The following is a 70,226-nucleotide window of genomic DNA, read 5'->3' as shown; positions in this document are numbered from 1 at the left end:
TCAGCAAAACTAAGAGTTTTTAAAAAAAAAAAAAGTTTTAAAAAGAAATACCTATAATGGTCCAGATCATAATATTGAACAGTACCTGTCCTGGGCCACTCTCTCCAGCAGCGGCTCAAGCCAGCCCTTCTGACATTCACAGTGAGAGTCCATGAACACCAACACTTCCCCTGCAGCTTCTGTAGCACCCAGAGATCGACACCCTCCGACTCCCAGGCGCTTGGTGCTGCGTATCAAACGCACTCTGTCCAGGTGAGACACGTACTCAGTCAGCACGCTCTTCAGGTGTCCTGGTGAACGAATATAGACACTGGCGTGAGGTTACAGGTCACGTGGATGTATGTAGACTGGTAGAGAGACTTACCGTGCGTGCTCAGGTCGTCCACCAGCAGGACCTCCTGCAGGTACTGTTTGGGTGCGGTGTCCAGCACGCTGTGCACGGTGCGCAGCAGCGTGGACCAAGCCTCGTCGTGGAAACAGATTATAACGCTGGCTGATGGCAGAGACTCGCTATATTGCTCACCTAAACACCTGTAAAAGAGAGTCGTTCAGTCAAAGCGCCTACTTTGTTTTTGTACGTTTAATTAAAAAATCATTAGATGAGCACTTTGGCCACTCACTCAGGATGACGCGCGTCAGGCAACGTACGATGCAGAGAAATCCTTTCACTGACCACTTCGTTGAATCCGAACTTCTGCACAACAGACAGCTCCAAAGCAGTTTCCCTGTCCTTCAGTGGGGGCCGCTCTGTAATCTTCTTTTCACCTTGCGTTCGTGGCGCAGGAGTGACAGGTTCCTTACTCACCCCGGGTAGGATCACCTTGTAGCTCCCCTTCCTCTGCAGCGGACTCTTTGTGCTCTGCGATGATGGCACATATAAAAGCTGGTCCTCCTGCAGAGATTCCAGAGGAGCGACATCCACACCGAGCTCTAATGCAGGGTCCCAAGAGTTTACGATGATCTCCAGGTCGGGCGCACTGGGGATCCGCTGCAGCAGGGGTCGGCGAGGGGGACCGGGGTTCTGATGACTCTGATCTTGGCTCTGGTTAAAGAGATCTGAGAGAGCCAGGCTGATCAGCGCGAAACCAAGGAGGAGCAGCCAGAGGCAGATCACCCTCCTCCGGACAGCTGCAGCTCTGATCCACAGCCTCATCACGAAGAGTTCAGAAGAGGACAAGAGGGATCCAGTGTTTAAAAGTCAGCCCAGTGTGTCCTCTGCTCTCCCATTTTTGAGCTTTGACTCCACTTTGAAGTCATTTCAAAAGATGATGAGACCGTGCAGGAATTTTTCAGGAAAACAAAAAAAAGAAATCAATCACCGATCAGCTCCTTGAAGTGTAGTACAGCATCCATGGAGCACTGGATCTGGAGCACGAAAAGAAAAGGTAGACTGAGGACAAACTCTTAACTTCAGTATGAGAGGTGCGCACACTTTGTCTGTTATCCAGCTCATCCCGCGGTCCTAAAGCCCGCGAGGAAACCTCAGCTCACCTCACAGCTTGAAGATGCACCTGCCACACCCACCTGTCTGTGCGCATGAGACATGATTCTGACAGCCACCTCAGTTTAAGATGATATATGGGGTGAACAGATATCTGTAAACCCTGGGTGTCATTTTAAAGTTGAATCCCTGTCTGTTAAGGGATTTGTAGGTCACATTTCTGTCATGTTATGCAGATACACTCGTCCCTACGTGTGTAGAATTCACCAGATTACTCAAAAGTTTGTTTTCCTAACTAACATTTTCCACCAGGACCAAGAATCAAATTCAACAAACAAGCTCAGGGAACAAGACTGTTTTCTGTTTCCTCTGCGTAATGTCTGATGTCTATGAGCGAGAGAGTGAGGGAGAAAAAGAGAAAGAGGCGTCTCCTCGGTGCGTAAACATCAAAGCTGTTCTCCACGGCCAGCTGGCGGCGCGCCGCGCGGTCCCATGACCGGCTCATGGTGCCGGGAAGCGGGGCGTAGAGGCTTCGATCTCTCGGTTCTCCAGGGAGATCTTGGCACACTGGGCTGCTGTTTCCAATTCAAACCCATCTTTTTGTGTGTTTTATTTTCTTTTTTGGTGACCCTCTTTTTTCAGCAAGCTGAAATTTTCATAAATCCGTTCTGACAAGTGAAGTTTTTTTTCCATGAAGGCAGCACGGCACCTAAATTAGATTATGGAAACCAAGTTAAGAAAGGAAATGCCCAAAAGTCATTAAAAAAAATCATAGAAAAGGTTTAAACTTCCTGAAACACTTTCCATATGACCTCAGGATCATACTCTCTTTATGACTTTGGCCAACAAGAGGTCAGACTCTGGCCAATTCATCTCCACCACATCACAAGAAATGAAGACCTTCTGCGTCAGCGTGCTCCTCGAGCTCTGGTCTGTGTTGTGGCTGTCTGAGACAGCGACGTGAAGGACCTCATGCTACCTGGCAGAACAGACAGAGGAGACAAGGAGCCAGAAGACACTCTCCACTGGTGACAGTGCTGAAGGTCGTGGCCCCTGTGTTTGAGTGGGTGGGTGGGGTCCCAGAGTTTTACAAAGGACCTCTACCTGCGCTGTGCTCAAGATGACAGGGTGGGATGTCTTCAGATGATTCTGATTACAGCGCACAGAAGAGGGAGGGGACACCTGGAGAGACAGGCTGACGAGTTGAAAGAGTGCCAAGAAGAGAGTGTAAAAACAAAAGAGGGACATGAAAGACCAGACACAAGGAGTAAGAAGGCACCAGCTCCTAACTTGTGTGCTCTTGTGGGAAAATGTTTATAAGCCCTGAGTGAAAAAGGGAAGAAAAAACGCCTTCATTTATTTCCAGAGCTGCGCGATGAACACTCCCATATGTTTCCATCCTGCAGCCAAAACACACTCACACGGTGGGAGTGTCCACCGCCAGAAGAACCACGTAGACACAACAGGAGCATGGACACACGCTCACTCACAAATACACACACAGAAAAAACACCCGTGCACACTGAAGTCCACATTGTAGGGAACGATCCTGCATTCCTCAATCTGAAGACAAGCCAGAACTGTAAATGAGAAAGCACGAAAAGTACTCTGAAGCTTCCAGAGAGAGAAAACTGCCGATTGGCAGCACCGTGCATTTCTGGGTTATTGTTCATTCACATTTCTGTTTTGGTGCCACTGATTTCTTCGTTCGCTGAAAACAGAAGAAGCGGAGATAAAGCTGTCCTTTCACTGTTGATTCATCGTTCCGTGCTGTTTCTTTTACAGTGAGGAAAGTGCCAATTATTAACCGGTTCAAGCTTATAAGTGTTAAAAAAAAATATTGCTTTTGGTTTTCTTCCATTTTCCTCTTTTATGACTTGAACTAGATTCCAGAGTATTAAAACGGACTTTCTGCTCTATAAAGCTCATCACTTATTTGACAAGATCAGCCAAGAAGACTGATCTGTCAATACAAAACATAATAAATGTTTTCAAAAATAAGGATGCAGCCATGCATCTATTCGGAAGATAACATGTGGATAGTTTCTTGGCCTTGTTTACCGGGTGCGTTTCGTCTAACTGGAGTCATAGGCTATTCGATGATGTGATAGTATTAAAAAATAAAAATAAAAAAGAGTTTAAAAAAGGGCAGAGAAGCAGAGGGACTGACAGTAACTTCTGAAGCTGTTCATCTGTTTGTGAGACGCTGCGGAGAGGTGCTGCACTCTGCCGGAGAAAGAGCAGTATAGCTCTAAATACACATTTTCTATCACCTGTTCCCTTTAATAAAAATCAATCTTCGGGTTTATCTGTCAAGGGGTTTTGGGGGTTTTAGTCACAACGCATTGACTTTGAGGTACGAATTTTGTTTGGAGGATAAAACAAAACAAAAAAAGTTCAAAATAAGTTTGAAGAACTGTGATTTCAGCGCTTTTGTTACGGCTCCAGATTAAGTTGTTTCTATCTTCCCTCATGTATAATGTCTTGTGTTCCCCCTTTTATTTTCATTTTCAAAGTCTCTCCTATGGGTCTGTCCGACCTTATGTTTCCATTTCCCAGACAACCCTATTGTCCCTTACCTTTCTACTCTCTGTGAGTACCTGTTTAAGCCTAGTCCCTCTTTTTTCTGTCCAAAGACGTCCTTTTTAAAAAAAAAATTGTGTCAGCATCCCGTTACTTTCCTGTCTTTTTTTCTTTCTGCCTGTATTTTTGACTTCATCTCCCCCCAAGTGGTTTCTTTCTTTTTTTTTTTTTATGATACATTTGCCTGATTATCCACTGACTTTGGTTTTGATTTTCCATCTTTGGACCAATTCCTGGTATAGCGTCACAGTTTGAGCTTCTGACGTTTCACATTAGCATTATGTGACCTTGATGAATTATTTTTGTTGCCATTTTATTGTATCGACACTCAACGCGCCACAAGTATTATGGGTACTTACATAGATACATATATATTTGATGAATTTTCCCTCCTTGGTGTGTGGAGCTTTGGGAAATAATTTAAAAGCCTGTTTCAGAGCAATGAGCATTCTCTTTGTTGTGTCTCTTTTTAACTCTTTATATAATTAATTCGTTTAAACAATGGCTTTATATTTGAATCCAGTATCAGTTAAAGCAGAAACTTAACATTTTATTTCATATGTAGACATTCCCCTGGGTGTAAACAGACTCATGCATGTTAGTTGTCACTCAAATATTGTGATGTCGTCCTCTCCTTGTTGCTGAATTTGCGCACGACCTTTGAAGTGGGAAATTACATTTTGATTCAGTGGTTAGTTTCCAGTCCGTGAGCCTTTTGTTACACTTTCCAAACTCTCCTCGTGTTAGCAGAGGAGCTGCTGAAATAAAGATGATTATCACATGCTGGATTGTGTTGAAAACGAGCGTGAGCCTGGCTGCTGCCCATCACACACTTTCTTCTGCTTTTTCAGCGCGTGCCCAGGCATCAAGTCTCGCGCGCTCATTCAGTGTTTGTCACAGTGACACAGCTCTATCGGAGTCGTGTAGGCAATGCAACAATCACGGGCTCAGCTGTCACGCGTGGACATTTGAGGTCATAATCAAACGACATTATAACTCATGTTTAAAACTGAAATGTAGGATATTTGTATTAAGCTGTGTTTGAGTCAACACGTCGTCAATGGGCTACATTTGTCGTTTCTATTTAACCATTGAGCTTTTCTGGTAAATAATGAGGAAGGGAGGCAAAAATACAGAAAACGCAACAATTTAGTCAGAAAATCGTGTTTGTTTTGCTGCTTCATATTTTTTAATCAAGTTTCTCAAACAGAAGTGTTCAGGTACAAAGTGACCTTAATGCTGCTTCGTGAGTTTTTGTATGATTTGTCAAACATATGACAAAACACAAAGATAAAACCGTGGGTTAATTGAATGTCTTTGCTTTATAGGGAGTAGCATAATAACCCAGCATCACAGTATGAACAATGAAAACTCGCCCAGCATCAAAGGCGTCTCTAAGGATGGGGGGTAAAGGGCGCGTGCGCACGGCTCTCAGCATATCCGCGCGCATCCCGTCCCTCATGTGTTTCCTGCGCCCAGGTCACTAATGAGGAATGAGATGCGCCGAGTTAGAAAACATCACATGTTTTTGCGCTCATCGGCCCCAGATTAAATTATTTGACTTCAGGACTGACAGACAGAAAGAAGAGCTGTGAGAGCTGGAGCAGCAGGGAGAGGGACACACTCTGTCCGTGAACAGACAAACTGACTTCAGGGGAGGATAGTTTATGTTTTTCTGGGTAACTTCTACATTTATAAGTGAGGAAGAGAAATGGGAATCCAGCATTTTGTTTTTCTTCTGATTTTTGTCTTTTCTCTGTATCAAGCTGATGGGCGCAGAAGTAAGTGTTGCTTCATGGCACTTGTTTTTTTTATATATATATCTTAAACCAATTTAAACAATTAAGATAAAGACAAGATAAAGCAATATTACCCACAGAATCATTAGTTTGCATGTGGAGTTGTATTTTTACATTTTACCGTTGAACCAGAAGTTAAAGTTTCATTTGATAGCTCTGTAACTTTAAAACATTTGTAGAGCTCTGTGTTCTGAAGTCTGAAATAATCTTTGATATCTGTCTGACAGTTTGAGTATAGGCCTGATAATCCTGTCATCAGCTCTCAGCACTTAGAGTCCCATGAGCTCAATTAAGGCAAGTGGCCCTGAATGACAGTCTGTGGCCACATAGAGGTTCATCCACCAAACTAAAACAACTTTTCATGAGAAAAGAGATAGGATTTTTTTTTTTTTTTGCTTTAAGACATTACACTCAATAAATTCTGTCCATTTGAACACACATGATTTGAAATGAAACATAAAACATAAAAAAATGTTTTGTAACCCAAACATTATTAATATGAAAGCAATAAAATATTAAAGGCTTTATCCACATGAAGGCTGTCTGCTCAAATGTACTTCAATCCTCAGATTATGAATCCTATCTACTTATAGAGTTTTTGTTGTCCAGTAACCAGAAAGAAACGCTATTAGACTGGATAATATGATTATCAAATTAGAAATATTTGCTGTAGGAAGAGATCACGTCTTCATAACAGAATTTTGTAAATAAACCAAGGGAGAGATGCTGTCACCACTTATTGATTATATTGCAGCTCCCTCCCACCCTGGTGTAAAGCTTAAAAGAGTTAATAGAAGTGAAGCTTCTCTTGACATTGTTTTTTTTTTTTTTAAATAATACTCAGTAATGTTGGTACAGAATAGAATGAGACATTTGTTTATAATCAGAAAACAAAACTTTAGTGCCTAGCTCTGAGTACTCAGTGTTTTATAATGAAACTATCATTTTGTCTTGAGGTCTTTTGTGATCCCTTTCACATACTTTGGGGACCCTTCAGTCTTATAATGGGCTTTGTTTCCTTTTTTTCAGCATACGCTGACATTTTCCCCCACAAGCATGAGATAGCTGGAAAGTTCCCGTTTCCAATCCCACCAATCCCAGGCTGGGATCCTGACACTAACCCATGGGACGATTACCTCTACCCTCCCCTCAACCCAAAGCTCAAAGACCTCACGCACCACAGAGGTAAGAAAAAAAAAAAGTCAGCGCTATCTTTTCAGGTGTTTTTCAGTCAAAGGATTTTCACCTGGAAAACGTTGTCTTATAGGTAAACCAAAGGTTCGTCTGACCAGCGACAGCCCAGCTCTGAACGGCTCTTGCATTACCTTCACTGCCAAGCTGGAGTACCCTCCATGCCAGAAGGAGGATGCCAGTGGAAACCTTATTTGGGATGAGCACTGCGAGGACGGTATGGAGCTGGAGGCCTCAGGTGCTGCCAAAAGCCCGGCCAGGCCATGCACCCAAACAAATTAAAACACAGATCCACAGCCTCACACTCCACTGAAAGAAAGACGTGCAAAGTCAAGACAGAATCAGCCAAAGATTTCAATCACTTATCAATCGTTGTAAACCCAAGATCAATGTATTACCCAACATGTTGAAGAAAAAATAATTCCCTTTAAAACACAAGTTAACAATCAAAAAGCAACATAAGCATGAGCTTGAGGTTCCCTAAATGTCCACTTGGTAAACCTGAGTCCTGTATTGACTTGCATTTGGCTCCTGTGAGGCAGTTTATCTGCTACATGCTTCATTGAACTCATCAGCTATAAGGTGTTGTCTGCTGTCTGATGGTGAGAAGGAAGTGTGAAATGGTTCTGTCATTGCTACGCTCCAGAAAAACGAATGTGCTGCTACATAAGTACTGAACCTGAACTAAATCAACTGCAGGCCATACGACCAGAATTTGAATTATTTGAGCTTAAATGATCCTTTAAAAAATAAAGGAGAACTGAATTATAACATTTTTCTTCGTGATTAAAAAATTTAACCTAAAAGCTGCCATATGACCAATCAGATGGAAAATATTTATCAGAGCAGTTTTAAATTTCTCATCTGGTTGCTAACAGGTTTTTTTCTTGCATGTTTCTTTATCTGTTCTATTTAAACAACTAACTCATTCTGATTTTAAGTCCCAGAGAGTACAACATGTTATTAACCCTTAATGATGTTTTATGGGGTCTGACCAACTCTGAAATGTTAAAATAATTGGCAGCCTTTTAACTTTGGTGGATGAAAGACGTAATTTGTATGTAATAAATGACAATCACAGTGATACAGATGTGAGAAAAATGCAAAAAATTGTGATCTCATGTGGAAGTATATGTTCCTGTGTTTTTAACTACACAACATTTTGCTCCCACCTCTGTGCCTTTGAGCAGCGAATGGACAGGTGCGCTCTGGCTACGTGTACAACTGGACCTCCTGGATCGATGACTACGGCTTTGGAAAGTGCACAGACCTGAAGAATTGTAATGTGTTCCCAGATGGCAAGCCCTTCCCTCAGAGCAACGACTGGAGGCGCAAAAGCTACGTCTACGTGTGGCACACCATGGGTGAGAACACACAGGTTTATTACACACACCTGCAGAGACATTAAAGGAAGAAATTCAGCTGAATGTTACTTTGGCTTAATTATCAATGTGTTTATTTAACATGTGTGTCTCTTATTTGAAACACAAGCCGTGTTCCTGAAGCGGGTTTTATGACCCGTACTGCAGCCGGTCGGTCTGTAGGGGGAGCTCCATGTTTGGTTTAACTTTTTGGGCCCTGCTATGTCGTCCATCTCTTTATACAGCCTGTAGCCAAACTGTTTTTAACTCATATGCTGAAGTATAATAACTAAGAAAAAGGCATTCAAATAAAGTGAAAACAAAACTGCTCGCTATAGGACTAGTGCATTACAACAAGACAGTAAGACCTCTACTGCCAAACTATAATGTTAATTAAAAAGTGTTTTACTTTCACAATAAATAATAACAGACTGATTTAATTTATTTTACCTGCTAACACAGGGGCATTATAACAACATTTGAGTCTCTAATGTGATGTGAGAGTGATGTTAGAGGAAAAATGGCCTTTGTTTCTGTGTGTGTGTCACAGGCCAGTACTATGAGACGTGTGACGGCTCCTCCTCAAGTGTGACCATCAACACCACCAACATCCCTCTGGGGGCAGAGGTCATCGAGGTCATGGTCTACAGGAAGCGTGAGCGCAGAAAGTACAGCCCTCTCACCACAGACAACACCATCTTCTACGTCACAGGTGAGGAGAATCTGGCACATTCAGCGTGTACTCCTTCATCTGTCGGTGTGTTTCAGCCTGAGTGACAGGCACAAACACAGGAGAAACCTTAAAGATGAATTATTTATGACCCCCTCCTCACTCTCCTGCTCTCTCTTTCAGATAAGATCCCAGTGGCGGTCAACATCTCTCAGAAGGCTGCGGTCAACCAGTCTGACAATGTTTTCTTTCGTGGCGAGGACGTGGTCTTCCAAGTCCAGCTCCACGATCCCAGTGGGTACCTCAAAACAGCCGCCTCCATTGACTACATCTGGGACTTCAGAGACGGCAACCAGGTGGTGACACACCGGGACCTGACCGCACACACCTACAGCAGGCTGGGGGACATGAGTGTGAAGCTGGTGGTGGAGGCGGCGTTTCCTATAGAGTGTCCACCTACTGCTGGCACCCCGACCCACAGGAGCTCCACATCCCTGCCCCCCACAGGTACTGGACACCAACTGGTCAATTACTTGTAGCAGTCGCATGAAAGACCACAAACTTGAAATGGATTTATCCTCAGATTTAAAGAATGAAGCCAATGTCGACGTGTCTTCAACCTGCATTCTTCGTAATGACCAGCAGGGGGAGAGCCCATTCGTTTTAGTAACAGCAAATGATCTTTTTGGTTGATTTATGACTTCAGTAAACATTTTTCTCTTGATTTTATGCTCTCAACCTAACTTTAAGTCTTGTTGTGGCACTGTGTTTTTTTGTGGTATTATAGTGACAGCAGGTCATACGTTTGGGGCGGGGCTACCTGTGATTGACAAGCTTCATCCAGCCAATGTTATTAAATGAAGTCAGAGACAGAAAATCTGTTCATTTATCTGAGGACAGAATCTTACATAAAGGCTGTAGAATTAACCCTTCATTTGACGCTCAACCGTAGAGACCGTAAAGAGTCCCACAGTGACTCCTGTAGAAATGCTGGATCCTGTTGACTCGATCAACCCTCACTGTCTTGTATTGTAGAGCTTTGACACCGCCAACCTCAAATTAAAATCGCCTTTAAACTCCAGTGTTCTGTTTAGAGAAGAAAAAAAGCTAGACATGACTTCCCCCGGCTCAGATCACAGAGCTGGTATCCATAAATTCAGATGTGTCACAACAATTTTTATGTGTCTCCTCCCACAGAGGCTCCCACAGCTGCTCCGCGTACGCATGCTGGTACTGTCAAAGTGGAGACCACACGGGGTGAGTTAAACCACTAACAGTATGTTGTGGAAATGAAGACAGACAAGTGAGAAAGATGGTGGCAGAATGTGGATCTAGTTAAATATTAACCCTCTGCATCCCAGGCAGTTTTTTGGTCATTTTTCTTGTTGTTGTTTCTGTCACTTTGGTCTCATTTTTCTCTGCAAAGTGAAACTCTGCACGTCCGTAGATTCAGGACAACCATGGCTCTAAGCTGATATAACTCAATTCATTCAGTGTAACAAAATTTAAAAGCTATAAATCTTTAGAAAAAAATGATTTTGACTTATTTTACCCTTATGAGGATTAAAAAAACATACAACACATTTTCAGGTTGGTGGTATTGATGCTTTGAAGTTTTTTTTACCCACTGTGGACTCATTTTCACTGCAACCTTAAGTCTTATAACTCTATGGGTTCAGGGCAAGCGTGGCTACAGCTGAATGTAACTCAACAACTGCTCCTAAGCAGAGTGACATAACCAAATTGCAGTAATAACGACAATATTATTACATGCTAGTCACTATTTATAAACTATTTAAAGCTAATATTGTTACACTGGAAAATAAAATGAAATCTTATCGAGTGTTTTTTGTCTTATTATAAGTAAAAATTGTCTTGTTATACTTGATATGAGGCACATTCAATTGGAACAAGAGAAAGGTTATTTGTATTGAGATTATTCTAGTTTTGAGCACATTTTTGAGAAAATTTTTCTTGTTGCATTAGCAGGTTTTTTTTAAACTTGTTACAAGCAATTCAGACCTCATTCATGTCTCGGGAAAAATTAAAACCAGACATTTCTAGACTGACCAACTGAATGTGGCTCATATCAGCTTCAACAAGACAATTTTTACTTAAAATAAGACGAAAATCCTTGATAAGATTTCTTTCTTCAGTCTACATTGCAGAAGCATTATGCCAATCTGCAAAACAGCTTTTGTCAATAATGAGACTGAGTGCTGGGCAGCTCTGAGCTGTAATTTGATGCCTACAAAACAATGCCCCAGGAAGTAAAATTAAAAGAGTTTTAAAAGTGCAAATACAAGGTTCATGTCCATTATTCAGGGCTAGCTGAAAGCAGAAAGATGTGTAGATTTTTTTTCTTTTGTTTTGTCACAGAATTTTACTAAAGCAAACGGTTCATTTTCTGCAAATTTTCAAAGAAGACAGGAGAATTAAAGCGATGTTTATGAGAAACTTCTCTGCTCAGACGTGTTGATAACATCACTTGTGATAAATTCAGATACCCTCTGAAACGTGAGGATCTGGCAGTTTTGGGATTTTATTTTTCAGTTTTTGGAACGGACAAATGGTTTGTTAGTGCCGGTCGTTCAAATAAAAGTGGTATTTTGTACCCGAGGGTTAATGCAGACTGCTGTATGAACATATGAGAGTTTTTTTATCGCTTGTTTCTTATCCGCTGAGATGAAAAACCTCACTTCTTCTGTCTTTCAGCTCCACCCAGCACCAAGCAGCCTCTCCCCTCCTCTTCCTCACCCTCAGCATCTCCCAGTGTTCTGCCCTCAACAGAGCCCCTCCTCCCCACTGAGGCCAGTGTGACCCCGGACTACGACCCCAGCACCCTGTCCTGGTTGCGCGCCAGACGCCTTAACAATAACAACAACGAGTGCTTCCGCTACGTCCACGGCACCTTTGTGGGCAACATCACCATTGTCGGTATGTGGGAGACGCCAACAAGTTTTCAGTCTTCAGTCTCTGTCATCTTGTTGTCTTCCTTGAGAAGTGCCTCCCACAAGGTGGCGCCAAAATCAGATTTCGGATGATTTTTTTTTTTTAAACCCTGGCAAGCAAAGAGGGGTTAAGTTAGAGTCATTAAGCCAGAAATAGTTACAGAGGGGTGAAGAGGTCATCCCCACAGGAATTTAGAGCATTTTGGTGAATCCCATAGGTTGATTTATGAATTATCTCCAGAGGAAGATCCAGACTTTGTTGGCTGAGTTGGTCAACTGGCTCATACAGGAGTTGCATGAAGAGCGTCAGCACAAACACAAGGATGTAAAGAATGTGTTAACCCTCTCTGTCTCCATTAACCACATCTCCTTTATTCCCTCAACTCCAAGTATGAGCTGTGATTCTCCTATGCCAATTCTGGACCTTCCAAAGTCCTTCAAAGGAGCTCAAAGGTTACAGTTAAGAGCTAAACACTGAGGAATCCGTTGTAACGCACTCAAAAGGTTGAAAATACAGCCATGGTGCACAGTTTGGGGTCTGACAGTCCGGGTAGAATCAGGCTCACAATCAAATCACAGCACATTACATTTCATTGGTAAGTACTGACTGTAAATAGGAACAGCCTGACGCGAATGACTGAGGCCGCCGTGACCTCACTTTAAGTGCTAGCACAAGGTTCAGATTTGAAGATTTGATTAAGATGCCATAAAATAAATAAAGAGGGTTACCATGAACATTTTTGGTGAAGTTTTTGTGGACAGATTAAAACAAACGTAGTGATTTATCAAGTAGCAACATAATGAAGTCAGTGTTTCCAATGTTTCAAAGCCTTGGTTTATGTCAGATAAGAAAATGATAGCATGCTTGTACTCACAAACAAGATGCAAAAACGTCAACATGCTAATCTGAGCAGGGTGGTTCATTAGATTAATATCATACCAAACTGCTGTGATCACAGTCACCATCATTCTAGAGGACACATAAGGACAGGATTATAATTAGATATAAAAATGATTTAGATATCTAATTATGGTCAATTTTGCATCTTCAACTTTATCAAAACGCACACTTAGACACACAAAAGCCTCCACTCACAACCCTTATGCTTCGACATTAATGTGTCATGAGAGGATGGTTAAAATTTAAGTCATTTCCCTGTCGTCTGCAGAGCCCAAACACACACTGAAAAGCCAGCCCAGCAGGTGCATCGTGGACGTGTCAGCCTCCAGAGTTACCAACACTGACATCAACTTCTTGGTCAGATGTCTGGGCAGGTCAGTAAATCACAGCTTTAACAGGTTACGTCAAAATGCCAGTTTATTATAGCCTTATTCTTTATGGTACTTTAAGCTGATATGAAGTAATGCATTCACTCTTTCCACACATTGAGAAATACATGTTTGATTCTGGGAACCTTGTTTTAAATTTTCTTAGCTTCGAAACACATTTTCTGCACAGATATCTGCATTCTTTAGGGACATGTAGAAAACAAAGACTAAAACAAAATGCACTTGAAGAACACTTTCCCTCTTCTTCAGCATTCCCACCTCAGCCTGCACCATCGTGTCAGACCCCAGCTGCACTCGAGTGAGCAACATCATGTGTGATGACGTCCCCCCGTCGACTCGGTGTGAAGTGCAACTCAGGCGGACGTTTCTGGAGCCTGGCACCTACTGCGTCAACATCACGCTGGAGGACTCCAGCAGCATGGCCCTGACCAGCACCACGGTCACCATCAACAAGTCCCAGGATGCACCTGGTTGGTTACACAGACACACTTGCAAGCTGACGATCAGCTTTTTAAAATTTTGGATCCCTTTAAGATAAAGTCATTTCTCTGTTTTATCGTCTCCCTCCTCATAGTGTCGAAGAAGTCTTATGCTAGAGAAGTGGTGCTCTCCTCCACTGCTGTGCTGGTTGCTGTCTTTGCATTTCTTGCCTACCTGGTCTGCAGGTGATGTGAAACTGTTGTGTCTGTCTTTACACTTTACAGCATTTGACTTGCCCACACCTCACACTATTTTTCTCCTTCCTAGGCGCTATAAGGTGTACCGTCCAGTTCGCAGGTCCCTGATAGAGGACGCCTGTGGCCCTGCTGGAGTCAAAGGTGGCATGGTCCGTCTGAAGGAGACGCTCTTCCCCCCCAGTGAGGAGCGCCATCACCTGCTGACTGAGAGACGCCCCCTGTAGGCCTCTCCAGGCTTCTTCTGTGCTCACTGTTAAAAAACACTGATGCAGAATCAGTTGATATGCAAAGTTTAAGCTGAAGTAAATCATCGAATCATGAAAGAATTCATTGATGGCTGTAGAGAAACGTAACAAATTGATACTAATGACTTGTTTGTGTCTAGATTGAAGAGTGAAGAGTCTGTCACAAAGATTTATCACAGGTCCTGCTTTTTCTTTTCTATTAGATATGATCTGCCAGAGGAGGAATTATTTCTGTCCTATGTAAAAGAAAAACTTGCTGCAAAGCCTGCACAAAGATCTGCTTCATAACACTGACCTTTAACTGTTAAAATCTCTAAATCGGTTTCTAAAATAAAAAATATATACTTATTGCTACGCACTTTCCTTTTCAGTAGATTAAAATGAAGCTATTACAAGTGTAAGGTTCATAAAATTATTCAGAGAATTCACTGGAAACTTGACACAAGCGCTCTAATAAAGGTTGTGAACTAACTGGCCTTATCATATGAACTCTGTGATTGAGGTTACTTCATTACATTTACAAATGATTCAAAGGTTGTTTGAGGGTTTAATGAACAGGAATAAAATCAACAGGTTGAAGTGACTTTTTCTTTTTTTTTCAGATCAAGGTTAAAGCCACTGAAAGCCACCATGGCTGTGCCTTTTCCTTTCCTTTCAGTGTCACTGTTAAATACAAAGAGCGCACTTTGTCACCAGAGGCTGCCAAAAGCAACTTGAAGTTTCTCACAGGGGCTCCTGACAAAACGGATAAATTCTTTTCTTGGTAAACTTACAAAAAAAGAAAGAAAGAAAGAAAGAAAGAAAGAAAGAAAGAAAGAAAGAAAGAAAGAAAGAAAGAAATTGTGAGCCTTAAGTTGCACATTCCTATAAATTCACATTTTAGGCGAGTTGGAAGTACAATACCTCACCTGCACCTCCACTGCGGTAGATGGCGCTGAGGAGCTGCTCCACTGTATGTTACCCAGAAACTGTATAATAAATGTAAGTGTCATCTCAAAGTATATTCAAAATATTTTATTCCTAAACTTCATGATGTGGGTTTTGATGCCGTAAACATCAATGTTTTCTCTCTATTCTTGGGTCATTTAGTTTAAAATCATTTAAAGTTTAATTTTTGCAGTGTAGTAGACTGATAAAATAATAATCACAGTCATGTTCTGTGCAATATTAGATTTTTTATGAGTAACACTGGTTACAAGAAGTGAATTTCATCAGTTACACAAAATGACCACGTCTTTCAACCAATCATTTCTTTGTAACATCAGTTTAATGTCACAGTAGTTTAAGGGAGAAACTTCTACTTTATATTTTCAAGTTATGTGTCTGTATAAAACACTGCATCTGACTATTTTTTTATTACAGACACAATAAAACAGAAAAGTGATTTTTTTTTAATCAAATAGTTAACAGTGTAAATATTACAATGTATCACAATCTGTGATATCATGATATTATTGTTGTGTGACCCAGGCATCCAGATGGGTATTGCATCGTGAGGTTCGTGCCAGTACTCACCCCCATTCATAAAAGTGATCCATGAATCTAAAAAAAAACAACTTATCACAGAAACAGTTTACCAATAGAGCCAGGGGTGTTACAGACCTCTCTTTTAAATCCATCACTGGCGCTTAGATCAACCAGACCAAAATCTTTAAGGTGGGACTTAAATTATTATCAATTTTGGGACCCTGTTGAATCACAGAGCTAGAAGATTTCTTCACATTTTAATTTAATTTTTTCTTTTGTTGGCACTCAATATACAAACATAAAACATATTTTTAATGAGACAGACGTGTGAAGACGAATTAGTTCATTTAAAAACTCCAGTTAACTCCTACACTGTCTGTCAGAAATACATTTAATGGTCACTTTGGACAAACAAATGTTACAAATCATGCACAGGAGCTTCACATCTGTATGATACTTAAATGTCTGTGGTCAAAGTAGATGGGTGAGAACTTACTTCATGCACCCCATGTTTAAGGTGAAGTTTCTGGCTGGACTGTAAATAAAGACAAAACTGAAGGTCTCTGCAAGCAAATCTGTCAGTGTTACTATTCTTGCCCTCTCTTCATTTCAACAGCACACATCTACCTCTGTTTTTGAGATATATTGTAGTAGTATGCCAACAAACACCTCGATTTTCAAGTGTGTTGTCCTTCTTTTTTGACCAATGTTGTAGCCAAGATGCTGAAAGAGCATGTCAAGTTTGTGCAAATATTTATCAGAAATCTGGCTTGCAAAAAGGGGACGATACATTACTTGTCAGTCATCTTGTTGAAAATGTTAGAAACTAAAATCTGTGGAGTGATTTTCAGTTTTAATTCTTAAGAATTCACCTCGAAGGCATTTGGTCGCGGATGAAAAATGAAAACACCGTCTCTATGGATCTGTAATACACCCACATAAACCAAAAACAGTCCAAGACAACCAAGTTTGATTATTTTTTTTATTCAGAGGCATTTGACAAGTGGAGCTGTGTGTGAAGGGGAGGTGATGGGGCACAAGCATGGTTGCAGAGAGGGGGAGGAGGGAATATCATGCTGAAGTTAGATCACTTTACCAAAAAACTCAGAGACCCAGTCCCTCAAATCTGTCTCATACCAAGAGGATGTTTCACGTTACACAGCCAAGAAATGCTAACAGAAGAAAAACAGCTACCAAATCAGCAAGTGAGTGTAGCATCAGTGGAAGACAAAAAGGGAAAAAAGACAGGACTTGTTATCTATTTTGAAGTCTTACAAATCAGAAACAAAAAAAGGAGACAGGCCCTTTTTTTTTAAAGAAAAGATATTTTCTCATTTAACTATTGAATGCAAAATCAAACACGTGATTTGACCTTTTTTTCCACAAAAAACCCAAGCAAAAGTTCAAATACATGTAAGCCACACCACCAAAAAATTAGAAAGCAGAAAGAAAGAACCATCGTTTGAGGATTTCAATTAAGCCAAAAAGAGTATATATAAACACTGGCAAAAGAAAATACTTTTGATCACTTTTCAATTTTCTCTCAATTCTAAATAGTACAGGATTTCAGTTTCATTTTCATTCAAATGTGGGATACCTGGGGAAGCACGGGGGCTTTTAGGAGTGGAGGGGAAGGGCTAAATCCTAACAAATAGAAGAATGCCTCTACTTCAAATACATGTCTAAAGAGGTAGATCAAAACAAACTGCGGAGGAAGGGAGAGAAGGGAGAAGGGGGGGGGCAGTTTGGCAGGAAGGAGGCGGGAAACCAGGAGGTGTCCGGGATAATTTTAAGTATCACTTGTGCCCCTCAGTTAAGCGTGGTGTCGGGATGGCGCGCCCATGTAGAAAGACGTGTTGGGGTGGGGTGGGGTTGGGGGTGGGGCTGAGGTATCAGTGCGCGCTGGCGCTCAGTGGGGGCAGGGTGGGGTGGGTGCCTAGTGCCACAACAACCCCCCACCCCCTCAGCTGAGGTAGACGGCGTTCTACTGTGGAAGCATGGATACACTCGAGCACTTTTACCACAATCAACATATTTACATTCGGCATGAAGAGACAAAATGAAATAAATCGTATATTTATTAAGTTTTGGATTCCTTTCCTCTTTTCTTAACCCCAGTGAGAGTTCAGCCAGTATGTGTGGGCCTTCTCTGGCTCATTTTCCCTGTTTGAACTAAGAGTTACATTTGTGGGTTACAGAGAATGTTTAAATCATTTTTCCTATAGCGCAAAAAAAAACAAAAAACAAAACAACACTTATGCGTCTATCAGTGTGACTCCCCCTACCCTCACCATGCAGTGAACGACGTTAACATTGACTCTGATGGCCTGGCTACAAGGGCCACTCCGAGCTGACAAAGCTTGCTCGATGAAAATAAAACCTAGTCGGGCTGGGACCTTGTTGGAAACCATCGCGAAAGAAGGTGACAGATGGTTTGAGAACAGAACAGACAGAAAAACAGACGCTCTGAAGGACCGTTACAGTCCATACTGCCCTGACCACAGCCCTCATAGGAAGGCGAAAAGGATCTATTTCTGACAAATTAAAGTACCATTACCAATAAGAATGTCAATCCCAAAACTAAATGGCATTGCTGCAGTTATGTACGGTTGGCATTATTTGCATGTCTTAGTTGTTTTGTAGTTTTTCTATTCAGAAGATGGTGGACCCTCAGGGGAAAAACTGAGGCGATTTTCTCTCAATACTCCTGTCAGCCGCCAGCTGAGGGGGCGCCAACTCGTGCTTCGGGGCTGCTATGTACAAACAGACTTTATGTACAGGGTCATCTTAAGTCACACATACACATGAACAATGCCGCCTAAAGCACCAGAGTTGAAGGCAAGGTCAGTTGGCAGCTGACCAAATTTTAAATTTTCTTAAAAAAATAAAAATGTTCAAAGACTATCAGCTTTATAAAGTATACAAAATACCACAAAAGCAAAATAAAAAAGAAAGGAACATTTTTTTCATATATATATAATCATTTTCTTTTCTCTTCTGAGGTACTAGATCCTGAGGTAGTTAAGTAAAATGCATATTAAATTGGTTTTCCTGGGCAGCAGCAGTTCGGCACCGTTTCCCTAAGTGTCAGTCGTGGCGCTGCCCTCACCTCTAAATATATATTCATCTATGTATATAGGTCTATCTATAAAATGCATCCAAATTTATAAAATGCCACTATCATTACAAGGGCAGGACGCCCAATATAATCCACCCTTTCAGGGGTCCTGTCCTGAAACAAGAATCTTTCCCCTAAACATGGCCCACCCAATCTGAGCCAACCCTCCCCCAAAATAAACCTCTCTGTTGGTCCAAACAGGACCTCAATAGCAATGCCTTTTCCTTTCCACAGAAAAAACTCATGAGAAAGCTTCATCAACCAATTAAACTCTAAAACAAAGTTTCAACTAAATCTGAAGTCAACCAAACATCTTGTCGGGTTTGAAGTACCACACCGAGGAGGTGATAGGAGGGGGATCCTTATTTCTTCTTTGTGTTTCTAGTGTAAAAATAGGACAAAAAATAAATTTAACACACCCGTGGGGGGAAGGGGGAGGAGAGCGGTCGAGGGTGTGTACGCGTGAGGGCGGGTGACGTTGGTAGCCCTCAGAAGTACATTCTCACAGAGATGCAGAGAGGTGAGGTGGGGTGGAGGTTCAGAGGCGTAGGGTCTCGTATTAGCCACACTTGAAAGTTCTCCAAGTAAGACAAAATGGGCCGGATGTTTGGTTAGCTTCTGGTAACCTTTGACCCCTGAGATGTGTGCAACGACCCCTTGTCGCCTCCGTCTCCCCCTGGACCCTGCTGCATCAGTCCATCTGACTAGTCTTCTGGCAGATCCAGTCACCGTTCCTCCAGGTCTGCTGGATCTTTACTTCCTGCGGGGCACTGGAGGTTGGGCTCCGGGGGCAGGCTTGAGCTGCTGCTGCCTCCTCACCTGAGCCAGGATCTCCTGAATCTTTCTCTGGGCCAGCTGGAACACAGAAGAGAAAAAGTCTCAGACTGAGGAGACCTCTCTCCATCTGAGAGTGCTTCATCATGATTCACTTGACTGAACAGCTGTGCTGAATTCCTGTTCCTGATTGGTCAATGACAGCATCCTGTTGTTTCTTTAAGAAATATTAACCAATGCAAAACACAGAGGCGCAAACTTTGGGGAGCTAAATGTACTTTTATGAAATCCTGCAGAAACAGCTGGACATTTTTTTAGCAGAAAATATTTAAAACAAAATGATTGTTGGATTCATATCTATTTCCTTGTCTCACTCTGATGTTTAAATAAAAAGACAGAAATTTGCTGAACCACACTTCTGTAAGTTTGGAAACTTTTCAAAAGATGGCTTAATAACAGCTCCTTAACTGTCAAGTTTAAGAATTGTCTATTGAAAACTGTTTCAGGACTTTCAGCTTTTGAATACTTTTCAGGGTCTGTATATGTATCAACTCAAACTCCTGGTACACAGCTTTAAAGGGATAGTTCAGTTTTTTTGAAGTGGGGTTGTATGAGCTCTATGTGACCACTAAGGACATTAGATACAGTAGAAAGTTGTCTCCTCTCCCTCAGTAAGACACAGACTTAAATCGATGGTGACGAGGAAATAGACGCTAACAGGGACAGACCGTACCAAATTCAAAGGCTATTTTCTCTGCCTACAAGAACTAAAACCAAAAAGTAATACCACAGTGTAAGAGTACGATACATAAAATATTTTTTAAGTGCATTAAGTCTTTGGATATATAAACATTTAGAGGGACCTAACTAACTCATGTGTTCTTACGTGCAGCGCTAGTGCGCTCCGTCCCCCCTCCTCCTTTCAGCTGTAGGGAATGTAAACAAGCTACGCTTCGGGCGCCGGTTTTAGCCTTGTGTAAGTTTGATCAAGTATCGTAATTCTTTTGTTTGTACTCTAAGGATTGTGAGGCAGCTTAGGAAATTCAAAATGAGTGACTATGACAGCGACGATGAAGTTTCATTCACTTTGGAACCATAAGGATACCAGCATGAACCACAGTAGCTACACAGAGCTGCTACAGATAGCGACTGAAAGGAATACAGAGGAAACATCTGCAGACACTGGACATCAAGACAGAGTTGGAAATACTCCGTGGTGTAAATGTCTGAGCTGTGACTCAATGCCCACGGATGCTAAGTGTTACTGCTGCCACGAGTGGAACTTGGTTACAGACACTCTTCAGGATTTGTCTGAGTTAGAGGACACCGCTGGCTCTAAAGCCGTCTGTATAACTCATCACACAGATTTCCCTGCTCTTCTGAATTCTGGAGTGTCCTGTAACAACAACAACAACAACAACAACAGTCGTGGCAGCAGTAACACTCAGTATTTCGATGTCCAGTGTCCGCGGATGTCTCCTCTGTATTCCTTTCAGTCGCTATCTGTAACAGCTCTGTGTAGCTACTCCGGTTCATACAGGTATCCTTTTGGTTCCAAAGTGACTGAAACTTCATCGTCGCTGTCACAGTCACTCATTTTGAATTTCCTACGCTGCCTCACAATCCTTGGAGTACAAACAAAAGAATTACGATACTTGATCAAACTTACACGAGGCTAAAACCGGCACCCGAAACATAGCTTGTTTACATTCCCTACAGCTGAAAGAAGGAGGGGGGACGGAGCGCACTAGCGCTGCGCGTAAGAACACATGAGTTAGTTAGGTCCCTCTAAATGTTTATATTTCCGAAGACTTAATGCACTTGAAAAATATTTTATGTATCGTACTCTTAAACTGTGGTATTACTTTTTGATTTTAGTTCTTGTAGGCAGAGAAAATAGCCTTTGAATTTGGTACCATCTCTCCCTGTTAGCGTCTATTTCCTCGTCACCATCGATTACAGTTTGTGTCTTACTGAGGGAGAGGAGACAACTTTCTACTGTATCTAATGTCCTTAGTGGTCACATAGAGCTCATACAACCCCACTTCAAAAAAACTGAACTATCCCTTTAAATTTGGATTCAGCACCAAAATAAAGGTGAGTTTCATTTGTTTGGATTGAGTGATAAATACTGATTTGAGAGAAGAGGCTCAGCATCATTTTAAATGTTGTTCATGTGGTTTTGGATGATCAGACCCTGTGTCTACCTGAGGCTCTGCTTTAATGACCTTCTTCATAAAACCCACCTGACATGCAAAGAAGTGGCCGCTGATCTTCACTATAACCTGGTCGTTCTCATCGGGCGTCTGGTCCCTGGGTACCACCACCTCTGCACAGGTCAGGTTCTGCAGCTCGTTCACCTGCAGCAAAAAAAAGAACAGTTTAGAGCTCCTTATCATACTTATCGTCATGATTTGAAACAAAGAGAACCATGCTAAAGTTAATCTTCTGGTTTGTGTTCGCTCGTGCACTGATTGAGAAATCATGTCCGTGTTTACCGTTTTTCCTCCTTTCCCAATGACTCGTCCGGCAGCGAAGGAGGGAACCTTGATGTGCGCCTCCAGCTTCACTTCCTCCTTGGGTCCGAAGAAATTCTCCTCCTTTAGCTTGCCAAAGAGGCGACACTGAGCCTATGGCAGGACAAGTACAGATTACTCACGCTGCACTGAGGGAAAGAGGGATTATTTTCTCCTACAAAGAGGCCACAGAGAGACATTTCTCTGCCGGCTGTAATGAGTCACAAACACACCAATAAAACTCAAAATACGAGCTGCTTAACAGCTGCAACAATCAAGTTTTACTATGTGGCTCAGTTTTTTATTTCTACAAACAATGTCTTTACGCGTTTATATGGCTGTAATGAGGTACAACACCTTAAACTGAGCCTCCGGCGGTCCAACGATGATGACCTTCCTCTGTTTGGCATCCATTCCTTCTGCAGGGGCAATCTGACGGACGGAAGACGGCAAGCATTAAAAACAACAGCAGCAAAACCTCGTTTATGCTTCCAATTACTATCAGTCAAATTAACTCAGGTAGACAGTCGGGGAAATGTTATCACTGAGATGCAGAAATTCGCCTCCTGTCCGTCACTCACTTTGATGGAGGCTCCAGCAAAGTGTGACAGCTGCTTGATGTGTTGACCCTGTTTCCCAATGATGGCTCCCACTGATGGAGAAGGAACGAAGAGGTAAACTGTCTCCGACTCCGGAGGTCCCTGCTTGGGGAAAGAAGGGAAAAAAAAACATAAGGATGTTACTCTAACTCTTGTGATCCGGGGATCATAAAACACAGCTTGTGAAACTCCAGCCACTGAGGGGGAAATGCAGACGACGGATCTAGCTAAGGCGGTACAGATCTGGAAGCTGTGTTAGAGTTCATGCCTTCACTGAAATCGGCAGGTTAGAGGAGACATACCTGTCCAGCAGTAAATCAAACGCACATCTTGGTGCACACACTTCACTAGTTTTTAGAGTGTGTGATTGACTTGAGCTCAGACAGGGAGATTGTTGCATAGTCAAAGAGGAACAACAAGTAGCAGTGTTGGTTTTGGATGGGGCCCAATAATCCAATCAATGAGTCAGCCGAGGACACACTAACAACTTGCTTTGGCAGCGTCTGAATCTGGAGAAGGCCCTCCAGCTCTGAGGATGTATTACTCGCCGTTAGAAAAACATTCACCTTGATAAAAAATGCTAATGTGACATATTTGGCACAAGCGTTACTGCGAAACATCTGGTGAAGCTGATCTAAAAACAAAACCATTGTTGCCCCACAGGTCTTTTGTCTTTCCATGCACCGGATTGGGAACTGCACACAGATTAGGTCCTGAAAGGTCACAGATGAAGGGGCAGCTAGAGAAACAACTTTCATGTAGCAAACCCTGCCCCCTAATCCCGCAGCGAGCAGCCACAAGCCGTGCAAAGCACTTTGGGACGGGTGACTTACAGCAGGGGGCGGGCTGCCCGCCGACAGCATAGAAGCCCAAAATGGCCCTTCACCCCCATAAGGACTGCACTAAAGGGAAATAGAAACATCAAACTGAGTCGCTAAGGACTAAAAATCTGCTTTTGTTTTCAAGCCTGACCCAGGATTTTCAGAATAAAAGGTTGTTATGAAAAACGCCACTCCTGGTTCTGCATTGGTTGTGTACAGGGAATAATGAAGCACTGTGTGTGACGGGCACTTACTCCATATGACTGGGCTCCAGGAGGAGGGACGCTGGGCATAGAGGGACCCATGCCTGGTCCTCCGCTGGGGTAAATACCCAGATTGTTTAGATTCAAGCCTGGAATAAGGTTTGACTGGAGCTGCAGAGAAAAGAAAAACAACAACAGAAAATCAATTACTAAATGTCTGCTTGATCCAGGGCCTGACATACATTATGCCACCGTTTAAAAGCAGACTCACAACGAGTGAATCTGTGACCACAAGCGACCAAAGCTCAAAAACTAGAGTTCTCTTACTGTAGTGTCCATAGTCAATAAAACTTGAGAGCTCATACACATCACTCTGTATCAGGATAGAGCTTTAATAAAATGGTGTTTGAAAACTACTGTGATAAATAGAAAGCACAATTATCCCTTTTTGAAAATGTATTATTTGTGACAGTCCTTTTGAACTGGATTGTACAGTCAGTCATATGGTTGACTGGTGTATTTCTGTGTATTTCAGTCATCTGACATGATGCAAGTGTAATTCAAAAAACAATCTGGTTAAACACACATATTTCTGAGTAGCCCCTGATTCTCAGGTTTTTCCCACTGTCACAACAGTTTAGGATTTCAAAGCTCCTAGACTACTGTTGTGCATATCTGCATTATCTGATTACCTTCCTGCTCCTGCTTTCTGGTTTTCAACACAATGTTAGAGTTATCATCTAAGTAGCAAATTGCCTAAATCTCAGAACCAGGTTAGTTCACAATCATGTAACAGCTTTATGTTTTGTGGATCATGCTTACATTCAAAGCAGCCAAGTCACTGTCGTACGACTCCCTGATCTTCTTCATCACTTCCTCCTCGGCCCTTGCACACGCATCCATGGTGCCCTTCACTATGATGGTCCGCTCTGGGTTGTACAGAGTCAAATCCTGTAGGCTACACGGCACAATGAGGAATTAAAAAAAAAAAAAGAGTGATACTTGAGAACAGTTGTCAGTGTATAAATTCTGACAAGCAAATACAACCACATTAAATATGCATTGAGTGCCAGGCAGCGCTTTTATTAATGAGCTGCAGGGACTCTGAACAGAGCCGTGTCAATGAAAGAAGTCTTACGATGAGATTGTGATCTTGCAGCCCGTATCCTGCTCGATTTTCTTCAGGTTGCGTCCTTCTTTTCCAATTAATCTTCCTACAAAGTTGTTGTGTGCAAGTATCTTCAGTGGGATCTCCTCAGTACTGAACAAGACAGAAATGATGGTTAGTCAAACGCTCAAGAGTGACTAAAACCCTGTCTTCTATTGTTTGGTGCCTTTTCTTTTCACACGTCATTTTCAAGTCGTTTACATTCCTCTTTATGAACTCCTCTTTTCAAGTCAGACAGTAGGATTCACAGCATGCATTTGGTGCCGTTTACACACACAACTTGAAATTATTGTTTGAATTTGTGAAGTGTTAAACATTAATATGTCAGGAACAGAAAGGAACATGTCCATAAATTAAACAATTAACATGATCTCTAATTAAATCCAGGGTTCTTTTTTCAACAAACATCCATCTGTGGTTTATCCTAGATTTGATGTAGTAGCTAACTGATGATAGAGCAAAGGACAGTCTTTTCCTTCAGATATTTTAAGGCTCAAACTTACAACTTAGTGTCGATGGCCTCCTTCTGCATGATCTCCATGATGGCTGCACAAGCGCTCGAGCAGCCCTCAGGGGTGGAGTGAATTGTGATCGGTTTCTCTGCTGCACCTGCGTTCTCTTTCCTATGGATGTCAATCCTGGAGAAAAGGAAAAGCAGGTTAATGGCACCTTTTAGCCACAAGGCAATTCAAAGTGGTTTCCCAATTTCTTCCAAAAGACATCTGGCATTAAGACAGAACAATCAATAAAACAAAGAAAAGGCTGATACAACGAATTAACATGTAAAAAAAAAAGAAAAGACATTTGAAAAGCCGAGTACACACAAAAACATTTTCTGTAGTTTGAGGTAATTTAATATTTAACCACACTGAGTTTTTCTCCTGAATTTCACTGAAGTTCTTTTCAGAGCATTTCATCGAGCCCTGTTTAAATGAACCAAGTCTGACAGGACGGGGCTCAGATATAACGACCACTGCTCTTTATGTTCTGTTACAGTCAACTTACTGTCTTCAGACAGTTTCACCTGAAGGGACGTTTTGAACTCCTCAGGGTGGAATTTGCCTGATACCATTCAGTGCTTTATAAACTAAGAGGACTTTTTAAGTCTTGTTGAAGCCACTGCAAAGAGTGATGGAGTGATGAGATCAAGTTGATTAGACAGGGGCAGCCGATTCAGAGCTCTGCTGTTAGAAGCTGCGTCTCAACCAGAGGAAAGACCAAGGACCTTTGACCAGCAGTCAAAGGCCCGCTGTATGAATAAGTATCAGTTCTTCGACTGCAGCAACCAAGGCCTGAAACTGTGGGAAATGACATTCTCATTTTTCCTCAGAAAACAGCTATTTTTAAGTTTCACGTCTGTTTGAAAGCAGCAATACCAATATTAAGTGCGGGTAAGGGCACATGTTATTGATGAAATATCTTATTTTCATCTGAATAATTATGGGAAAAAAATGAATTACAGTGCTTGGGAGCAGGCTTGTAAACATAAGAAGCCTAAAGACTGAGCCTAGGGGAACCCCATATCGTCTGTGTTTAAATGGATGTTTGACAGTGGTATGTCTGATGAAAGAACTGTGGTGTGGTTCAAATCTTTACTTAAACACACAACACTGAAGCCGATCTACTGTCACCTTTGTGAAGATGTTTCCATAGATGTACTTCATTAAGAACTACTCTTGGCTTTCATATCTATCACCCAGCACTGTTAAATACTTGGCTCTGATTGGCAAAAGCAGCTATCAATTCTAAGCAGGGAGGAGGCACAAATCAATCCACCTCTTCCTGTTGACATCATGACATTCATCTCTCCATTCATTGGTTGAACAGCAGAAAATGTTTCAGTACAAAAAGACCCAAGTAAATGAGACATTGATCACACAGATAAAAACAGACACCAACAGCAACAAGGTACAGCATGAGCAGTGTTACAGGACTGGAAAGTGTCAATAGAAAAGGGGACTTGGGACAGGTGCTGCTGTTATTTTTTGCATCTGCTGAGCAACAAAAAAAACATTCAAGTTTTGCTTTGAACATGAAGCACCATAAAGCAACCAAATCTGAGGGACTAGTTTTTAGCAGCATGACCAATCAGGGTCTTGTCTCACCCTGTCACCATGCTATTTGGTATAACGGGCTCACCACGCATTATGCCTCACATACGGCTCAAAATCTGTTTCTGGATTGTTCTATTTTCCAAGAATGGTTCAATAACTGTGAATTTCAGGGTCTGTGGAGGGAGGAATCCATAGGGATTAAAAGACACAGTCCAACCCTGAAGGAAGGACACTGAGGGGAGAATCTCAAATGTCAGGTGATTTCCTTCAAAGTCATAAAAATGACTGATGAGTTCAAATTGTATCACTCTAATTGAATTAGTTTGCATGATACAGGCCATACATATGAGTTCAGAAAACAACGCTTGTTAAAGTTTTACAGTCTTTGGCAAACATATCTGAAGGACTGTTAATCTTTCTACTGAGATATTTTTCTTGGTATCAACAAAAAGTCTCTTTGGAGAGGTCATTCTTGGAATATGTTTTTCACAAGCTTTCCAACACTCCTGAATTTAAACATGCAAGACTGTTTTCAAGCTGCTGCTTTATAATTTAAGACAATGGTTATCTTAAACAGGAGGACGGGAAAGGAGTCAACAGTAGACAAAAAACACAGCAGTGTTCAGTATCATTCTGACTTCTGCTTGCTTACTTTGAGTGGGTCTGTTTGGTGATGTTGCGGATAGTGGCGCCCTCCTTGCCGATAATTGCCCCCACAAATTGCGTGGGAACCAGCATGCGCAGCGGGATGTCTGACTGCACTTTAGGCCTTGCACCCAGACCTGGAGATCCAGAACGAGGGGTTCCACGAGGGTTAAAGCCTCTTCTGCCTCCTGCTGAAGGACCCTCTTGGACTGCTGTCTCATCTGGGATATAAGATACTTTCAAGGCATAGTTCTCCATCATAGATCCATTCAGCTTCTCCAGTGCCCTGAGGAGAACAGAGAGACGACATCTTTTAAAAACCCCTGAATGCCTCTGAAAGGATGATAAAGGAAGAGAAGAAGGAATGATGTCGTGGTAATAAAACAACATGGCACATCTTTGGTTTGACTTCTGTCTAATCTTCTTATCTGTGGGAATATCCAAAGAGCAGGGACATTAACACAAAATGAAGAGGGCACTGTCCAGATTCATACAGTCACTGCCCATAATGATGGCCACAATGAAGTCTGGGGGGGTTCAAGCCCAACAAACAGGAGAGGCAGAGGTTTAAAGATCACTTGTCATGAGCTAAACAGAAATTCACTCCACCCTCAAGAGCCTCCACCACACTTGATACATGTCTGCTCCGTCAGCACCAGGATTTAGATTTGCACTGAAACAATCAATCATGCCTGGAGAGCACTACAACCACGCATGCAGAGAGAACACTGCAGTAAGATTCATCTACACCAGGGGGCACCAGATGGCTAATTTAACCCCCTCCCTCTCCAACAAATACGCGCACGCACACACACACAGATTCCCCCTCCTCCCCATCATCATTGCATGTCAAATTAAACTGGACTGGTTTTTGGGAGGAGGAAATCAGGTGCATTGTAAGAGCACTGGAGAGAGGAAGTTTGTGCAATTTCCAGTAGAGGATGCTGGGTAAAGTGACAAAGTACAGCAGATCCACGTCAAAGACATGAAGAAAGATGAGCGGGCGTACATAGTGTGAATACGCTGATGTGCAAAGTGTGTGTGTATATGTGTGTGTGTGTGTGTGTGTGTGTGTGTGTGTATGTGTGTGTGTGTGTGTGTGTGTGTACTCACAGCCTGGCCTGGTCCTTGGTTGCATATCGAACATTGACGACTGCAGTCTCTGTGTCAGTGTTTACTGCGGGAGATCACACAGCACAGTCAATTCACACACATTCAGTGACAGTGACACAATTTACAACCATGAGCTACTTTTGCAAAAGTAAACATTTAAATAATGATTCATTACTTTGGAAAAGTTAATCCTGTTTATAAAAACACAGAAACTACATTTTACAGATTGAAAAATGTTGCAAAAAAATAAAATCTAATGCTATATCAAAGTGTTGTGGTGACGTGAAGGAGCGACATTAACAAACAAAATTTTCAACATACTGGGGATTTGATCTACCTTGTTCACAGCTCTCTACTGCACCATACTGAGCAAGCATCCCATCCAAAACCTGGGAGAAAAGAAGAAATAAAAGCATGATTATGGAGGACTCTGACCAGAACCTGTTAGTGAGCAGAGGCTCATCTGTGGGAACCAGCTCCGCTCACTGCCAGGACACAGTCCATTAATTCTGAACCCCAGAGTTCAATGTTGAGTTACGTGGAGAAATTTGCTGCCTTCTTGTAAAAGCCTTTCTACCTCAAATTACGACTCCCTCCTATGGGATTGTGCAAGGTGCTCTGGGTGCTGTGGTGGTTTATAAAGCTTTTTAGAAATCTATTTTTAAAATTTACCCATAAACTGATGGTTTAATAATCATCTCAAAGCAATAAAATATAATATGTCATAAATATCAGAGTGCTTTTCATTGAAAGATGAGATTTCAGTCAATCAGGGAAACAACTACAGCTCTTTTCTTTTGCATCTTAGCATTTTTAACACATGAAGAGAAACAAAACCTGCTGACTTACAAGCATTAAATAAAAAGAGCAAATTAGTGTGTTTTAAAGTGGAAAATTCTCTTAAAAAAGAAAACGTCCACACAACACTGGACAACTGCCCAAATCCAGAGAGCAGAGGATTTCAATTCATAGATGTGATCAACTGTGAGCGAGAGGGGGAGCGAGGGTTCTAAGCTAAGCTAAGACATCCGACCATGATCAGTCCAGCGCAAGGCCACACCCCCAAGAGCTCAACCCCACTTTCTGACCAACAGGACAGCGTCCCTGCCTCCCCCCCACTCCACCAACCCACCAACCGAGCAAGCTAGCAATCTCCCGCCTCCCCGCCATCTCCTCCCCATCATTGGCTGCTCCGGCACAGTTATGAGTTTCCTCAAGCTTAGAGTCGCCGGCTGCTTGCTGGATTCTCTGCCTGTCCATTTACCCAGCGTGGCCAATGGGAATCCAGGCCATTCAGGAAAGGGTGGGGTACATTCCAGCAGGAAGCAGGGGCTGGGGGAGGGGTGCGAGTTCATGCTACACATTCTGTGAATCGGCGCACATGGAGGGGAAGGGGAAACAGTCCAGGCCCACCCACCCACTACAGCTTGTGAACACACCACTACTCTCGCCAGTATTCTCTCGCTGCAGGGCTTCACACACTCTGACCCATTGTCTCATCTACCTGATAAGATACATACAAGGCCTTTGCATCAAAAGAGTCTTTTCTGTTCTCGCATTCCTCCAACCCCCTCCCCACCTCCTGAGGGACAGAAACCTCCATGTCACCTTTCTGAAAAGGCAACGCGTTCGCTCGCTTCATGCTACAAACATGGGTGGATCTAGAGCTGCTGTTGAGGGACATGCGTAGGCAAAACGAGCCCACCATTACAAAACACAGAGCCTGTCCGTAGCCATTTGATCACCAATGAGGGAATCCTGATGAAATCTGAAGACTTACAGTTCAAGACAATACCAAACAATTGTTTGTAATTCAAGAAGAAAATTCCCATTTGGCCTCAATGCTCTTTATGGAGCAGAAAATTCAACTGAGACACTACAAGTGCACGCACACACACACGGTAAGCCAAACCTCTGCAGAAGAGGAAAAAAAAGGTCACGTAAAGCTGCGTTTATGGCACATAAGATCCCACATGGAGGTGAACAGTGGGATGTGAAGGCTGACACAAATCATTTCTGAAAAAAAGGTTCAGTGAAATTTAAAAAAGCACGAAGAAAATTAGAGGGGCTCTGCAGATCAGAAAATCAGGAGCATGTTTAGCTGAGTCTGACTACAAAAGGAGTAAAATTGAACTCTTATCACAGAGGGGAAAAAAACACATGCATAGAACACACACACACACACACACACACACACACACACACACTGACGCACCCACACACACACACACAAGTGCACACGACTGTTGCTCAACACTCATTTTTTTTCTCTAATCAGGCAGTGGCCTTGAAATCTGACCACATTACAGTTCACCAGTTTTATTGATATTTTTCATTTTTACCTGACTTCTTTTTGCCCTTTAACCCTTTCTGGAAAGAAACAAAAAAAACAAGATTGAATTTGACTTTAACACTGACCTTGAGCGTCAGTTTTGCAGCGTGAACCCAGTTTAAATCCTCTACGCAAACCCTCCACCACACACTGAGCTCATATGAGTTTATCTTATGCATTGCAACAAGTGACTTATCAGTTCAAATGCTTTTCTAAAGAACAGGCCGAGGGAAAGCTTTTGGGGTTAATTTTTTTTTTTCCAAGCGCCCATTAAAAAAAAAATACTTTTAAATAGTCAAAGATTTTTTCTTATTCAAGCAATTTAAAATTACCCTTTGGTGTTAAAGTTGTGTATAACCATGATTTAATAAGTTTTAAGGAAGTTCATCAGTGGATTTTCTAGCTCCAGCCTGTCTTTATGTAAAATGTTAAAAAATATATATACAAAATAAAAAAATAAGAATGGTGGTTTTCTTCTAGGTTCATTTTCCTGTATCTCAGGATTGTTGATAGTTAATGATGTTAGTTCTGCAATTGGTGTCAGGAGTATATAGCTATGAATTAAAGAGTGTGTTGATATTTATGAATGTTCAATTTTGATATAAAACCAAATAAAAAAATCTTGTATTTGAGACACTGCCTGTTTGACACATTATTTTAACTCTTTAATCATTTGACTTAGCTTCTCTTTCATGGCCACGTCATACATTTGATCCAGAAATTTGCATGTCTGTTTAAAGTTGGACCATGTGATGGCATAATCTGGATAAATTCCTTCTCCAAGTAATCAAAGTCTGGGATGGTGATGGCTAAGAAAGTGATATTAGATCTCTAGGACTCTGACACTGTGCCCTCTGTACTGCACATGGAGAAAATCCAGTATGGCAGGATGGACAGTTTAACTTTTTTTTTCAGCATTTGGCTGCATTTTATTGATTTTCTTGCCTGATTGGACAGTTCCCAGACAGTAACCGATTTCACTGCTCACCGCTCTTTAAATGTCTGTTTTAACAAATACTGCGCTAGTGATGCAACGTAGCATAATGTCCTGCAATGTTAACCCTGTTTTGATTAGTTTGTTTTTCTGTCTGACTTGTCTTTGTTTTCTGTAAAAGTTTTTATAAATCTCAGTAAAATATGTGTCTTAATTGACTATTTTTGACAGACATTGGCATGTCAGCACCTTTAATTCACCTATAAAGAACATGATAATCACACTCACTGTTCAGCACCAAGGAGCACTACACTAGATTCAATAACTGGTTTAGATAAAAAGCAAAATGATGTCATTTAATCTCATTTAACCGCATACACTCTGGTTGACCATGGGGCCATTCCCAACTTCTTATTTCATGAATGTCTCACAACACCTTACCACTCGTTTGTTTTAGTTTCATTTAAACTGAAATTTTAAGCAAAAAAACACACTGTAGAAAAAGGCGCCCATGCTTGGAGCTTGTGGGGATCTGTGTTCAAAGACACCCTGACAGAACAATCACATCACTTTTCCCCACATCAGACCCTGCGCAACTCAAGAATCAATTCAAATCAACTCAACAGCGAGGGTTTCTATGGTTAAAAAACAGACTTCATGGTAGCAAACACACACACAGCTACGTAAAGAGATGTTCAGGGATCACGTGACTCTTCAAAGGTGCAGTGTGCAGAAATATTCACAGATCAAGAGGTCTGATTCTGGACTGAAACACTCCTCTCCTCACCTCTCCCATTGGCGAAGGGACGGTGGCCCTCAGGGACAAAAGCCCAGAAGGATCCTCATGCACCAAGTTTTTACTATCAACTCCTATTTGAAACCGACAACACCCAGTCTTTCATATTCAAACCGGTGCATCTCACAAAGCCACCCACCACACACAGAAATGCTTCTTTAACTAGTTCCTGCTTCACCAGCAAGATGGCTGCCTCCATAAGGAGATGCCTGCTCATGAGGATATTTACCAGCTAATTTTAAGTCAACACAAAATTATTAAAATTAGAGGTCTGGTTATTTTATTTCATCAATGCAAACACATCTATAGCATCTTCCTTTCCTCCAGAATCTGTGAGACTAAATGCTGCCGACTGCATCGTCCTAAAACATTCATAAGAAGGGTCTGAAGTGAAATGACACGTCCACACATGAGGAAACTTTCCCACTCATCCTGGTTTCCACAACAAGCTTTAGGGTTAGATTTTAAATAACACAATCTTCATCATCACATTTCAACCTGTGTTTGTAATCAGTTCTGGTCCACCAGTCACAGTTCCACCCACTGGTTGGTGTGTTACACCTGCCTCATCTGCCGCCATTGCCACATTCATCATCAAACTCAAAAACGAAGCAAAGGTGACTCCGCTGGCCACTAATCCAGAGCCCGGTTTGGCTGCCCAATGGTGCCCCGCCCTGGAAACACTCAGAGGCCTGTTAGCACTCACCTCCCACTGCATGTGAGGCGGGATGTTCCTGATCTGCAGCTTACAGCTCCTGGAGGGAGAACAAGGGAGGAGGAGGTGGGGGATGGACAAGGGAGGAGGGGGAGAAAAGGAATAGATGGAGGTAGATGGAGAGAAGAGAAGGAGAGAAGAGTTAGTAGCTGACAATACCAAAGACACAATGATACCAATGACTGCAAAGGTGTCTTATTAAAGGATGAAAAAAACAACAACAAGTCTTTCTTTTATCCGCCTTTCCAGTGAAACAGACCAGGGTGGAGAAGCTGCAGATATGACTTCTGCTTTAATTCCATTCCCAGCCCAGCAGGTGTACTGAAGCACCCTGGGTAATGCACGGGAAGGATGTGATGGAGAAAAAAACAGGCAAAAGGGTGATTTAGAATTACCACTGGGTGGCTTAAATTGACTTGAGGGTGCTCAAAATTAAAATTAAGCTAAAACGCACCACGCCCTTTATCCCAAATCACCATGTGTGTCATACGGGGCTACAAGAACAAGAACAAGAAGAAAACAGGGCTAAAAATGGAGTTCTAAGAGGATAGTTTGAGGAGGGGGGGCTCAAGACTGAAAAAGGGCAAGACGTGCTGTATCAGAATGTTTCGTCTCCATGCTTTGAGTCAAGGATGTGCCCCGTAGCACTGCATCACGAGGATTCAACCGCTGCAAGGTTCAACCAATAAGACACTTAATCAAGAGCGTTCAGCTGCTGAATCAAAAATTGGTGACAGGAGGGGAGCAGGAATGTGCAGGTGCAAAAAAAGAGAAGCTAACAGGAATCTCCAGTAGCAGAACCAGACTACATAAGAACCAAAACTGCATGCTTGTTTGTAGAGTGTGTGCGCACAGCAGAAGCAAGTGGAGACCAGCAGCCACAATGGCACTGCTGTGCTAGAAACAAGCAGGACAAACATCCCCAATTCATCCTTTTTAGCTTGAAGGTTCCCCATTTACTAAGTTTGTGTACAGCAGCATGTTATGAATGCGTATGAGTATAGAGGCTGTGTGCGGAGGTCAGGCAGACAATGGAACTTTTGGATCAATGAGTCACAGAGTTTCACAAGTGTCCGCCTGCATGTGGATGTTGTATAAAAATGTGAGAAGGGTGCAGGCCACTCCAAAGTCCCCCTGCTCGCTGACACACACGCACGAACCTAAAGGAACACAATGTACATATGGCCAAGAGAGAACTCAAGCGTAAACACACACGATGTGAAATCACAAACTCTGACCCCAGCCCATTTCCACGCCAGCCTTACACACAGCCCTGCACACAGCCCTGCACACGCTTGATATTTACGCTGCACATTTAGGGTCCATAGTTTGAGGACACAAATGTGTGTTTTCTGTGTAAAAACTTACACAGCTAACACTCCACACGTCTCTTGTTCTTTCCCTCAGGCTTCACTGAGCTGTTAAATGATGTCTAAAAATGCAGCTCATCTACTTGCTCCACTTGTAATGGTTGTTTTGTAATCTGCTGTGTAGAAGATAACACCTTACAATGTGCAGCATTATAAACTATTTACAACATGAACTCAAATGTAACAAAAAAGTGTGTGTGGAAGAGGTGATTAAAAAAATCACACAAAGGCAGATCATCAAACACGGAACATGTAGAAGAAGGTTTGTTGCAGGAGTTGATTTCTCGGCTTAGCCGGGGCGACCACAATCAAGCCAAGAGGAGCTCCACGACGTAATTCATTTGAGACACTAAGGAACTACTTTATTCTACACGGGCAAATTGTAAAGAAAATTCCCAAATAACTTCCAAGAGGAATTCCAGCCCTTTCCGGCCCACTGTGCCATTCCAGGCTGATCCTGCCCCCCACCTCCTCCCCTCACATTCTGTATGCTCTGCATTGCGGTGGGAACGCCATGCGAAATGTGCAAATGCACCGAGCACTTCCAGTCGGATTAACCTATAGCTCCACACACAGAAGAAGTCAGCCAGGGTGTGGGGCGAGGTGGGGGTTGGGGGTGGTATACATTCCCCAGTCCCAGCCTTTGATTTGGGGAAGGGGGTGGCAGTGCGAGAGGGGTGTGGTGTGTATGTGGGGTGGGGGGGTGGGGGGAGCTAGCCCTGCTAGCCCTGTTTCAGGCAAGGGTAACAAGGGCCCTCTCTGCCCTGTGGGGGTGGGGCCCTGTTACCATGGACACGGACAAGTCCACTGACAGGAACATGTAGAGCGGGGGTTAAAAGTGGGAGGGGGAGGGAAGGAGGGGAGGGCCAGGAGTGACTGGGGTTGGCTCGTCATGTGATGGCCAGGAGGAGACCCAGCTCCTTATTTACTTTTAAAAATGGACCAAATATTCTACACGTTTCACCCCGTCTCCGCCGCTCAGCTCAGACCTATGGGCCCCTGCCATGAGAACAGGAGAGTGTGTGTGGACACGAATGAGTGTACACACACACACTCACTTATGGGGAACTCACAAGATAAGCACAAGACTAAACCACACCTGAATCCAACTCCATTCCCCTTCAACCTTTGCTTTGTGCTCTACATTAGCAGCAGCAGGGACGGTGTGGGACACTTCAAATCTGTGCTCAACGCCCATCCAGGCACAGCCATTGACTATTCAGCCTGCAGAGGTTCTGAATGACTGACCTCCACACAGTCTGGTTTCTGCTGCACTCTCACAGGCCTTAAATGCAACCAATGAGCTACGTTCAACAAGTTTGGGTGGATTGGTTGAATTCTCTTCAGAGAATTCCAATGAGCTGAATGTCAACAAATTGAAATGACTCAACTTCTGAAAGATGACACGTGTTTCTTTCTCACCACCTCACAGAAATTAAATATGTACATAAGAGCAGGCTAAAAAACTCCATGACACTGATTTGAGCCTAGTAGGAGGGAGAGCTAAGGAACCTGTGCCTTCAGCCCGAGTTAAACAAGGGGCCACATTCATAATTTCCATGTCACCCCAAGTCTTCGTCCCAAATCCCAGGTTTTTTCAGGTGGGGCCCCACAGTGACCCCATGACCTAGAATTCTTGAAATATGAGCAAAGGAGCCACTTCTTCAAACCAGCCGCAGAAAGATCTACACCGCCGCCTCAGATTAAAAATATCTGCTTCAATTTTAAAAAAATTAAAAAACCCTGCATTTTAAAACCAACTGAAATCAACTGCTGTGCTATATATGCATAAAGTGAAATCAAAGTAGTATACACATGTTAAACATCCGTTTCCATACTGCTAACGTGTGTGTATACACACACACACGCGCACACACACACACACACACACACACACACACACACTTGCTTGAGGCCACCCCTCCTATAGCCATGCTTTTTTTCCCTCTATCCGTACATGTGACTAAGGGAGTATGTTCATGTGAGAAGGGCAAGCTACATTCACATTGTTTATTTTACCAAACGAGAAGAGACAACAAGTCCAGTCCGAGTCCGTTCTGTACTTGTGCCTGAGAAAATCTCACAATAATTTAAAAAATATAAATAGAGAGACTCAAAATTGAGGGGAAAAATGAAATCTGCTAAGATTTAGCCAAAAAATATTTTGAGGTTTCTTTTGTTTCTTTGGTTTATTAATAATAACTTTTTTTAAGTAATCAAAAATAAGGAAATGGATTTTTTTCTAATTTTTTAAAAAACGTGTTATTGTATTTTTAATTTTAACAACTTTTCTTTAGTTTAAAAAGAGTAGCAGATATTAGGATCTTTGAATGACAGATTAAAAAAAAAAATAAGTGAAGCATACAACAGAAGCCAAGCTTTGTAAAATGCACATGGCCATAATATGGCTCAGTGATTTAACAACTATGAAAATAATTGTGTCAATGGAGCAGATGTGTTAAATCAAAAGATTTTGCTATGCCTTGCTGTAAATTCAAACCTTTCATTTTCAGGAGTTGCCACAAAATTTAGCAGCTGTTTTGCTAATACACTGGAGATAATTTTCATGGGCTTTGGGCCACCACCAAGTCTAATTCAGATGGAAAGCACGTTAAGATGTAGCTTTTTTTTTTTTTTTTTTTTGCCAAAGCAAAACACCAAACACAAAAGCACCTCATCCAAAGCAACTCCATCTTGATGAGTCCTAATACAGCAGCCGCCCCACCATGATCTCTGTCTGCTACAGCACTTCCCCTTCCTGGGGGGTTCAAAGGTTAAGCCACAGTGATTGGCCCAGGCACCAGTTGATATTTGCAGGTTGGAATGCAAAGAGGGGCCCCTGTGTACCAGTGTGTGTGTGTGCATGCAAGTGTGTGTGCGTGTGTATGTGTGTGTTTAGCATATAGGCTACTCAGAATACTGTTCTCATTCACCACTGCTATGTTCCATGTTGTGCAGGGAGGGCACGTTTTACTTTTTTGAAGTGTGGCTGAAACTCGACTCTGGTGCTGCCATAGCCACACAGCAGGCTTCACTAACACACAGCAACGTCACCAGATTTTCGTGAGCAGTAAGACATGGAGGAAGGGCGTCAAGATTTGACGCAAAATTCCTCACGTAGCTCATCAGGGTGATTTATCCAAACTACAAATTGCACAAACAGCCAAAAAGCGAGCATGGGAAGCTTGTGTGACCTTCAGGAAGAAATCACGCTAAGATGTTATAAATTTCCTGCTTTACCTCACACAGGTCATCTCAGCACTTCCCAAAACCACTGTTAAACGCAATATAATTCCAAACCCACAAATTTCACCTCGACAGTCAATATGCAAGTTATTAGTACAAGTTGATCAGGTAATTATTTAAAAAGCCCAACTTGAGGAAAAGCCATACGTTTGATGCCACAAAGAAATTCTTACTCCAATTACAAAGCGAGAGCCATTTTGTTTTACTTTACGACAGATACTTGCATTGAGCGGATTGCGTCACGTCTAAAATATACGCCATAATACCAAAAAAGACCCTGACATGTACGCCTTGCTCGCATGTTACGTTACGACACTTAAAACACATAGTTTTGCTACACTTAATCACACAGAGGAGCTTCACAGCCCGGTGTGTTTACGGGGTAACTTGGGAGTTCAGGTTTTCCGTGACTTGGGCCCCAAACCTCCCATTCCTGTCGCGTTTGGGAGTCCATCTCATACAACAGCAGCACAATGTGCAGGAGGGCGGAAGCGTAGGGCAGGCAGGGAGAATGACGGGCAGATCCTTCTCAAATGGACGACTCCACAAGGCCTTTACGCCTGCAATACTCTGCACACACTTCAGCAAGCACACTCAGCCCGTTAGTTATCGCCTTTGGGTTTGAGGTAACGTAAAAACACGCATACATGAAAAACAAGGGGATGGGCGACAAGATACAGCCATGTGTACGGCGGTTTTAGGAGCAACCCAGAGTCATGGCGAGAGGAGGGAGTACACAACCATACGCCCCTTTATTTGACCCCAGAGCATTCAGGGAAATACACTGTGTATAACTATAAGAAAAACTCTCACACCACTGCTTTATTAGTGTCCAACAACGAGATACTGAGGCCGAATACTACTTGAGAAAAAATAATTTAATATAATATTAACCTGAAGCCCCCACGAGTTGAACTAGGCACTGTAAAATTTAACTCAACCTACCTTTGACGTTTAGGGACCGAGATCTCCACTTCGAGAACTTTCCCATGAAGTTCAACTTTACCTAAAAGAAGAATTTAAAAAATACAGATGTTAATTTAAGTAACCCATTAAACTGGCGTACTTTCTGCCTCTGTGGGAGTGTGTTTAAGCTTAAATTTCCCTCCTCGTTTTATGTTTTGAACCTAAATTTGCCTACACATGGTAGCCCTAGATATTTTGTGTGATGTGATGTGAGCAACACACATTTCTTGAAGTGTGCGAGCAACTAACAGACCGAGGACACAAACAAGCTAGGTTTTAGCCTCATACGTAAAAATACTACAGTTGGGCTGAATTGTTACGTTATCTTTGTGAACAGGCCTTGCTTCTGTATAACAACAAACCACGACACGTAGTGAATAAAACAAAAAGCAAATGGTCGTAAGGCTCTGTTAGTTGGCCTACATTTGACCAGCACAATTAAACCACCTGGTGTGTCAGCATGGGCGAAATGGCTTCACAATGTAGCGAGTTGTGGCCACAGCAGAAGGCCTGTAGTTTGAAACCTGGACAAGAGAGTAAGTTCAAACTAAAGCGAGAAAAGCAAGCAACACTCTGCAGCCTCTGCTCCTGTTGTGCCAAAGTGGGCTGTGTGATAAAGCCCACAAAAAAGGTTCAGTTCACGGCATTCACAGCCCGCTGCATAGTCGCCCCACAGCACTAAACGGAATACAACCTGCAGTGGGAAAGCTTTACTATTCTCATCCTTATGACTGTGTTTACTCGACCGTTTTATCAAGAAACACTCAGGTGAAATTGCAAGAGCACAATTTAACTCAAACCCGGGGCAGCAATTTGTCTGAGCCCACGGTGTCAAAAGGCCAAGTAAAGGTTGTGTGAGAGAAAGAAACGCTGGGATACACCCCCATCCTACAGGGCACAAGTAACGGCAATCTCCACACAATTGCAGCAGTTCGTGTGTCTTTCCAAATGCCACTTTTTGTACCCACCTGAAATAATATCGATGGCCATCATTGCAGACTTCTCGTCAGGGCAATCCACAAACGCATAGCCAGTTTTGACAAGAAATGGACCACTGTGCGGAATCTTCCACTGCTCAAAGATAGTTTCGAAGTCCTCCTCGCTCGCCTCGGCGCTCACGTTGCCAATGTATAGCTTATTCATGTTGTGCGCCGAAAAGGGACAATCTTTACGCTGAGGGAAAGATAGCTATTTGCACTCTCGGACGTGCAGTGTTTGGAGTAGCCTAAATCGCCTTTACTACTACGGAGTGGCTGTGGCGTGCTTCCCGGTCGTTCAAGCCACAGATAGATTTAAACTGGCAGCCTCACAGTGCGTTCGCTCTCCCTCGCCCCTCTGTCTCTATCGCGCAATAAATAAATGCTCAATTATTAATCTGGTGTCTCCAAACGATGGCGGGCTGGGTGAAAAGGAGGAGAAACTACTTTGTGTCTTCCTCCAAACCCCTTGGCAAAGAGACAGAGAATGTCACACACGGTAAGGCTGGCGCCCGCCTCTAAGTCTAGAGCCTAGAATAAGAAGAAGAAGAAGAAGAAGGGGGAGCAAAAAAAAAAATCCTCCGCTATTCCGGCTTTTTTGAATGAGCCACGTGTTCAAACTACAAATCAGCCCACACGTGAGGAATCCCAATTGCTCAATTAAGTGTTTGGGATTGGGGAAAATTGCACGGGATTCTGGGGTGGGGACAGCAGAGGGGAGTGGAGAAAAGGGGGAAGAGTGGATTGGTGTTGGGAAAAAACCTGGCGAGCTATGTGCGTAAAGGGATTCCGTGAGAACCCAGTGTATCTTTACTAGAATCACATTCGTGTGCCTTTCTCTGCAAAGGCTTGACTCTCATTGGTCAGTTGAGGAATAGTAAAGCGGCAGTGCGCTCACGCACGCCCATCACAGGGAGACGCTGATATTGCGGGGGCTTGTGCGCACGGCTGTGTCAAGTGCGCTGTACTGATGACACACGAGGAGGAAAAGGGGGTGGGGCACTTCTTAAATGATGTTGCACTATATTGTTCAATTGCATATTGGACACATTTAATTTTGAAAACGTTGACTTTGAAAGGCACTGTGCCGCTCAGAGGGCCCTCGCGCAATGTGGTACTGACACGTACTCCAATTCACATGACGGCATCCATCTTCTCCAGCTAGTGTGGAGCCATGCCCTCCCTGATCCACAACTCAAAGTCCAACTGCAGGCCCGGCTCGCCCGTGGTCACACAATATGGCTTTGAGGGGTATGTTTGACGACATTAGTACCGCCACACCACTCGTTTGTTCAATCTTGTGGGCCGAAATCGAGAAAACCTCGACCATGCGGTCGGCGTGCACATGGCGTATTCCCCCCCTTCCATACCTCCGGCATAGCCTTCCATTTACTCTAAGAGGGAGGGGTCTCCTACATTAAAGTGCCCCTAGCGTCCTATGCAATGCACAGCTAGATTCAAGCACGTGCTGAAGTCTATAATATTACACAACTGTCAGTAAGATCTTTTTGTAAATCACAGACAAAGACTAATCGAGCAAGCGAGGTGCAGGCTGCAGCGGGCGGCCATATTCACATGGTGGGTGGCTGAATCCGTACCTGTTGATGGCTTTAGCCTACTCTGCTACAGCATGGTCACTTCAAAATTATTCAAATTTATGACACCACCCTCTACCCCTCCTCCCCTCCTCATGAAGCAGTAATGTGAATTGGACGATACAGCGCAGGCTGCAATATCTTTTCGAGATGTGATCTATCTATCTATCTATCTATCTATCTATCTATCTATCTATCTATCTATCTATCTATCTATCTATCTATCTATCTATCTATCTATCTATCCATCTATCTATCTATAACAGTACTGCACTGTGAAATTCTTCCTCTGTTAAGCTTACCAAGTTGCTTTTTTTCTTAAAATTGCATACCTGGTTTCAGGCTGTACATTTCATACTGATGGACAACATTGAGTGTTGGTAGCTGGTTTGGATATATGAGAAAAAAAAACAGATTTAACTTTTTTTTTTTTTTTTACACCATAAAAAAAGAACTAAAAATTCTCACAAAATGACCTGTATCACAGAACTTTGCACATGTGTGCGTCAGTCGTGGATTTTTGGAGCTCATAAACATACAATTGGGTCAAACTCTTTAAACCTTTTCCGTAATATTAAAAGTTTACCTTAATCATAATCTCTTTTGACTGAGACTTCTGACTTTTGGAATGGGGTATGTACTCAATAAACAGTGCAACAGTACAAATTGGTCTTGGCACATCTACAATGTATTGTGTCAAACAGTTACAGATCAGATTTAAGATCCTATAATAAGGCACTTGCAATGCCACATGCCTCAAGTAATAAGCTGTCATATGAGAGTTATGAGTTGTGAACCAAAATAGGAAATAAAGCCAGGAAGTGACACATGTTTTAAAAAAAAGAGACAATTGAGCTACAAAATGATACTTTGATTCAATCTCATTTGAATGTTTATATTGCAGCTTATTGTTGTGACTAACAATACCCATATCCTTTAGCTTGATTTTGCTATTGTCTTTTGCACTGAGCACTGTTTAGGTGTGGGGGAAAAAGTGTTTAAAAGTTGAGGTGAGTTTAACATTCACATGCCCCTGCTATCATTTCATAAGCTTTAAATGAAGCTAAAGTGTTAGCTCTGTGTCTCTGCACTGTTTGATAATAAAAAGTTGCCCGTGTTCACACTCATATGACACAGATTACAAAAAGCAGTGTGGAGTCAGTGGGCCCTTCTGCCACTGGCTCAGAGTGGGGCCATGGCTGTCTCAGTGGGTTTACTCCTCTGCTGCTGAGCAAACACAAAGAGCTCCCTGATTGGCTGGGGAGACCGACCAATCAGAGGGCTTCAGCCTGCTCCGTACTACTGCTGCTGGCTCGGCCTCAACGCGCTCATTCATTGGCTGCTCTGCTCGACTATTCTATATGAAACAGCGCGCCAATTATGCATTTCTCCCAGTGTTTCATCTGTTGAACGTTATCATAAACCATAAAGATCTAACGAAGTACGAACCGACAGCCATGTCGATGAAACTTTGTAGAACTCTGCTTTACTTTTCAGGAAGTTTAGATAGTGTTTACATTCATTGTCCACTCCTATAGATGTATCAGATGATAAAAGGATGAAAGAAAGTTTTTATCTGACACTCTCGGTGCATCTCCTATTACTTTTAAATTGTCTCATAATTTGTTTCAATTTCCAGCGTCAGAAAAGTTCCCTTAAAGTTCTTCCACAGACTCTGCATACACGTGTCTCTGTGTACGGACAAATGCACGGATTTAATAAAACCTGAGCAGCTTCCGCTGGCCCTATAATGCTCATACAATTTTTTATAACCCATTTCATTTGACTTTATTGATTTCTACCGCGGATTAAATAACAAAACACATGAACACATCAGTCTCACTTTTGCACTGTTCAGTATTCACGGTATGTTGAACGTATGGATGTAAAATGCAGTCATGTGAGTGCTCTTTCCTTCTGGTCGGTTTTAACGAACTGTTGCATGGCTGCAGCCTGTCTGCGTGTGTGGCTGCACACTGGACTCTCTGCAGGAGGAGTAGTGAATGTATCGCTGAGGAATGTACAGAAAGTCTCCCCGCCCCCAGTTTCTGGACCCTTCGCTATGGACAAATTCCATAGGGGCAAAAAACTGACATAAAGTTTCAGACCAGACTGCATCCTATGTGGGAAGATTGCTGCGGTTAATGTCAGTGTAGGAACAAGCACCGACAAAATCGATCTGGTGAAACACAGTCTGGGATATTTCTAGAGAGAAAGATGAGGAGAGGGAGGTAGATTGTTTAAGTAAAACGCAGCTTATAGCCCAACTTTGAGCTGCTGGCCTCACTCCAAGATGTAGATAGTCTACGTCGCCAAGCGCGAGGCTCTTTGACAAAGCCCTTAGGCTGCACTGAATCAAGGGATTCTGGTTTCCGGTGAGATTGTTTTTATTTTTTATTTATTCTCAGCCGACTCTAACCTTTCACCATGTTTTCTTTCCACTTGACTTGTTACCATTAAATCCACTGACTGACCGCTTCGGACACAGTCAGGGAGCAGTGTGGTGTGCGCCATGTTGAGCAGAATCTGGAGCCTTACAGTAACATTAACTAATGGAAACAGTGTCCTTATCAATGCTTATGCGGGACTTTTTTAGGGGGGATCCTGACACATGTTTTCTATTTTTAGCAAGAGGTTTCATGAAGGCTTAAAAAGACAGAAAAAACTGCTTGTGCTCTCAGACTCTCCTGTAGGATGACACCCTCCATCTCATTAGAAAATGGCGGTTTGTACCCCCACCAAAACACATTTTAAGAAACATTTCTTCAAGCTGAAATATCCAGTACATGCTACATTTGAAATGTATATAAATGCACACATATTTCAGCTGATATCTATATTTTTTCAAAAAAGAATAATGCTGTTGCAGAAACTTCAGTTTTCTCGTTTTCTCGCCACTTGCAGCATTTCTTAGAAAATAAAGTAAATTCCTGAAAATCATACAGAAAAAGTACACCTTCAAAGTCTGAGGGATTTTTTAAATGTCAATTAATTTTTTTTGATAAATAATTGCTTTCTTATTTGGTTGGAATACACTTAAAATCTAAAAGTTGCAGCCTGGCGTAGTTACCGTCACACTATTGTTCAGATCCACAAGTGGCAGCAATTATCCTTTTATTTTGTAGTAGGCTATTTAAATATTTGCACTTAGTAATTATATAAAATAATTTCTGCACATACTACGTCACACACACTGCACTGTGCTTTAAAGAAAAACGTGACACTACGTTTTGTTTTTGAGCATGTTTTTCTTGTGCAACAGAAATATTTACATATTTGTATTTGACATTTGCTGATTTTTGCCTTTTTGTGACTTAAGCCAAATTTCTTCATTTGTTGTTTGGGCTGTTTTATCAGATTTTCACCACGTGTTCTTGCAGTACAAAAAGTCTGATGTTAGTGGGGGTTTTCACGCTCAGTCACATGAATATTTGAAGAGTTTGTCTTACATTGCAGCCTTACTGTATACTCAGGTTTTGGCAAATGTCTCTATTCTGTTGGATCTCATCAGGCTACTGTTGATGTATGGTTTTAAAATATTGGTTGATTAGTTTCTCTGTGATTTGTGTTAAGCTTTTTTTTTTTCTCTTCAAGGCTCATAAGTAATCAATTTCTTCAAAATCCTGTTTCCAAAAGAAGTGAGAAACATGACTTGTGCTTTACACTTGTAATTTACACGAAATTGTGTTAAATTCAAAATGTTTGTGGTTTGTCAGCTCTTGAATGGCTCGCTTTATGTAGCTTTGCTTGGAAAGGTTTCATAAAATAGTTGTTTCAGGGCATTTGTTATTGACTCTAAGTTAATGCTGGGCTGAAATAAAAAGTGCTGGAGGGAATCAGGTAATTGCCTGATGATTTTGGGAACAAGTTGTGGTTTGTGAGACAGATAAGTGAGGAGGATGTCACAGTTTGTAACCCGAGTCCTTGCTGTAGATTAAATGGACATTTCTGCAGCCTGTTGATTGTCTTGTATTTAAATCTGAGATGTATTTAAGAGCAACACATTTAATAAGAGTTGCAAATAGTTTTCAAATGCATCATAAATATATTAAAGTGTTTACTGTAGGGTGTGTAGTGTAAAAAACTGTTTTTGAGGTTTCTGGATTCGTACAGAGCTGTTTTTTTACTGAATCTGAGCACATTTCTTAAAAGTGTAAACAGATAAATACAAAAAACTTAAAGTGTAATTTTAATAAATCATGTTTCACCAAGTTTTTGAACAAACCATCAGTTAAGTGGCTGGAAGTGTTAAATTAAAAAAATGCTCTATCTTGTGTCTCTGAGGAGCTCTGTATGGAAATGAAGATAAAGAGCATGTGCTGATGAAATAGCAAACAGTTGTAAATGTTTGTTGTTCCAAGTGGAGCCTCATGTTTACTGCTCTCTGAGTTGGGAGCTTCAAGTCCTTTTTTTTTAACTCTCCTCTGCCTGCCCCCTTCCTCCTCCCCTCCATGCTCTATAGAATACATACACATGCAGCTTGTTAACCTTCAGACATTGTCCTGTAAGTTGGCAAAGCACATCCCAGTTTTACTCAGGTCATCTCAGTAACGTGACGTTAACGCTTCAGAAGTCTGAGGTATCCTACCCCTGTTAGTGCATGGCTGTCATACAAATCTAACAGAAAATAGGAGATTAAAGTATGTTATGTAAAAGTGCATTGCCTGTTTCTACTCCCTAAAGTCAACAGTTTGTGAAGTAGTTGTTTTCTTCAACTTATAGTTAACGCCTCCCTTAAGATTGTACCAGAACCTGTTAAACCCCTCAGATTTAATGCTACATAATTTCTAAATAATGTAGCTTTCTTCAGATTCTATCCCCTACTGGTTGAGCTGTTGGTGGATGACTCCCGTCATGTCACCTGAACCATCTGTAAAATCTCAGTTTAGAAAAAAAAGCTCATGAATCCCAACCAAACATGAAACACAACCATCAAACCAAGTGAAAAACAGTTTTTCTTGAACCTGTTTGTTGTGTGCTTTAAACTTGCTGACAAAGAGGTGGTGGCACTAGATGATTAATTGGTGGAAAAAATAATCTTAGTTTTGCATACAAACCCTTGAAGAGAAATAATCAAAGTTATCTTTATTTATCTGTCTAATAAAGTCTGTCTTTGTGTGTTGAACTTTTACAGGGACAGAGCTCAAACTTTGACCCTTGTATCTCTCCAGTGAGTAGTTACCTTGGAACCTGAAGAATTATCTGAGTCTGTGTGAATGAATGCATAACTCTGAGGGGCCCCATGACTTGTCAGCAGTGATTATTAACCCCATTTGAATGAAGTGCCGCACTATTGGGGCTAAGGTCTACAGATAAAGAGAGCTCCATTTCTTCAAGTTTACTTTTGTGATTAGCACACTCGGCTTTAGATCTTGTTTGCCCCCATTGAATGAAATATCTGAACCTGAATCTTATACTGGAGGAAAACAGATCATGTTTGGTTGATGCCATCAACACAGTTCAGGACAGTTTTGCATATAAAGACCTGAACTGTAACTGTGTTGCTTTTAGCTTTTCATTATGCAAAGACTGTGGAGCCGCCCTGGTTAATGTTATCCAGTGTTATTCTTTAGGTGAAATTCATCAGTCACATGAACCCTATGCTATTGTTTTGTGTTTGTACCATGAGAACTTAATTTTACTTCTGAGCTTTTTGTTGTCATGGTGAAAATGCAGAGAAATGAGCCTAAATAATGTCTACTCTGATACAGAAAACTGTCTGTTCCCTTCCTGTCGTCTAATCTGTGTCTGTAATGTAAAGTCATCCAATAAAAGTCTGTTTAAAGTTCTTCTCTTCATGTTTTCATCATGTCACCTTAACTGAATCAAACCCACACATAGGGTTGTTTTGTTTTTCATATTAGTTACCTAAAATATTTGTGAACATAAACTTGAAATGGACATCTTGCTGGTGGTCCTCTTCTGTGAAACTATCATCTTGTTTTCTCACCTCACCCACTCAACTTAAAGTATCAACTCCCACCTGTACAGCTGACCAGCTCAACCTCTATTTCATGGACAAAAAGTGAGCGCACACACTTCAAACTTTGTAGTTTTTTAATTCTGTTTTTCTGTTTTATTATCATAGAAAGAAACAAACCATAAAAAGTTGAACATGATAATGGAGAAACTCAAACACGGCTCCCTTGACAAGAAAAGTGACTGAATCCGAGCAGAATATCAACTCCTTGCACAACGTACCAGTACACTTCAGTTATTGCTGAGTTGAACTAAGATCTTTTTGTGCGTATTGTGTATTTCTTAAATATAGGTTGAAAAACAAGTGTTTCAGATGATTTGGAAAACATTTTCCTTAGAGGGCTTGAGGAAAGAAGCACAGAAAAAAATCATTCCTGACAAGAAACTACAGAAATTTCACCAAAGTTAAGACTGAGGTTACAAAAATCACAAGAAAAGAGTTTCTTGTTACGTGAAGCCACATCACATCACTTTAAACATGAAAATCTTTACTTCCATGAAGTTTTGGTCTAAATTTAAAGACCTTATAGGTTAAGGCTAAGATATGGATAAAGAGATTTGATTAATAATTTCAGCGATATAACATTTAGAAATTAAGCTTGAAAATTACTTTTTTCCAACCCACTTCAGGTACACCTACATTTGTACACAGAATAGTCTTGAGGGTGTGTTCCTGAGCATAAGTATGAAAAAACAGTTTGTAAAAGAGAAACTTCAGGCACTAAATTAAACCAGTTCAAAAACTGTTTAACAAACCACAGTTAAAACAAGCCACCTCACAGGCTAATTACTTACTTTACTAGGAAGGTGTTTGTCATGGAGTATTCAGAGAAAAACATCCTGTGAGTGAAGCACAGGTGTGTTTGTGGCCCTAACAGGAACATGTGGCTGTAGTTCCTTCTGTTAACGCAACAAAGTTGAGCAATGTGGATCCTACATTTTTTTTTTTTTTACATTTTTGACTTTAATCTATTAATGCTTTTGATTTCCCTCAGGTTATAATCAAGCCTGATGTTTATTAAACTATTTTCGTGCATTTATTGTACACAACAGCAGTGATCAGAGCAATAAATCAAATTCACTCATGTGACAGAAGAATGTATTGCTGCAGAAAACACAAAAGAAAGATGCAAATTGAACAATGAGGCAGCAACAGTTATGAGTGGTTTTTGTAGTTCTTTGCTCACACTCAACTCAGATGAATCAAACTTTTAAAAAATAAGACATGTATTGCTTGTAAACAAGAGTAACTTAAGAGCTATGGTGATAAACACATGCTTATTGAAATTTCCCTGACAGATCCCACGGATAAATCACACACCATCAGTTACTGGAGGGAAGCTGAGCGCCAAGAGGAGAGAGACAACTTAGTATCGCCCTGCAAAAAGAAGAAATGATATATGGATTAGTTCAGGTGTAAGTTTGTTACTCAGAATAGACCTGCTTCCATTAGTAATACATGTACATAAATCTGGTAATGCATTGTAATGCAGTCTGGCTTATGTCAGGAGGTGGTCCAACAGATGCTGTTCATCAATTTCTTTTGTTTGCATTCTCTAAACACTTACTTGGGCTGTAGGAGCGAGACCGTGAGCGAGACCTGTATCGACTGTAGTAAGGTGGCGGAGAGCGCCTGTGACTGCAAGAAGACAACACACAAGACATGTTCTCCAGAGTAACCCCCCAGCTGGGATTCAATGTGCACAAATGTATACTCACCTATACCTGTAATCATACTCATCATATCGGTCACAACGGTCATACCCGCGATCATAATGCAAGTCTCTGCCCCTCCTGCTGCTACCACCGCCTCCTCCACCCCTACCACTGTTACTGTAGGACAGAAAGACAAGGCTGTGATTTTAAGGTTGCTGTGAAAAACAACAAACAAAATGCACATCAAATAACAAATAACGATCACACTTCAAAGAGCACAGAGAGAAAACTTTGACTCTAGTGTTGATCTTACTGAGTTGGACGGCCCATGTAGATTCCTGGTGTGGGGGTGTGTGGACGTTTGGTGATGGAATAATCCACTCTGATTCGCCTCCCATCCAGCTCCATGCCATTGGCCCGCTCCACAGCCTACAAACACATGTTATCACAGTATCACAGGTTTTTTTGATGAGCAGTATTTCATTCTCAAAGGCCCACCTGCATCACACGCTGTTACTGCTTGCTTCAGCATGCGTGATTGCCAGCTGATTGTGGCAAGGCAGACACCTAGTGGTGAACCCATGTAATCACACCTTAATTTAGCAAAATGAGGGTAAAAGTCTAAATCATGGACTTAAACACATAGTTCCAAACAGTATGAGGCATTTATTAGTATGAGCTGTATTTTAAATTATGTTAAGTGAACTAATTTCTCCTTTGCATCTAGATTGTCAGACCAGCCCTTGAGTTTTATAGAAAAACTGTTCAAACAAACCAGATTCCACATTGCAATAAAACCCCTTTTCCTTTGTTGTCTATTTTTGTGGCCAGAGCAAATATTCTGTGCTTTACAACAACAGATGAGTGCAATTACCTGCCTGACAAAGCAGAAAACAAATGTGTTTCTGGACCAGACCAAATATTAGGTGTTTCCAACCAGTAATTAACACCAAAACATCTCCCTTACCTCCTTGGAGTCCTCAAGCCTTTCAAAGTAAACAAAGGCAAAACCCCGGGAGCGGCCTGTGCGCTGGTCATACACCACATTGACCCCTGCCAAAGGACCGTAGCGCGAAAACACCTCCCTCAGGTCACGCTCTGTGGTGTACAGGCTCAAGCCAAACACACCCAAACATGTGCTGGGGTCAGGGTTTGCCTGGAACAGTCAACAATAAGGGTCAGGGTTGGTGGTGAGGCTTTCAGCTTCTACCCAGCTAATGACTTGCATTAAAAAATCTATTCACTAGATGCAAAACATGTTTCTTTTTTATTTAAATATTAAATGCACTATGCAAATAGCCAGGAGTATATTTATCTGGAGCTCAAACAGAGAAAACAACACTGTGCCAAAGAAGCGTCCTTGTTTATTTAATGTAGAACTTCATTATGGCTGCTTTTGGTTAATTGAAACTGCTGAGGAGGGGAGATAGCACTCAAAAAAAAAAATGCATTATCACTTGTAACTGGCCTACAATCATGCCAGATGCTAGGGTTAGCACTTTAAGGAATTAAAATCTTTATACATTTCATCAGCAGGGCAACAAACCCTGCAAACACTCAATTGTCAAACAATATGTGCTCAGTGGGTAAACTATGACAGCTTTAATAACGCCTTGAACAGCTTTCAAAAAGATTATAGGGTAGTACAATAAACAAAATCACTTCATTGGTCTCCCGCTGTTACGGAAATCTCCTTCAGTTTCTGCTTTTACTGTGGTGCAAAAAAGACGTGATTGATATAAACAAAAATTTAGTGTTAGAAAGCGTACATCTTGGGGGAGGATGCACTGATGTATTGCTTAAATATCAGCACATGACACAGTATTTGCCCATTAACAGATGATGTGTCGTGTCCTAATGTCAGGAGCCAATGTTTAACTGCTGTGTTGTATCACTCTCATGCTGCCAAGCTTCTATATCAAACTGCTGATTCAGAGAAGAGTTTTTAGTGGGCAGGAGAGGTCACCTGTTGGACAAACTGATTTGTTGTTATGATCAACTGTGAGAGAAAATGTAGGCATCGTGGGAGTGTTATACCATCGCTCAGAGACATCAGCAATGTGCGGTTTGCTCATGCAGCTGTTCTAAAGACATTCGAAGAGGAAGGGCCACAAGCAACAATGTAGAAACATTATATCTCATTCTCTCTATTTAAATATAGGCATGCAGAGTTACAATGCAAAAACCACAGAGACAAGAAACAGCCATAGACTGTACTGCTGTTTTAACACCACATCAGACTTACTTTCACATTTGGTGCACTACTAAATTTTAGAAGTTAGGGTGTCTAATCTTACATTGATGGCCAGTTATCATTATGAAACAAGTAGCACAATTTGCTTATAGGAAAACTTTCATATCCACACATCATTACATATGGTGTGTTTGTTTAATATAATGAATAAAGACTATTAAATTATTTAGGTTACGTGGCTGATGACCCAAAATTCAGTGCACGTCTCAGAATCAGTGAAAAATGTTCGACTCTGAGAGCAGCACCTTTGACCCACATTCAAACATTTCATCGCTCTTTCCTAAAATATTTTAGAATGTCCACATACCCTAACATCAGCATCACCACCATGACTGTATGCGTCTTTTGTGTTGTCATGGCTCTGTTGAAATAATGAAAGGAGGGGAGGGTTAATAAAAAAGGGTTATTAAAAGTCATTTCGCTGTGATTTCCCACAGCATCAGTTGAAAAACAAAAACATAAAAAAAAGACACAACACTTTCACATGTTTTGGAAAAAGACACAACACGCTCTATACTCAAAGTGTCACACAAGTTCTTACATCCTTTTGATTATGTTTTAATAGAACAATAATCAAATGTTTCAAACACACTAAGTAAAATAAATTTAAGTCATTTAGCATGCTGGAGACCCTAAAATTTGCTCCAAGTAAAGAGATACTGCTGAAAAACTCAGGGGAAGCCATTTGTAGCTTCTCTAATTCATTATTCAAACCACACTCCATGCAAAGACCTCACAGGTTTCGGGCAAAGAGATTTACTTGGGTAATCTCTCGAACATTATTTTTCCCCTTTTTATGGCATATTGTACTTTGCCCTACCATCACACTCACCCTGCTGCCAGTATGACGACGCCTGCTGGACATGGGGGAATTGCTCTGGCTCTTCCTGCGACGGTATTCCGGGCTGTAGGAATGGGAACGGGACTTCCTTTGGTTGGAAAAGGAATGGGAGCGTGACCGGCTATAGCGCCGGTTTGAGCGCCTTCTTGATAGAGACCTGAAAAAAAGGACGGAGCACAGGTGGAAAAACTTGATGGCACAAAAAGAATGCAAGGCAGGTAGGGATGGGTACCTTTTTGAACTTAAGACGATATGGTACCGATGCCTGGTACCTGGCAATCGGTACTCAACGGTACCAATTTTTAGTACTTTGTGTGTTTGTGTAGTACTAAACATTAATTTTTCAATAATAAAATCTGAAAGTTTTTCAATTTAACATACCGGTAGTTATTTCTCAATGTATAGAGTTGCAATGTTGTGTTCATGTCCAGTAAAGAAAATCTCCTACTCTTCCACTCCCTCACAGTCACAAGGATGCATTTAGGTACCTTAACATGGTACCATTTGATTTCACGTGAATTGGTACAGGTACTATAGACAGAATTTGGTGGGTACTCATAAAAGTATCTAATTTGGTACCCATCCCTAATAGAAGGAAACAAAAAGGTTAGTATCAGAGAAACCTTAAACCACATATTTGAATTTTAATGCAATAGCTATTGAACACAAAAGCTTTAATAATTTGGTGACAACGTACCTAGATCTTGAACGGGAATGGGATCTGGACTCAGAGCGCACGGAGGCCCTGGATGGGCTAAGGGAGCCGGACCTGCTCTCTGACTTGACCCGATCCGGACTACCACGATCAGATTTAGGTGGGGAGCGTGACCCCTATTGTCAGGGCATCATGTTAACAACTTCCTCATGGATGATTACATTTACTTTCTTGCACAGGCAATAATAAAACAGAGCAGAGGGGTATGTTGTACACAGACAGTACACCTGTCTAAAAAGCACATCTTATTTACTGTAAAGAAAGAGTTAGTAACTTAATCGTTCCAATACAACAATCTTTGGTATACATTCATTAGCCATTTATATTAATTATGTCTAAGACAGGTTTATTTTCATATCACCTGGGTCATTAAAGGGTAAAAATAAAACATGCATTTTCAAAAGAAAAGACATTTGTGACACAAACAGTGTATTTACTTAACCTAGGGACACATTCATTCTTCCAGATTCTTTACACGCTACTCCCTTCTCTCAGGATTTCTATCCTTCTTCGTTCTTCTTTTTTCTCTTTTTCTGATTCCAGGTTTTTCTTTTCTTCACCCAAACTGTCACCAGTTTCATTTTAGCCATTATACTGCAAGCGCTCCTATCTGACACCCGTCTTCCGTCACATTTCCTCCCTTTCCACCTCTACGTCCTGCTCTTTACATGTTTTCATTAGCCTTCTTTTATCTTGAAATTTTGTCTTCATCATTCTTGGATAAAACTCTTCAAATCCTTCGTGATCAATAACCTTAATGAAAAAAGAACATTCAATAAAAATTAAGATCATAGGTTTAGGAAGAGAAAAATGACTTCGATAAAATGAAAAAGGAATGCAGTACAATTATATGAAGGCTCGAAGTGAACGTGAATCTACGTGTTTTATTTGCCCACTGATTACATGTAATTGAGGTTGTTTTCTTGAAGTGGACCCATTTCACTATTTGTTTACTTTGTGCTCTTGTTATCATCATACATTAAGTCAATATCTCAAGTGACTAACTGAAAGCAGAGAAAGTAAAGTGTGTAGATCCATGTATACTTAGAGCCTCCATACAATTACATTGCTGCTACATTGAGTTATAAAAATAGATAACAGGGCAGATTTACATCAAGAACAACAGGAACAGCTTCAATGTATTATAGCAATATTTCATTTTGATAAAAAAAAAGAGGGTCAAAGCAGGAAAGGAAGAGTGACTGAGGACGTGAAGACTTAGTTGATGAAATGCTGATATATGAAGATATATTTAGTTAACGTTATGTGCAACAAGGGCAGCTTTAACAACAGTTGTATCTGTTCAGAAAGAGTAGGTTTTAAAAGTTGTACGTCGGCTCTTTGTTGTTATTATGTGTTCAATGAGTCAGGTGTGGTATATATCATTCACACAAATAGGACAGGCTGAAAAAAACAGAAAGGTCTGTCCCCTGGGATTTCTAAGCTAGCTGATGTACAGCACTTTCACAGTAGTCTTTGTAAAGCATTCGCTTGTTTGAGACATTACAGGAACAGTTATCCACCCACATAACGCAATTAATGTTAGCAAGACAGCGTGTACAGATCATCTCGGCTACCGTTTTAACATTGGCTCAAGTGGAGCTGTCACATTAGCTAACGTTAGTGTTGTCTGTCTGCAGCCACACAGAGGGAGAAGAGAAAAGGAGATATTTTAAACATACGACGCGTTTACTTACCCGCACCGTGTAATTTCCATCATCGGTATCACTCATTGTTCTGTTTATCTAAACCCGCGGTTTAAACAGGTAACGGATCACACTGAGTGACGTTACAGTGTTTTATTCTGGCCGGTTACCAGTTAGAAGATGGCGAGGGGTGGGTGGTATGTTTATTAACTGCAGTCTGACGTCATGTCCCGTCTCGGTACGTTGTCGATAAAACTTGCTACAACTTTAGCAGCCTACAAAACCCTATAATATTTTTGCCTTGAATCATTTTTGGTAAAACTGAAAGTGACAGGGACACGGGTCCAACAGGGGCGGTAACAAAAAGTTGAAATGGGGTGGCCCAGCTAGGTGCTGTCGTCATTAAGGATGGCAGTATCATTTCTCTACTCCTAGGGTCATCAGCTATATTTGTCCAAGGGCCAACATTTTTTTCAGCAGACTTTTTGAGGACCAGATGCCCTCATGGGAAAAAATAAAATTAATATTGTATCCAGGGCTTGACATTAACACCGGCCATAGGCCAAATGCAGGTGGATTTCGGCAGTGGCTGGTAACACCGCCGCTCCCACTGGCCACTTTGGCGAGTTGAATTTTATCTCAAACATGGAGCAGAGAGACAAGCAAAAAGATGACTCTGATGATGAAAGCTCTGAGGAATTTTAATTTACCTCTCCTTCACTGTCATTCTCATGAAAAAAAGAAATGATTTTCTGATTACAATCGTTATTAAATATTTAAGCAGACAGTGTCTGTCAGTGTCCACTTTATTATAAGCAATAACAAACTACTTTTTTAATTACTATGTCTTAATAGACTGCATATTTTCATATGAAAAGAGCACATGTTACACACAACTTTATCAGAGCTGAATACCTGATTAAGGACCTTTGGATTTTAACATTGATGTAGTCTGTTTTGAGTGTGCATAGGGGTCATTTACATTTAAAGAGGTTGTAAATCTTTTTTAAGTAAACTTTAGCATGTCATCATCGGCTTTAATCATATTGAACATAATTATCCAACAACAAATTGTGGCCAGTGAAAATACTGGGTGGCTAGTAACTCAGGGATACCACTAGTCACAGTGGCTGGTGAGCAAAAAAGTTAATGTCAAGCCCTGATTGTATCTCAGTTAATATAAAATTATTTTATATAATCCTGCACCTCAGGTTTATGTTTTTGTAGTATTTGTTGGTGCTAACCATAGACTGTATAATTTGGATGTAGTCTCCATCACATCACCTGTCTGCAGAGATGGGGACTCAAGTCTGTGAGTATAATGAGTTGCACGCAGAGACTTTAGATCTGACTTGGACTCGTGCTCAAAAGATTTCAGACTCAAAGTGTTTTGGGACCCATAAACAACCATTATGTTTTCCTATACAATGCATATTAAGATTGAGGGAACTTTGACAAGCTTAATGTGATTCCCTCCTTTATTTCATGGTATCCATGGTAACCACTTTGGGCATCGGGTGTGTGCCTCACAGCATCACATGGTATCACGTGTACATCGGATTACGACTGGTGGCACACCTGCAGCTGCTGCTGTACCACTCTCATTACATTTGGTTATAAAGACTTCAAACAGGATGGCACCAACAAAAGGTGAGCTGACTGCAAAGTCTGTAGTATCCGGATCAAAGATGCTGGACCACATCTAACCACTGAGCCTGCACAATAGGGGGCAAGATGTACTGCAATCTGCAACTATGCTTGTGTTGGAAGAACACAGTTTCCTTTAAAGCATTCATTGTGTGATTTCTTCATGATGCATTGCAATGGGAAACGGGTTGGGCAATGGCCTGTTTAACATGCTCATATAACAAACAAGTAATCAGTACTGATGCTGTTTGCAATTAGATATGAGTGATAATACAGTAAATGCTTTAAAAGCGTTTGGTAGATATAGCTGTGCGGTATTTTTAGTAGACCGGATATCAGCAGATGACAAAAGCTCCTCAGACTTATTTTGAAGAAACTTAAGACTTGACTTAGACTTGTGCCCTAAGACTTGGGGCTTAACTTGGACTTGCAGAAAAAGACTTGTGAACATCTCTGCCTGTCTGTTTCTGAGACAGAGTTTTGAGGCTTATCATCTGCAGGACCATATTAGAAATTGGGTGGCTTGAAGCCTCCACACTGAGAGCTATTGGGAGCCCACCTGTAAATCAGCTGAGCCTTCAAGGAGTCATACCATCAGAGGCCTGTCACCGCAAAAATTACATTTTAAAATCTTAATATCGCAACACGAGCAGAATTAAAGCAAAACTATTAACCAAACTGAATGTGAGAGGGCAACAAGTGCATCTTGAGTTTGTCATTATTTTTGATTGTAGGCAGGTTATGGCTACTCTTCAGAGGGCATTTGTTTCATTTGATTCAATGAATGAATAGTTAAAGTTACAGTATTTTTCTCTTCACCAGGGAACTTTACAGTAATATTCATAGACTGCATAATACATGGACGTAGGCTCCCTGACGTCACTCATCTGTTTCTGAAATGGACTTTCGAAGCAAATCGTCTGGCACAGCCATATTGGAAGTGGGGCATGCTTCAAGTCTCTGTAGTAAGAGCTACAGGGCACCCTGCAGTCACGTGAGCCGAGCTGTGCCTCTGATGGGGCAAAGTCACATTTGTAATATCTTCTAAACTGCTGTACTGTATGTGCTGATGTTGAAATTAGTGATTCAGATGGAACACTTTTATTTTGCAGGATGTAAATGTGTTTTTTTGGCTTGGTGTGTTTGTGACTTCCAGTGTCAGCCTCAAGCCGACACTCAAGAAACAACAGATTTTAACACTCTGCATTGTCCTATATTTTTAGACCAGAGGTTGCTGCTTGATAATATTTTGGGGGCAGGTGGAAAGCTCCGGCCGCCAGTTGACATTCATTACTCTAGCTTTTCAATCTTTTCTGATTTGCTTTACCGATGTAAATATTCACTGAACTTAAAAAACGCAGTGGCAATAATGAGTTGATAGTCAGCAATAGTCGAGTGATATTTGAGGGTGGGGCATCTCATGGGGGAAAACAATCCTTTTTGCCCAATTATGATGCAATGCAACAATGCAACAAGTGTAGATTTTAAACTCTGATTCTAATGCAAAAATTCAAATTTGATTCCCTTTTCCTCCACTCACATAATCAGCTAAAAAAAAAAAAAAAAGTCAAGTCTTTTTTCCAGCTTTCTTTAATCCATGAAAATTAAGTGCAGGACCTAATATAAAATACATGTAAAATTGGGGAGAATATACGGAGCATTTATTCAGTGATCTATCCACCACCAGATGAATAGTTAACCATCTTTTCTACCTTACAAGGACATTACAGAAATGGCATCACCCAGTATAGACACAGCCAAACCACAGTGTGATAATTCAGCCTAGAGGTCATCTCATTCAGGCAAGTTTGTAATAAGTGAACTACATTAGAAAGAAACTTTAATCTGTAGGCTTTAGTGCATCACTCTCATTGAAATGCATTCACCAAGTATTTTCTATGACAGTAAAAGCCATTTATCTTGCCACCAAGTCTTCATTAAGCACATCCTTTCAATTTCAAATCATACCCATGACAAGGTGGAGGCTGATAGAATAAATATCCCAGAGCTCCATGTCCACACCCTTCAAATATCCTTAAAGGCAAGGATGGATGAGCCTAGTATTTTTAGAAAATCTCAATAGAGTCACAGTGCAACATGAACCCTGAACATGTGTAGTTGGTCAGTCTACTTAACAGCATTCCAGGGCTAAAGACTGACTACACAGTACATTCAATCTGTTCCTACCCTATTTTTTTTCCAGACAGCTGGCAGGGGAAACATTGGCTTTAACTCACACAAAGCTCCCATCTACTCACTTTTAAGTGGAAAAAAAGGCATCGTCTCAATCATGTTCTGGATGAACCTCGAACAGTCTTGCAGCAAAAGATAAATACATATATATATTTTTACTTCCTTGAGATGAAGTGAAAATGACATTCTTTGGATTATCTTTGTCAGAACCAACTTCAAACTGCTGTAAATGTGTAAGCTAAAAGTAGAATATAGCTCATAGTACTGAGGAACTGCTCCAGCTAAAACAGATATTTGGCTATTCCTATAAGACAAGTATATTGTTTTTATCAGCATTGTGATATGTTTAAGAAGTATTTTAACAGAGTTTACAATGTTGGTGATGATAGTTGACTTTTAAGCTATTTTACAATGGAACATATGGGAACCAGTGACAGAGATTTTAAACCTCCTTGCTTTTGCTGAAACAGTCATAAGATTTAAACACGGTATTCAAAAAACCCTGAAACTTAAGCTAAATCAAACAAACAATGCAAATGTATAAAAAATGTGCTGGATATTGGTAAATGGACTTGTATAGTGCTTTTATAGTCTTTCTGGTCACTCGGAGCACTTTCACACTGCTTTACATTCACCCATTTACACCTCATTTACACACTGATGGCAGAGGCAGCTATAGTAGGAGACCATCAGGAAAAGCTGATGTCATTCAAACACACTCACACACCGCTGACCAACAGGAGCAGTTTGGCCAGAGCAATTTGGGGCTTGTGTCTTGCTCAAGGACACTTTTGCATGTGAGCCACTGCTGTCCACATTCTTGCTAAAAAATAAATAGATATCAGCGCATGATAGGAAAGAGCATGAAGTCCTTCATTTTCCCTCAGAGTATAAGCATCCACACTTTAAGTTTATTGATGTCCACATATCTCAGTATTGCTTTTTATTTGTCTGATGTGATTACATCAGTGATAGATGCTGAAAAATATGACGTGCTGAAAATAAAAAATAATCATATATAGACTATACTCCTTGATGTGGCTGAGGCCTCTTGGGGATGTGTGGATGAAGCCGTGACGTCCCCGGGTGGCTGCCAGGTGTTTCATGCTTTGGGGATTTCTGAAGGGCGACTGGCGCAGAAGCAAGGACGCCCCCTGCTGTGTGGGAGGTGTTTGTGGAGGAGGCATTGACCACAAGCTCAATTTTTCCCTCCAGTTTGACCAGCCGGGACAGAATATCGTCCAGTAAAACAGCTATAGTCCTCTTGAGATCAGCTGAGGATGAAAGAAACAATCAGAGGGGGGGGAAATAAAAACATTGCTAAGTTTCATGAGAACATCACAAGCAGACGTAAGCAGACACGTGGAATCTTACTTCAACTGAAATGCTTACCATATCCAGCCATGGAGGTTCCCTGCATCCCGCCTGGTAAATTCTGGTTCTCCTCTGTTAGGACTTTGACGTATCGCCTGCTGAGCTCCAGAATCTGCTCCCGTAACTCTGCGCTGCTCTGATGGCGAGGCTGCTGCACTGTGTAGCGCAAAAGCATAAGTCCCCATGCCAGGCCGAATACCAGTAGCAGCACACTCAACTTCTGTGACATGTTCCTCCGCAGGAGTGCAGCCAGCATGATACTGGGGCTGGCAAGGGGGGGAGGGAGCTGCAAGGCCTGGTAGTCTTTTCCAAAATGTGGATCAACTGAAGAATAATTTACCAAATATAGCGTTGTTTATTCCGGCAAGGAAATTCCCTTTTCTGCTGTCTGTATCCACAGAGAGGTCAGAGTTTAAGTCCTCTACAAAGCTTCCCTTGTTTGCAGCGGATGCACTCAAGATATCTCCAGCAAGACATGTGCTTGCCTCATACCCGTACAGCCCAAGAAGTTTCTCTATGCACTACGACATCCTGCTACTCCTACAAGACGGTGAGAATGTGTTGAGCAACAGCAGAAGCCAGGAAGTGGAAACAGGAGGAAGCTGACACCCGTAGACACAGGCAGTCAGGGGCTTTTGGAAAGATGCCGTGTTGTCATGAAATCTAAGTACAAATCAGCGCCATAGACTCGGTGTTCAGATAGGGAATCTCCACACATTGTTGACTGTTGGAGAAGAAAACAAAGATAAACAGAGAAGATTAAATCAACTGAAAGAAAGACAGAAAAGTATTTCTTACTGTCAGCATTCAGAGAGTCACTTGGCACTTTTTTTGTGCAGTGCTAAAATTCAGTCAGTTGAAAGAAAAACTTTTTCTACTCTCTTCCAAGAACCACTTAAAGGGAAACTTCTGCAGCTATTCTTTGTTAATTCATTTTGGACTCAGAGCTCTGGCGAGCATTGTGGTTTTTATTCTTTCTGACAGTGAGGATTTCTGCACAGATAAAAGCACAAAGATTTTCCACCAGGCACAAAAATACCGATGTAGACTGGAGAACAAAATCCTTCTCATTATCATTGACAAGGAGCTGGTGGCTACATCAAAGTGACTGCCTGAACCATCTAACAATGATTCAATGCCGGGTTTTGCTATGGTTGCAGAAACCCCACTGATTAACAGGCGTTTTCAGCCCAGATACCTGATTACCAGTTTAAATTTCATGGGACCTACTCTGCAGCTGGGGAACGAGGGACAAACAGAGGCACAGAAGGTTTGCGTGTTTTTCTCTAATCTCCTCTCTAAAGGGTTATTTGGCAGACAAATAGTCTCTAGGTGCACTGTGCACATGCAGGGGGGGGAATTAGGAGACAGTTTTCAGTCGTCATAAATTTGTCACCAAGTTGATTCTCCTCGCTCCCTCTTGGGTGTTGGGAGTGTCACTGTCTATAGAGGTCAAAGAGGGGGCATTGACAGGGAGAATAAATTATGAAAGAATGGTAACAGAATCCGTTTAGCGATGCTTTCCTATCTCTACCCCTGCACACACACACAAACATCCTGTGACCTGAGGCGGTACTATGCATCAGAAAGCAAGACTGAGACAGGAAAGGGGTGAAGACTTGATGAAAGTATAAGCTGAAACCAGTCTGAGGGAAAAACCCATTGTGAAATAACACAAAATAGCACCGTAACTTGGAAACTCTGCTGACCTGTACAGAGACTAAAACTCTTGGATTTCAGCTTTGATAAGCAGCTTAAAAATTTAAACATCATAAGTTAAATGTGAAAAGCAGAAAATAAATCCAACAGGATCCAAGTAGATTATTCCCTGCAGCAGCTGAACCCTTAACCTTCCTCCATTCAAGGTTAACAGTGAGTTGCTACGGACCATAAAGAAAACAAACCTTCAGGAAGGTTTTCTGAGCCTAGTGTATGTCAACAGAGCATATCAATGTTGCTTTACACAACACTGACACTTGATGATAAGCAGACGTGTTTTATCATTCACACTCCCTGTCTTCACTGACACGTCATACTATTGTTCACCTGGCCTGTTCATTGTTCTGAGGAAAGGCACACCATCTGGGGCACATCTGCAGACAATGAATGTTCCACTTGTTTGGAGAACAGCTCCACTACAGTGTACCTAATGGGATGATTGACACTGATAAGGCCCATAGTACTGGTCGAAATAGCTGATCTGCAGGTTAAATATTGACCACAGACAGCTGGTTCCTGTGACTTTACAGCTTGTGGGCTCAGCAACTGACTTAATCTGTTGACCCGTGATGCATAAATTAAAGTGGTGGAGTGGAAGAGTAGACTTTAACTACTGTGCATGGTACGTGACATTTGTTTTGAGACTGCAGCTGCAAGTAAAACAACATGACAAAGTACAAACCACAGATTGGTAAACTCTCAAGCCTTCTTGCATGCTGAACCTGTCAGGTTGGGTAACACATTATCAAAACAGGTTACACATACAAGCAAACTTAAACAAACAAATCAGTCACCGAGGAGGAAAAAGATGGACAAGTATAGGAACTTGAATGTCAAGACTTTTACATCTTGACTGTGAGAGCGCATGCCCTTAATTTCTTGTACACAGGTGCGCAGCCGAAGATATCAAGCAACCGATCAGAGAAAACTGCATTACGCGCAAAAATGTCAGTTTGCAGGAGATTTCTCTTCTCGTTGTTGTTTTTTTATAATCTTAAACAGATCTTTACTTAATCATCCAAAGTCACTCAGTCGCTCAGTTAAAGTTAATTCAACTCAAAAACAACATCTCACGTTAGCTAAAATAGATAACTTGGCTGCGCTATAACTTCAGGATTCACTAACTGCACAAGCTAAAGGTTAAATAAGATCCCCCCTCCCCTCTCATCAAAATCTTATACTTTACCCCGGGGTGTTGTCTGGAAGGCTGCTTTGTGGTTCAGACAGGAATTAACAGGCTCCAGAGACGCAGGGTCGGACGCCTGTCTGAGCTCCAGCTGCTACCTCTGGCTGACACTGAATGATGCTTGTTGTTTGGCAACCCTTGGCTGTAGTTCCTGTCGCCGGACATAAATGTCGTGAGCAGCCCGCTGGCTCCGTTTTGGCCACGGAAAGTATCAGTCGGTTTTAATTTTGACGAGTCAGTTCATTGTGACAGTCATATCAGATTCTTTGTCCACGGTCTTGAGAACGACGAGGTCCTTTCAGAGCAAAAGTCGGTGACCAGAATTCCAAGCATGCAATTCTGCTGACTGTCATGGTTCCCTCTGAACGTCTGCTGCGTGCGTCAGTCCTACTGCATTATGGGAAATGTAGTCAAATTACTCCACTCTCAGCAAAATATAAGGCAAAATATAAATAATTATACCACAGAAGCATTTTTGTTGACGCTATTTTGAGTATAGTACAGCAAACAATTTGAACTGCAGTCACAAGGTTCACAGGTTAAAAATAATTAGGTCATATAGCACAAATAGTCTGCCGAAACAGTGTGTTAAGGTTTTTAGAGAAGTTAGACGATGCGAGAAAAAAAACCCTGTAAATTCTGTCTAGTTTAAATTTGGATTTGGTTTCGATATGCCATTTTTATTCTTATTTTCGTGAGTGTTTTATGTTTGTGGTTCACTCTGTGACCGCTAGAGGGCTGCCTACAACCATCACCATGGTAACCACAAAGCTGTAAACGGCAAGCTCATAGCTAACAGATGAAGCTCACAGCTCATTGCTATGGCACACCTGAACGTTAAACAATGGAAACTATTAATCTCGACAAATCAGCGTTAGAAGCAGTGGATAACTACTGGGAGTACAGAAGGTTTGTCTCTCTTACCACCCTAAACTAATCTCGACAGCGCTTTTACTCTGGTGCATAGCATGTGATATCTGATGCCAATGTGAATAATAGTATCTTTGTTCAAATGCTGAACTCTCCTGTATCGCCACATATAACTTGTCTTGAAAGGATTGTCGGAGATGATGATGGAGGAATACTGTTCACTCCACAACAATTTGAAGAGTATAAGAAGAAGGTGATCTCAAAACGGATGAAAAACCGACTGTATGCGAGCTTTGGGGTACCAGGAGGTATTGACTGCAAACTGATTGGCCCTGAAACACAATGCTTTTGTGCACATAGGTAATAAGTACATCATATATATATGAGGTTGGGAAATGAAATGCGTAACTATAGTAACGCATTTCATTTCCCAACCTCCTTTCTACCACCCAGAATAAAAAATATGAATAAAAATTGGGAGACGGGATTTTTCATGCAGGTACAGGCAGCACAAGACTGAATATGAAGTGGTTCCTCCTGAGCGCCCTCTGGCTCTACCATGCCAGGTCACTGGGTGTCAGTGTATGGCCTTTCAGTACGTGCCCCGGATTGGGCCAAACCCTGTGCGCTGCAGGTGCAAACACTTACCTGAGGATCACAGTGAAGCTACTGGGCATTTGTGCAAAAAGTGTAAGCCAGTTAACATTGTAAACATTAAAACCATAGATCAACCCTGAATGAAAACAATACTGGTGATGAAGATTACTCAAACAGGCCTCTTTCTCATACACCTTTACCACAGGTAGTTCCTGCCCTGGGTATCGAAGCCCCTACATGTGTGGGTGTGGCCAGCCCAGCTTTGCTCATCAAACCCTGGTGAATATAAAATAAATAATGTAATGTAACTGTAATATATTTGAAGGCATTTTTATCACATTTTTATAAATTCAGATTATGATATTTCTTGGCAGATTGAGACAAAACAAGAGAGAGAGGCACGTGGTCAGCCTACAGGCAGGGACGTCCCTTTTGCTGCCATGGGAGGGCTGACAGGCTTCACCTCCTTGGTGGATGGCTACCTTGCATTGGAAGCTAGTAGTACAGGTCAGGGCTACACATGACACCTTTATGTGATTGATTAATATTTGTTTGGTAATGGGAGGATCAGTTTTATGGGACTTCATGTTCTATATTGTTATATATCCTGAGTTGGGACGTTGTTTTTCTAGCATTTAGCGTTCCATAATAGGTCACTTCATGAGCAGTAGCCAGTAGTCACTACCTAATACTATGCAGTAATACTCAACAAAAAGTCAAACACAACATCAGGAAGATCAGACCCTACCTGGCACAACAGGCCACACAGCTCTGAATTGAAGCAATGAAATGAAACTGTAGAACAGCCACAGTAGTTAATTACAAGATGGAACAAGGAAATGACATTCACATTTGCTGACAAGGTTTCTGAGTTATATGTTTTAAAGCTTGTTTACCAAATTGTTGGTCCTGAGGGGCCTTTGTATGAATTTTATCCATTGGAAACATTTTTTTTCTTTTATCTAAAATCCAAATAAATGCAGAATAAATAAATGCAAACCTTTCACCTTCCAAGCTAAAATACAGGCTCCTCTCTGTCTCACCCTTTTGTTTCAAAATTACAAGGAAAAAAATCTGAATTCGTTTTTATGACTGCTTCATTATTTATAATGGCTGGATGGCTAACCTGTCTGTCTAATCACCACACTTTTACACAAGTACTGTTTTGTTTTTATTTTTATTTTTTTTTGTTTTAAGTTATTCTTTGATGCCTAGAGACTAACTGCTTTAGATTTCTTAAAATGTTTGCAGACATTCCACCAAAGGAAAGGAAGTTCCAATCAGAGACATGTGAGGGCAGCAAAGAGCAGTTTATAATCTGTTGCAAAGGACTCTGCAAGGTATGACTTTTTTTTTGTTATTTTTAAAGGATAATTTAAGAAAACACCCCTCAAAATGTATTTGATAATATTGTACTTGTAGTAGAGCTGTGGGAAAAAATCAGTTACATGTTTCATATTGAAAGCTGATTTATTGGGGTTAATTACTTTTCCCCACCAGTCAGTCATCAGTCATCATGGTAAGACAGTTACTCCGTCAAAACAACTTGTACCATACAGCTTAAGTGCATATATCAAGGAACCATCAGCTGTTAGAGGAAAGTGAAGAGATTTATGAAAATGCTGACAAATGCTCTGCATATTTATTAAAGTTTGCAGTTTTTATAAAACCAATCAGTCTTTTTTCAGCTCCCCTGAAACAACAGAAATTTGATTTATGATTGAATGTGCAACATTAATTTAAAAATCCATTTTTGTGTGTGAATTATTTAAGAATCACGGTTCTGCTGACTGACTTTGTACAGCCCATAGTTCTGAACTGGGAGCTATGTTCAACACTAACAGGAGTTTCAAAACTTTTTTTTTAAGTCATTGCACTGTTCTTTTAAACAAGTCCATTCGTTGTGCAAACCAAAAAAAAAAATCCACGCTTGAACACATCACACTTCATTTTCATAATCTCTGCTGCATCTTTTTCAGATCAAGTCGGAGAAGATGGCTGCCGGCAGAGATGCTCAGGATCAAAGATCAAAGAAACGTCTTCCTAAAAAATCACACAGCCCTCTCTGAGAGAGAAACAACCATTGAAATGCATCATTCTGTGCTGCTCATCAAACCATCTATTATGAATTGTATGATTAAGATTTATGATTTGGATAAATCATTTAACGCTTTCTCTTGTCCACTGTTCTTTAACTGTGAAGCTTTCTTCTTCCACAGAGTAGAGTGTGTCTTTGTCTGAGTCGTGACATTGTGGGATATTCAACTGTCAGTGACAGTAGTGATTAAATCCCACCTCAGGACTAAGCAGTTGTTTGACACTAAATTGATACGAATAGAGGTTTGAGTGTGGGAAGCCAGTAGATGCGTTACAATAACAATTCTTATTTTCAAACTGACAGTTTTCCCACTTTTTAGACAAAATCTGAATACATCAAAATTTAAAAGAACCTTTCCACATTCAAATACACATTGACAAGGAAATGTTGTGTACCATTTGAATAACAAACAGCTGCCATCAGATGTCATTGTGATTTCTTTTAAGATTTCTCTTAATTGAAGGAGTAAATTCTAAACCATTACACAGCTTATCTGAGTCTTCTTGAATGCGTTGCTGCTCTTCCAGATATGGCCCATTTCCCCTTCTGATATATGCTTCTCGAACTGGTCAGTTTATGCATCTGAGGTCTTAATGAGCGATTTTTCTTGGTAAGAGAAAACCACCCACTCAGCACATCACCAAAATAACAGCAGAACCATTGAGCCACATGTTCAGTGATGAGAAATGCTTTTAATTTTCAGATTGATGTACTGTCTATGACTGATTAATCCCATTCCTCACGGCAGATCAGCGGTGATGAGAGCTGATTTAATCCATGCACTGAATGGAGATGGAAGCAGGTTGTTTTTTTTCTCACTGGCGGCCCACTTACAAACGTCTTTAACTATGGAAAATATTAACAGGAATCAAAACAGGGATTCACACCCACTCCATCGTTTCCACTGTGAGAATGATACGTCAAACTGGATCAGCATCTGCACTAGTGCTGGCCAGAGCATCTCAAGTCACCTGTGCTGTAATGTAAGCATCACCTGAGGCAACTTTGTGTGTTTTTATGTGTGTAAGTGAGCTGAACAGGTGGTCATGAGTCAAAAGACGTAAGGCTGCGTCAGAAGGATGGCATGGGTGCACCTGGGTCCCCTCGGGAGGAAGGGAGTGGAAGGGATCCCATCTGAAAGCTAACACTTCAGATTAAGGGTACCTTCGATGACCAAGGTATCACAAACGCACACATTCACAGCTGCATACACTTCTTTGACCAATCAGGTTTCCTCTTTACTTCCCAAAACAGCTTTGTTAACTGCCAGGATCAGGCATCCTTTGTAAAACGCTTGACCTGTCTCCTTTGCTTACTCCTGAGCATTTGTTCTCTCTGATAAAAACCCAATTAATCTCAGAAAGAAAGGTCTGAGAGAGTAGTTCCACACAATTACAATTTAGGTTAACAACCTCTCCACAGCAACCTTATTTAGGATGTTACGAGGTAATTGACTTAGGACATTTGTTGAAGAGAATAACAAGTACACCTTGCTTATCCCCATGGAAACCCCACCCAGCTTGACCGACAGATCCAACATTACAAACAAAAGTACTAACACCAGAGTTCAAATTGGCAATTACTGCACAAGGAAACACTTCATTACCGCTGTGACAGTTAAGGTAAGTACACACAGACCCAACACACTTCCACAGTTTCCCCACACACAGAGATGCATCTTAATGCTGGCAGTTTCTCATTAATTATTTTGTTCCCTGAACGTGTTCTAAGCGTCTTTTTTTGTTTGTATGTTTGAACAAAGACCACTTCAGCATCTTTAAGCCAATAATCTTAGTTTTTTTTATGTTTTTTTTTTTTGGCTGATGATTTCATCTTATTTCTATTTTTTCACCAACCTCATCTTTTTTTATTACTTAGGCTATTATATTTGCTAGTTTCAATTTCTAACAGTGTCTTTAGCCTTAAATAGCTTTTTGTTTACACTAGGTTAGCTTGGACCAAAGGGAATATTATCATTTTTTAGCACATGACATTGGCTGTGCTGTTTAAAAGTATTTGAGCATCCTTTCTGTATTTTGTACTATGACATCTCTTAGCAAATACTTGAGTTTTATTTTGCACATTTTGGTACATCATTTGGTTGTTTTAGCATCTTTAAGCTAATAATGGTTGTTTTGGTTTAGCACCACCAACATCCCTTCTTATTAGTTTATATAAAGCTGTTTGGCCAGTGTTAAAACCAAAAACACATTGTGAACCTACACCTCCCAAACAGCAGGATAGAGCCAGGGCAATTAACAGCTAGTGCTCATGTGGCAAGAAACTTGGGAGCTATGTTCCCAAATATCTAAGATTTTTTGTTTTTTTCCAAAATCAGTTTTTGTCAGTGTGACTTACAGAAATGAAATCAAGGGGTCAGCATCTACAAGCCCTGCTTCAGCTGGAAACCTTTTTTTTCAGCCTATTGTGTTTGTGATGATTCCTGCTGCTGCCAGTCAAAATAAATCAGTCATTCATTCATTCCTTTGTTTACTATAAAGTGTTTCTACAAATCTTGTAGGGGCACAAACTGACCTAACAAGACCTAATTTTGAAGTTGTCCCAGAAATATGGGAACATAGGACTGACCCTGTTAGCTATCCAGTAAAATACGTACCAGTGAATTACTTCTGTCCCTGAAAGATCTGTTGGTAAAAATGTCAAACTAGTTCAACATTGACAATAATGTAATGTTTTATCAACAATATACTCTATTACGAATATCTGTTCAGTTCTTTAAGGTGCACAGTTACAATGGCTGTTCCCCACAGCAAGGCAAAAAATGACGTACCTCTTCATCAGCATCAACCAAAATCTTATGTTCCATGCTCCTTCTCTTTTCTTTGATTATATGAAAAATCAGCTTGTTCCTATTTGGGCTGGATTTTTGTAGTTGTTTTTGTTGTTTCCTAGAAGAAGCAGAAAACAAAACATCACAACTGTACAATCCTTCATATGACCATATGACTTTGACACTTTGGGAGGAGGAGGAGGAGGAGGAGGGGGAGTGAGTTGGTTGTGAGAAAGATTTTTCTTTATCTCAAAGCAGTGATAGAAGTCAAATTGGTTGACTTCATTTAAAAAAAGAGTCTGACTGAATAGTTCTGTTTTTGCTTCATCAAATTACAGAGGAAATTACACACTTCGACTGAATGATATACGGTTGTAAACTCTTATCTAGTACAGGATGGAGTGAGACAGAGAGAGAACAAAGATATTTTAAGTTCCACCTGAACTATTAACTCTGTTCTCTCTTTGAATCAGATTCTTTCTCACATTCTAGTTGCTTCATGGTGACGAGTTTTTCCACACCACACCAGCTCCTCATCTTCTGTTTCTGGTCACCGCAGACTCATTAGTCTCCATTCATCATCCATCCAGTCCCATCAGGACATCAGCCACCACTATCACCACTGTCTGGACTCTATGGGGGAATTTTCCTGCTTCATCCTTTAAAATAAAAATCCGTCCTCACAACAAAAGCCTTCTGTCAGGTCGCATTATTTTACTATGTGATGTAGTGCAGACCTTTTCATTCTTTATCTACTCTCTTCTGTTTGAAATAACTTTGCTTTAATCACATATTTCCATCAACATCATACAAAATTTTCTACACTCTCTGTTTGAACTTACACTGAAAAGCTCATCAGGTTTACAAAAATACCTAAAATGTGTCTATGAGCTTAAGGAATGCTTTTGGCAGATTTTTGTTTTTTACCCTAGAAGGAGCCAGCTTGTTTTCAGTCTTATCACAAAATAAAAACGGTCTTTTTGCAGATAGATAAGGAAGGCATCAATCTAAATATCTGATTTTGGCAATGGATTTGCAAACAT

The 70,226-nt window shown here is 41.3% G+C and overlaps 6 protein-coding genes across 9 annotated transcripts in view; 2 read left to right on the top strand and 4 right to left on the bottom strand.

Moving 5' to 3' along the window:
• The window catches only part of LOC141803585 (polypeptide N-acetylgalactosaminyltransferase 15-like), a 7,713-nt gene extending 6,368 nt beyond the window's left edge, over positions 1-1,345 (bottom strand). The window contains exons 1-3 of the mRNA XM_074687708.1: positions 621-1,345; positions 365-531; positions 86-290 (exon numbers count right to left, since the gene is read on the bottom strand). Of these exons, the coding sequence (XP_074543809.1) occupies positions 86-290; positions 365-531; positions 621-1,153 (905 nt within the window). The 5' untranslated portion in view covers positions 1,154-1,345. The remainder of the gene's footprint in view (positions 1-85; positions 291-364; positions 532-620) is intronic.
• Positions 1,346-5,592: 4,247 nt separating this feature from the next.
• Positions 5,593-14,651, top strand: gpnmb (glycoprotein (transmembrane) nmb). Of its 2 annotated transcripts, none has more exons than XM_074687710.1 (12): positions 5,593-5,805; positions 6,853-7,008; positions 7,091-7,231; positions 8,205-8,378; positions 8,926-9,087; positions 9,229-9,552; positions 10,243-10,302; positions 11,761-11,982; positions 13,166-13,271; positions 13,536-13,756; positions 13,861-13,951; positions 14,034-14,651. In XM_074687710.1, exons 1-12 carry the CDS (start codon positions 5,736-5,738, stop codon positions 14,185-14,187), a joined length of 1,881 nt encoding a protein of 626 aa, XP_074543811.1. In that variant the 5' UTR covers positions 5,593-5,735; the 3' UTR covers positions 14,188-14,651. The 2 variants fall into 2 exon arrangements, with proteins under 2 accessions (XP_074543811.1, XP_074543810.1); XM_074687709.1 differs by having other exon boundaries at positions 7,091-7,252.
• A 2,016-nt stretch (positions 14,652-16,667) lies between these two features.
• Positions 16,668-40,831, bottom strand: igf2bp3 (insulin-like growth factor 2 mRNA binding protein 3). 3 transcript variants are annotated; one of them, XM_074686937.1, is made up of 16 exons: positions 40,014-40,831; positions 39,025-39,085; positions 33,455-33,503; positions 29,024-29,075; positions 28,687-28,750; positions 27,581-27,859; positions 25,378-25,512; positions 24,845-24,967; positions 24,529-24,664; positions 23,758-23,877; positions 23,516-23,584; positions 22,665-22,784; positions 22,441-22,515; positions 22,066-22,197; positions 21,814-21,927; positions 16,668-19,648 (listed from the first exon to the last, which is right to left on the bottom strand). In XM_074686937.1, the coding sequence occupies exons 1-16, from the start codon at positions 40,186-40,188 to the stop codon at positions 19,547-19,549; spliced, it is 1,806 nt and encodes a 601-aa protein (XP_074543038.1). In that variant the 5' UTR covers positions 40,189-40,831; the 3' UTR covers positions 16,668-19,546. The 3 variants fall into 3 exon arrangements, with proteins under 3 accessions (XP_074543038.1, XP_074543039.1, XP_074543040.1); XM_074686938.1 differs by lacking the exon at positions 23,516-23,584 and having other exon boundaries at positions 22,665-22,787; positions 40,014-40,830; XM_074686939.1 differs by lacking the exon at positions 23,516-23,584 and having other exon boundaries at positions 40,014-40,830.
• Positions 40,832-48,534: 7,703 nt separating this feature from the next.
• Positions 48,535-54,925, bottom strand: tra2a (transformer 2 alpha homolog). The gene is made up of 9 exons (XM_074687388.1): positions 54,760-54,925; positions 53,045-53,178; positions 52,339-52,504; positions 51,814-51,867; positions 50,220-50,408; positions 49,566-49,681; positions 49,316-49,429; positions 49,165-49,235; positions 48,535-48,974 (listed from the first exon to the last, which is right to left on the bottom strand). The coding sequence occupies exons 1-9, from the start codon at positions 54,793-54,795 to the stop codon at positions 48,964-48,966; spliced, it is 891 nt and encodes a 296-aa protein (XP_074543489.1). The 5' UTR covers positions 54,796-54,925; the 3' UTR covers positions 48,535-48,963.
• A 3,015-nt stretch (positions 54,926-57,940) lies between these two features.
• Positions 57,941-63,217, bottom strand: ccdc126 (coiled-coil domain containing 126). Its single transcript, XM_074687492.1, has 3 exons — positions 62,828-63,217; positions 59,941-60,646; positions 57,941-59,822 (listed from the first exon to the last, which is right to left on the bottom strand). The coding sequence occupies exons 2-3, from the start codon at positions 60,176-60,178 to the stop codon at positions 59,572-59,574; spliced, it is 489 nt and encodes a 162-aa protein (XP_074543593.1). The 5' UTR covers positions 60,179-60,646; positions 62,828-63,217; the 3' UTR covers positions 57,941-59,571.
• Positions 63,218-63,593: 376 nt separating this feature from the next.
• Positions 63,594-68,152, top strand: fam221a (family with sequence similarity 221 member A). The gene is made up of 7 exons (XM_074687491.1): positions 63,594-63,736; positions 63,884-64,057; positions 64,197-64,387; positions 64,500-64,573; positions 64,669-64,801; positions 65,546-65,634; positions 66,274-68,152. The coding sequence occupies exons 1-7, from the start codon at positions 63,672-63,674 to the stop codon at positions 66,361-66,363; spliced, it is 816 nt and encodes a 271-aa protein (XP_074543592.1). The 5' UTR covers positions 63,594-63,671; the 3' UTR covers positions 66,364-68,152.
• The last annotated feature ends 2,074 nt before the right edge of the window (positions 68,153-70,226 follow it).

Source organism: Halichoeres trimaculatus, unplaced genomic scaffold, assembly GCF_033239565.1.
Source record: "Halichoeres trimaculatus isolate MK-OKI-2021-1 unplaced genomic scaffold, fHalTri1.1 fHalTri1_scaffold_14, whole genome shotgun sequence".
Taxonomy (NCBI): domain Eukaryota; kingdom Metazoa; phylum Chordata; class Actinopteri; order Labriformes; family Labridae; genus Halichoeres; species Halichoeres trimaculatus.
Note: the sequence above shows the minus strand (reverse complement) of the source record. Positions and strands in the feature narration are given on the sequence as shown.

Coding starts and splice junctions, on each gene's coding strand:
- igf2bp3 (XM_074686937.1), bottom strand. CDS start 40,188: ATGAATAAGCTATACATTGGCAACGTGAGCGCCGAGGCGAGCGAGGAG. Junction 25,513..27,580: donor ACCAAACAGACCCACTCAAA/GTAAGCAAGCAG, acceptor CCTTTTCTCCAG/GATTGACATCCATAGGAAAG. Junction 24,968..25,377: donor GAGGCCATCGACACTAAGTT/GTAAGTTTGAGC, acceptor TGTCTTGTTCAG/TACTGAGGAGATCCCACTGA.
- tra2a (XM_074687388.1), bottom strand. CDS start 54,795: ATGAGTGATACCGATGATGGAAATTACACGGTGCGG. Junction 51,868..52,338: donor GTCGTCATACTGGCAGCAGG/GTGAGTGTGATG, acceptor TTATTTCAACAG/AGCCATGACAACACAAAAGA. Junction 49,236..49,315: donor GAGTATGATTACAGGTATAG/GTGAGTATACAT, acceptor GTCTTCTTGCAG/TCACAGGCGCTCTCCGCCAC.
- gpnmb (XM_074687709.1), top strand. CDS start 5,736: ATGGGAATCCAGCATTTTGTTTTTCTTCTGATTTTTGTCTTTTCTCTG. Junction 7,009..7,090: donor AGACCTCACGCACCACAGAG/GTAAGAAAAAAA, acceptor GTTGTCTTATAG/GTAAACCAAAGGTTCGTCTG. Junction 10,303..11,760: donor CAAAGTGGAGACCACACGGG/GTGAGTTAAACC, acceptor TCTGTCTTTCAG/CTCCACCCAGCACCAAGCAG.
- fam221a (XM_074687491.1), top strand. CDS start 63,672: ATGGAAACTATTAATCTCGACAAATCAGCGTTAGAAGCAGTGGATAAC. Junction 63,737..63,883: donor AACTACTGGGAGTACAGAAG/GTTTGTCTCTCT, acceptor TTGTCTTGAAAG/GATTGTCGGAGATGATGATG. Junction 64,574..64,668: donor GCTTTGCTCATCAAACCCTG/GTGAATATAAAA, acceptor ATTTCTTGGCAG/ATTGAGACAAAACAAGAGAG.
- ccdc126 (XM_074687492.1), bottom strand. CDS start 60,178: ATGCTGGCTGCACTCCTGCGGAGGAACATGTCACAGAAGTTGAGTGTG. Junction 59,823..59,940: donor AACCTCCATGGCTGGATATG/GTAAGCATTTCA, acceptor TTTCATCCTCAG/CTGATCTCAAGAGGACTATA.